Below are 72089 nucleotides of genomic sequence, written 5' to 3'. Positions count from 1 at the left end.
AAAGAAAGTGGGAAAAACTGAGATTTCAAATCAGTTTTACAATGAGAAAAAAGATTTTGATGTCGAGAAAACATTCAACGGGAATGTTAAAAAGATATTTGGGAAAATGTTAAGTGGAAGGGCAAAGGGGGTTAAAGACTTTTATGCAACTAAAAAGGCAACATACAACCCCACTGCGCAAGAGTTGAAATCCATCAAGTCTGAAAAGACTTGGATGGAAGTTTGTTTCCCATGATAGTCAAAGGACTATTCCGGAGATCCCAAGTTTATATCGTGGATCAGGAATCGGCATCATTCTAGTGTTTGAAAAGTTTGTTTGAAAGATTTTGAATAGTGTTTGAATTTTACAGGTGAAAGGACTACGCCGGAGCTTCCAGGTTGGTAATTGAGAAGCAGGAATCGGCATCTTTCTGAATAATTTGACAAGTGGTAAAGAGGTTTCTGTAGATGTCTCATTCCTACAGTAAAACCTACAAGTGGTATTTTTGATCTACAAGTGGTATTTGTGGTTATACCTTGAAGAATTTACATTTACAAGTAGTATAGTGATTCTGAACTGCAAATGATAAATCAGGGACATTAAGTTGTACTTGATTTATCGTTCATATGAGATTGATAAACAAGATGATGAACCATATCCCCATGTTTCACAAGTGGTAAACTTAAAAGTGGAAAACACAAACTCATTTTCCAGAAAAATCATTTTGATTAAAACAAACTTAAGTGTTTTGAAATCTAAATGAGAAAATGGTTTGTGATAGGGGGAGTTCTGATTGTTTATGCCCAGTGAATGGCGATTTGATGTGATTCAATGTCAGTTGTCAAGTTTCTGTACAGTTTGTTTTACTTTTCATGTTTCAAGCAGGTCAAGAATTTAGAAGTTTTCAAATTTTCTTTGAATTGTGTTTGCATTTTAGGGGGGGGGGGTAGGGAAATTTCAGAATATCCAAAAACATTAGAAAATTTGAAAAAGACAAAAACATGATAAAATTCAAAAATGAGTTTCGTTGTGAAAAGAGGAAATGATAGTACATCAGTAGGCTGTCACAACATGCTAAAGAAATGTAAAGATAAAATGTGATAAACAATCTTACTGAGGATGTGCCAGTAGGTTTTTACACATTTAGTAGATTGTGACGAGATATAAACTAAATTTCAAACTTGCTTGTTCTGTGGGTTAACACAAACTTGGATATATAGGTAACCCCTGAAATCTCGTTTGAAAGGTCCCTTATTCTGAGATACTAGGTCTTTATGCTCAGTGATATCTGGGGTATTATCCCGGGACTTTTGCTGTATGGAAGTATTGACCTAGTCCCCGGATAATGCTTTCCGCAAACGCTTTGAAACATAAGCGCCGCCCTCAGCAAGCTGATGAAACAATAAAATTGATAGTCGCTGCTGTTGAAATCAAAAGATCCTCTAAAGGGGACACACCGAAAAGTCGAGCCGTCATCTCTCTGCTGAATGGAAGTTCTGACCTGAGCTCTCATGGTTTCACATCTAACCCCTGAACAGATATCATCTGTGGTATATTCACCTGTAAGACTGAATATTGGGATCTGGATACGGGAGTATATTCAAGTAGTGAGACACACGAATAAGTCAGTATCTAAGACATTAATATCGTATCTCGGATCAGTTGAATTTTGTGTGAAAATTTCAGTGGACCGATATACTGACAATCTAGGTGAATTGTTTTGAACTAAAAATGTAATCAAGCTTAACGGTGTTAGTGACATGTCTCATAAACTGATATGATCCTCTTACACGAACTCACAAAAATATTGTCTGTAAATATTTCTGTTATTGCATTTCAGGTTTCTTTATTTCAAAATCCAAAAAGATTTTCAGTGTGTTTTAGCATAAACTTTTGAAAAAAAGTCAAAAAGATTTTCAACAACTGATATTGGAAAGCTGATTTTCAAAATTCCGAGTGCTAAACATGATGAGTAATATTTGAGAGGGAGTGCTTGTCTGAAATTAAATGTTTTCATAATCTAACCTTTCAAGTGGTTCATAAAAATCTGTGTTTTGTGTTTAAGGAGAGTCTGAATTGGTGCAGGGTTATATGTTTGAAATATATATGTGAAAGAAATTTATCTTGAGGTAGAGTTTTTACAGGATAAGATGAGAAGCTGTTATATGGACAGCCAGACAACGATCCTGAAGATGTTACTGAAGAACAAAGGAATGCCAGTAAATCGAGAGGGGGAGTATGAAGATAGAGAGAAAGAAAAGCCCATAGACTGATCAAGACTGAAGATGTGAAGACACAGCATAGTGGTGACTCGATAGTCGACTCCATCAACATCTGAGGGGGAGTCTGTTGATGCACTACATCTGTTGATTTCGTCTTGGATCAAGTCTTTCTTTGCATTGTATAGATTAGGGCACGAAATACGAGAAAATGCGAGTGTGTATGATATTTGTGACCTAGGTTCGCTTTTATGGTCTTAGAATGGGAGGTTCGCTTATGTGGTCATATGAGGTTCGCTCATATGAACACATGTCACATAAGCGAACCAGAAACCCTATATATAGGTGTCTGTTCGAGCGATCCTGTAATGGTAGTGTTGATTTCCATGCCGAAGCTCTGCCGGTATGATGTCTGAACTGTAAAAGCTGTCAAATCAATAAAACAAGAGATTAAAGTGAAGAACAAGCTATTTTTACCTACGTTTCTTATTATTCCGCATCTGAAACATAGGAGATTACCTCTGAACGACTCGTTCGGGTCAGTCAACGGTCCTACACTAAGGCACCTTATCGACTTGCACCTTCAGAGATGCAGGTGTTGTCGACACAACTCCAGGAGCTATTAGATAAAGGATTCATCAGACCAAGCTTCTCGCCTTGGGGAGCTCCAGTTCTGTTTGTCAAGAAGAAAGACGGTAGTTTTCGTATGTGTATTGACTACCGGGAGTTGAACAAGTTAACGATCAAGAATAGGTATCCTCTGCCAAGGATTGATGACTTATTCGATCAGCTGCAAGCTTCAAGCTACTACTCAAAGATCGATTTGCGATCAGGTTATCATCTGTTGAGAATTCAAGAGGAAAGTATTCCCAAGACTGCTTTTAGAACGCGATATGGACATTACGAGTTCTTGGTTATGCCGTTTGGGTTGACAAACGTGCCAGCTGTTTTTATGGACTTGATGAATAGAGTTTGTAAACCGTACCTCGACAAGTTCGTGATTGTGTTCATAGACGATATCTTGATCTATTCGAAGACGAAGGCTGAGCACGAACAGCATTTGAGAGCTATCTTGGAGCTACTTAAAAAGGAAAAGTTGTATGCCAAATTCTTGAAGTGCGAATTTTGGTTACGTGAAGTCCAATTTCTTGGACATGTGGTTAATGGGGATGGAATCCACGTGGATCCCACAAAGATTGAAGCAATCAAGAATTGGGAGACTCCAAAGACGCCAACCGAGATTCGACAATTCTTAGGTTTGGCTGGTTGTTATCGAAGGTTTATTGAGGATTTCTCAAAAATCACTCAACCCTTGACCTTCCTCACGCAGAAGGATAAGAAGTTTGATTGGGGAATCAAACAGGAAGAAGCATTCCAGTTACTGAAAGACAAGCTTTGCAATGCACCGATTTTATCGCTACCGGAAGGAACTGATGATTTCTTGGTATATTGTGACGCGTCACATCATGGTTTGGGTTACGTGTTGATGCAACGCCAGAAGGTTATAGCTTACGCATCGCGCCAATTGAAAGTTCATGAAAAGAATTATACCACGCATGATTTGGAGCTAGGCGCAGTGGTATTCGCGTTGAAGATCTGGAGACATTATTTATATGGTACAAAGTGTACAATCTTCACGGATCCTAAAAGTCTGCAACACATATTCGACCAGAAGGAGCAGAACATGAGACAAAGACGCTGGGTCGAATTATTGAACGACTACGACTGCGAGATCAAGTATCACCCAGGGAAGGCAAATGTGGTCGCTGACGCCCTAAGTCGAAAAGAAAGGATCAAGCCCATAAGGGTTAGGGCTTTGGAGATGATTATCCAGACAGATCTTTCCTTGCGCATTCGTGCCGCGCAGAAAGAAGCACAGAAAGAAAGAAATATTGAAGAGGAATATCTCCGTGGAATGGAGAAACAGTTGGTACCAAACGAGGAAGGAACGTTATGTTTCATGAGACGGATTTGGGTTCCTCTATTTGGTGGTTTGAGAAAGGTCATTTTTGATGAAGCTCACAAGTCACGGTACTCTATCCATCCCGGAGCGGATAAGATGTACCAAGACCTTAAGGATTATTATTGGTGGCCTAGGATGAAAGGTGATGTTGCTGTTTATGTTAGCAAGTGTTTAAGGTGCGCCAAGGTAAAAGCTGAATACCAGAAGCCTTCAGGACTTCTGCAACAACCCGAGATTCCCAAGTGGAAATGGGAACAAATTTCAATGGATTTCATAACAAAGTTGCTAAGAACGCCAAAAGGTCACGACACTATTTGGGTAATAGTAGACCGATTAACGAAATCTGCGCACTTCTTACCCATCAGAGAGAAAGACAACACGAGCAAATTAGCTGAGATTTACAATGAGAAAGATCGTTACACGTCATGGAGTGCCCCTCTCGATTATCTCTGATAGAGATGGGAGATTTGTATCAAGGATTTGGCAATCATTCCAAGAAGCTTTTGGCTCACAGTTGAATCTGAGCACTTCATTTCACCCACAAACCGATGGACAGAGCGAACGGACGATTCAGACATTAGAAGATATGCTGCGAGCTTGCGTTATGTATTTAGGTGGAAGTTGGGATACTAACCTACCATTGTTCGAATTTTCATACAACAATAGTTATCACGCAAGTATTCAAGCCGCACCGTTCGAAGCTCTTTATGGACGCAAATGTCGATCACCGCTTTGTTGGTCTGATGCTGGTGATAGATAGTTAGTTGGTCCTGAAGTGGTCCAGGAAACCACAGACAAGATTACACAGATCCGAGAATGCATCAAGGCGGCTCGCGATCGTCAAAGGTGTTACGCGGATAGAAGAAGGAAACCTCTGGAGTTTGAGGTAGGAGACATGGTATTGTTGAAGGTATCACCCTGGAAGGGTGTGGCACGCTTCGGAAAGCGTGGAAAGTTGAACCCGCGCTATATTAGCCCATTCAAGATTCTAGGGAGAATTGGTTTTAGTAGCATACAAGTTGGACTTACCTGCCGAACTGAATGGTGTTCACGATACATTTCATGAATCAAATCTGAAGAAGAGTCCAACGCAAGAAACTGTTGTCATTCCCGCAGACGAGATTCATATTGACGACACGCTCCATTTTGTCGAAGAACCAGTTGAGGTTACAGATTGGAAGATAAACAAAACCCGCAGGAGCAGTGTTAAACTTGTCAAAGTTCGTTGGAATGTAAGACATGGTCCAGAATACACCTGGGAACGTGAGGATCGAATGAAAGAAAAGTACCCTCATTTATTTCCTAAGACCCCTGCAACTAGAAGCAGAACTTAAAAATTTCGGGATGAAATTTTCTTAACGGGGGGAGAATGTGACAACCCTCACCAAACCAGGTATCTGTACAAATTAATTAATATTTAATTAATGCTTAATTACTGTGCTTGCTTACAATTATGGTTAAATTGCTTCTTGATTTCTGATACATACATACACATGCATCATACTTTATTACTGTCACTCCAATTATTACACACAAAACTATAGTGACAAACTTGATGCACAAAAGCACAGTTAGCACAGTGAGCGGATAACCCAGTAAACATGCTGACATTGCCAGCACTAGACAGACATTGTCTCTGAGGCCAGTATGAGCCGGGAATAGATTACTACACTAGTAGGGAGTGTAGGGAGATGAGGATTGTAAAACTGCGTCACTAGGTGATAGTTATAGTGACCGGATGTGCCTAAAACATGCTTTAATTACAAAATTCTGCACTTTATGCAGAAAATTCAGCATTCAACATAACTAGTAGAGTGCAAAAACTAGGTAAAATAATACTAGACACTTTCCAAAGTGTCGGGAATTTATTGTGTCACTAAAAACACTATAAAAGACACTTTAAGGCTTTACTTGACACTTTAACGGATCAATATCCAACCGAACAACCGGACTTTACCCGGAACATAAAAATATTGTCAAAGACATTGTTTTTGCCTTTCTGAGCTAGTTAGGGTCCCCGAATGCCCTAACACCCTTTATATTACAACACACACTATAATACACTAACTTTATCATTCTAATCCTAACTAGAACTTAACTAACCATAACAAACCGACCCTTACCCCCCCCCCTTGCGAACCGGTTTGTGGAGTGGGGACACACCCCACAATTCTTTGATTAATTTAATCAAACATGTTGGGTATCTAGTGAGCACAATATGTGATGGATAAAGCACTAGTTTGGACTATAAATTTACATGCAAGATCATCACTTTCATTCCAAAAACACAACTCAAACTTGCTCTCTCTCCTCCTCCCTTGCTTGTGTTCGGCCGAAACCACCATCCATCATCCACCCACCATCAAGTCTTGATCTAGCTATTTTACATACATACAAAGGTGCAAGGTGACACACAAACAAGCCCGGTGCACTCGGAAACTCAAGAACCTCTCTAGATTTCTTTTATCCACCTCGTTTACGTCTTGTTTCTTCCCTAGCCTCGAGCTAGTAGTAAGTGCCTCTAAACATCATCTTGATCTTGTTTAAAGTGGTTAATAGTAGATTTAATGGTTAAAAATAATAAAACACACAAGAACATGACATAAAGTCTTGATCATATGATGAATAAGTTGGATAAAGAGAAACTAGTTGTGTAAATCTTGTGAAACTTGTCTAGTTGTGATTACTTGATGTTGTTTGTCACTAGAAGTGGGATGGATCATCATCTAACCATACTAGACCATGTTCAAGAACATGAACTAGTAGTAAGTTAGTGCTAAAATTATAAAAGATGATGAACCCTTCCACTCATGAAACATGAACTTTAGTAAATGTAATTTTTCTTGTAAAATAAGGTTCTAAACTAGTAGATCTAAAGATCTACAAGTGGTTTTTTGGAAGAACCAAGTGAAAGACGCAAGTCTTGTTAAAAACCCGGATCTTACATAATCTAAAGGCATTTTAGTGAATAAATAAGTGTGTAAACACTTGTGTAACAAGAAGATTTAACAAAGAAATATTTTTGAAAATCTTGACTAGAAGTTGTAAAACTCCAAGTTCTTTAAAAGTAAAGTTTTTAAGAAACTAATTTTATTTTTAAAGATAACAAAACCTACTAAATATGTTAGAAGGTTACTACATATTTTTACAAAACTTTCAAGTTCATGAGTTTGTGATTTAGGCTTGTTTTGACAAGTTTGATGTTTAAATGTTGTATGTTGATGACTATTAAATTGTTGAATTGAATTTTTGAAAAGAAAATGATACGCTTGTAAGCGTGGACACCTCCAGTTACAGAAGAAACTCTGGCGAAATTTTTCTAGAAATATAACACTTAGAAATATTTTTGTGACAAGTGTTTATAAATATATTTTTAACTTGTTTTTCCAAATAAACTTCGCCATGATTTTTATTACAAAATAACCAAGTACCGGAGGTGGATTTTCGTAAATAAAACTTGTTAAATATATATTTAGAATATATATTTCATAATAAAACGCTTGTGTGATTATGTGATTATTTTGTGAACTAGAGATATATTATTTTTAGGGTAAGAATAATATTACTTGAAATATCATGAAGTTACGACTCCAAAATAATACCAACGCTATCACGAATAAATATTTAAGTTACGCCAAAGTTGTTGATGCAATGCGAACTTTAAAATGTAACTTATGTATTTTTGGAAAATACTCTTAAATGTGTATTTTGATAAAAGTATTATTTTGGGAAATTGTATGGAATAAAATATAATATTTTTGGGAAAAATATATATATTTTGGAAATTAAAACATTTTAGACAAAGTAATTAAAATATATTTTCAAGTGAGACTTAAAAATATATTTTCGGAATTATAAAAACACACATGTATTAATACCCCCATCCTTGGGAAGGAATATAATTATAGAATAATTAAGAAATGTAAATACGAAATAGTTGACTAACAATTTCCCAAAAACGTTAAACCTTAAGCCAAGGCACGGCCGTCCGTCTAATAGAAGTTAGTAGTTTTTATACTTCGGGGGTGAAATACATGTTACAGTAATTACGGATACTTTTATACATGGTATGGTTAGCTTAAGGAGGGTTACTACTTAGATCATGTTAGTGGGTAGGCTGGAACTAGAGGCCATTAATCCTCATTGTAGGACCGAGGGTCTTTAGCGGTAGATCTATCTGGGTGTAGCGAGCCCAACTCCAGGCCCACTGTACGGACCTCGGGGTGACTTTGAGCCCGACGCAAAAATCTGCTAGGTTTGAGTCTTCCTACAGCACTTCACACATATCATTGGCTTTGCAACCCAATGGTGATCTCTTTTTCCTTATTTGCTACATACCAGGGATTTCATACATACAAACATATTACAAAGGTTTTTACATACTCACTTTTACATGAACTCGCTCAACTTTTGTTTATTTTTTTTTAAATTACATGTATTTCAAGGAATTAGGGATCTGGCAAGGTATGCTATGTCTTCATGCTGCGTAGGAGAAGTGATGTCATCCAAGTTTAGGGGTTGTGACTTTTGCCTACACGAGTCACAAGTCTTAAACTGTGTTTATTTCATGTTTTGTGGTTGTGTCTTATGAACAAGGTTTTTATTATGTTGTGTTGTAAACTCGTTGCATGTGTCAACTTTAAAACAATGTTGTGGTATTTTATTTTTAAAACTTGAAGTAATGGATGATCATCATGGTTTACTTTCATATAGCTTTCTTGTGATTAAGCTATGGTATTAAGAAGTCACACCAAATAAACCCACACTTTCGCAAAGCCAGGGTGTGACACCTAAGAAGTAACTCCAATAGATTGAACAACACCTTTAGCGATTTTTCTCTAATGAAAAATAGTTCAATTTTAAAATGTTTAGTGCGCTCATGAAAGACTGGATTAGCGAAATAGCAGTTGTATTGTCACAATATAGTGGAGCAGGAAGTTTAACATTAACCTGCAACTCTTTTAAAATATTTGAAAACCAAATGATTTCGCATGTAGCAGCACACATTGAACGGTATTCTGCTTCAGTAGAAGACCGAGAAACAGTGGACTGCTTTTTACTCTTCCATGACACAAGAGAATTCCCCAAGAATACATAAAAACCAGTGACTGATTTTCTAGAATTGACACATTTTCCCCAATCAGAATCAGCATAGGCTCTTAAATCTTAAGAGTCCCCCTCTTTAAGCAAAATTCCTTTACTAGGAGAACTCTTTAATTATCTCAATAGCGTTAAAGCAATTTTAAAATGAGCACCAGTAGGACTATGCATGAACTGACTCAAATAATGCTACTAACTTTTGGTAAACAGATATATCAAGCAAGACCTAACTATCTTTTTCGCACAAATGAGTCAGAACATGGTTAGCCTCAATGGGACTATGAACTAGTTTACAACCAGTCATACCAAACTCATCAAGTAAATCTAAACAATACTTTCTCTGGGAAAGACATCAAGCAAGACCTGACTATCTTTTTCGCACAAATGAGCCAGAACATGGTTAGCCTCAATGGGACTATGAACTAGTTTACAACCAGTCATACCAAACTCATCAAGTAAATCTAAATAATACTTTCTCTGGGAAAGACATAAACCTTCAGTGCTTTTAAGAACTTCAATACCAAGAAAATATTGTAACATACCTAAGTCTTAATTAAAAATTTAGACTTAAGAAGACATTTGATTTTATCAATTTCAGCAGAACAGCTACCAGTAATGACAATATCATCAACATATACAAGAAGGATGCTAAAAACAGTGTCACTTGTTTTAACGAACTTGGAATGGTCACATTTACATTGTTCAAAACCTAATTCTATCAACACATTAACAAGCTTCTCATTCCACATACGAGGAGCCTGTTTAAGGCCATAAAGAGACCTGTTTAATTTACAAACTGTATCCCTTTGACTAGAACAATAGCCATCAGGAAGACACATATAAACTTCATCATTCAAATTACCATATAAAGCATTGTTTATATCAAGTTGATATAAACTCCAACCATAATGAACAACAATGGTTAACACACATCAAACAGTCACCAATTTTACCACAGGAGAAAAAGTATCAAAAAAATCTATACCCTCCTTTTAACTAAAACCCTTGGCTACAAGCCTAGCCTTATACCTCCTGAGGCTTTATACTTAATCTTATAAATCCATTTGCACCCTATAGCTTTCTTATTAGGAGGCAAATCTACAATTTCTGACGTATTATTTCTATGTAAAGCTTCTAACTCAACATTCATAGCCTCAACCCAGTTCTAATCAGATTTGGCCTCAAAAAAATTTTGAGGCTCAAAACTTTTGTTTAATACGGATGCAAAACATAAATTACAAGGATCCAAAATAGCATAGTTTACCACCTTTTCAAGACCATATTTGACTTTACCATCAACAATGTAATCATCAAGCTTAGAAGGGAATTTAGTATTTCTGGAAGATCTCCTAGGAACAATGTTGGTTTGACCAACATCATCTCCCTCAGAATTATTAAAAATAGTCTCAACCTTAGTATTATGCTTAGCCTTATCCTTATGTTCATCAGTAACACTTGGTTGCTAGGAAACAACCTTTCCTAAAGTGCCACTAGACTCAACATTGGACTGCTGAGACCAATGATCAGAGATAGGATCATTTGTGATATCATCATCGGGAGTACGGCCAACTTTAGTATGAGGAGTACTAATTGAATCATACAAATCAAAGCAATTAAGAGTATTAACATTTGGAGTAGATTCCTGATCAAGTAAAGTAATCTTTTCTTTACAAGGAAAAATGGTTTCATAAAACCTAACATCCCTAGAAAAATACATCACCCTCTGATCAAGACTCCAAAGTTTGTAACCCCTCCTCTCATTTGAATAACCAATCAGAACACTTTTTTCAGCATGACTTTTAAATTTATCAGGATTGTTTAAAACCATACTGAAACAAAGACATCCTATCACCCTAAGTTGACCAAACACTGGTTCAAAACCATACACATATCTATAAGGAGACTTTCCATTCAATACTGATGATGGGGTCCTGTTAATAAGATAAGTAGCAATCAGAACACACTCTGACCAAAATTTAAGAAGAAAACCACCTTGAAAAAGTAAAGCTCTAGCAACATTTAGAAGGTGCCTATGTTTTCTTTCGACTATAGCATTCTTTTGAGGAGTATGTACCCAAGAGGTTTGATGTACAATCCAATTATTATAACAAAACTCACTCATTTGGTTATTAATGAAATCAGCTCCATTATCACTTCTAAACATTTTAACATGTTTAGCAAACTGAGTTTTAAGCAAATTAAAAAACCCTTGTGTATTATGAAAAACTTCACGTTTGTGTCTCATGAGTTACACCTATACAGCCCTGGTATAGTCATCAACAACAGTAAGGAAAAATCTAAAACCATCTCTACTAGGAACCTTGTAAGGACCCCAAATATCAAGATGAAGTAATTCCCCTAACATTTTAGACTTGTGATCACTTAAAGGGAAAGGGTCTCTATGTTGTTTGGCCCTATGACAAGTCTCACAAGGTGACATACTAACATTTTTAACATCCAATTTATTTTTGAAGACATGTAAAATAGGTTCAGCAGGATGACCTAATCTAGCATGCCACAAATTGACATCACAACTAGAACTACACACCTTAACAGATGAACTACCACATAAATAGAGACCATCAAGTTGATTACCAGTCACCCGGACTTACTTTGTTTGAGAATCCTGAATATAATAGTTATTTTCATCAAAAGTCATAGTTAGTTAACAACCTTTAGCTAACTTATGAACAGAAACAAGATTGACATAATAATCAAGAACAAGGAAAACATCATATAAAATGACCTTATCACTTAACTTGATATCACCAATTTTAGTAACCAAGGCACTAGTGCCATTCAGATGTTTAACTTTTATATTATATTTAGTTACATCAATCTGATTAATAAAACCAGTATCAGTCATGACCATATGTTGATTAGCCCCAGAGTTAATAATCCACCCAATTTTTTTCCCATCCTTTAAAAAATTGATGAAACAATAAACAGGTTTCAAATCACATGAAGTTCTGCCAGACATGTCAACAAAACTATTTAAACACACAGAATTGACACACCTACCAGCAAAACCATTGCACTAAGACTGCCTCCAATACTTCAAGTGAAGGGGGTGCATTTGGTGACGTGGAGGCTGCATGTGGGAAGGATGCAATGGAGTGGGTGATGAAGGGGAAGGCTTTTAGGTGGGGAAGTGCAACCAAGTGCAGAGAGAGAAGATGGGCCCATTCAATTTTAAGCTTAAAAAAATAGAGGAGAGAGGGTGCATGTGGGAAGGATGGGTTGGAGTTAAAAAGAGGAGAGAGAGTGCATTTGTTAAGAATGAGTAAAAAGCTGATGTGGCAGTGATGACTAGGATGCATGTAGTAAATGCAGGCCGATGCATTGGAGACAGTCTAAGGATCATTTTTGGACTTATCATTCAGAAGGCTAAGCAGTTGAGCAACCTGGTCACTAGTCAAAGAACTCATAATAGAAGAAGGAGAAGCAGTATCAGATGATTCAGCTATAACATTATTACTAACCCTTTAACCTTATTCCCATTGTTTTAATCCATGAAGGATAACCAACAAGTTCAAAACATTTTTCAATAGTATGACCAGTCTTGTTACAATGAGAACATTTAAGATTAGGATTAGGAGGTCTAGTACCCCTCTTCTTTGAATCGAAAACTTAATTTGTTTTAACAGCAAAGCCCACAGTACTATTAGGAACCTTTTCAGAAAAAAATTTAGTATGAAGATGTGACTCTTCTCTTGAAATAATGGAAAAGGCATCTTTTATAGAAGGAAGTGTTTCTCTAGTTAAAAGATTAGTTCTCACAGACTGGCATATACTATCATATAGCAACCCTCCTAAAATTTATTAGAACATCCCTATACGCCCTAAAATACACCCCGTATACGAAAAATAGGCCCGAAATACCTTAAATTTAACAAAAATTAAATAAAAACAATTTTTTATATCGCTCGCGGGGCGCGACAGAGCCAGGCAAGGCTGTCGCGGGGCGCGACAGCTTGGCCACCAGGCCGCCCCCTAGGCTGCCACGTGTCAACATCGTGTCAAAGCTACCCCCAAGTCAGCAATGCTAGGGCCTAGTCTACAGGCTCTGGCGAGGCGTGACGGCCCCCCTTGTTTCCTTCGCGGGGCGCGAGAAAGCCTTTGAACAGCCTTATAAATAGGATCGATCGGCATTCAGTTGAAATAGTTCAAATTCGAAACTTCTCTCTCAATTCTGAATAGCAAAAATAATTCTCGGGTATAATACCCGCTAATTAGTGAAGCTCTGCCTTGTTGTAAGTATTATAACCCTCGGTTACGTATTAGATACGCTGCCCGATCGATCTAGTACTCCGTAACGCATGTCGAGGCTCTGCCTGACTCAGTCGTTGGAGTTCTGTTTCGGGGAGGTATAGCTAATGTAAATTTTGGGTTATTATACTAACGCATGTGCATTGTTTAAATTACTAAATTATAACCAGGAAGTGTCAAGGGAAATACCTAAAATAGCAATGTGAGTGATTCCTCTTTTCACACAGTGTTTTTACAAAACCTCAATTGTTTTAATTTATATTTAATAGCGATTGAGTATTTGTATTCTACAATTATCGTCGGTATGTTGGGGTTTTGTATACAAAATTTGTTATTACACTGTGAGTAGTAACAATACCACCAGTCATGATTGACAGTACCGTGGGTGGTAATTAAAGTAGATATAAACAAATGTAATTGCTGGATTGCCCTCAACGCTGTAAAATGATAAAACCTATTTTGATTAAACTGGGATTCACTCGCCAGTATTTCTTGCTGATAAAATGTTTTTTAACGCGTTTCAGGTAACATAATGTGAAAGCCAATTAGAAGCCAGCTGGACAGCACTGAAGGCTTGGGAAAAGTGGCTATAAAAGTTACCTAAATAAAGAAGAAGTTTTATTTTCAATAAATTAGGGTTTATCCCTATAAACAAGTTTGTAATGGAAACTTGAGTTTATCCCAATATATTTATTATTATAAAAATGTGGTGTTTTACTCTGATAAATAAACCATGATTTTGTTGCTGATCTTTACCTAATGAATCTGGCTGGATTTGATATTGTATTAGGAATGGATTGGTTAATAGCCAGTAAAGCCAGTATTCTGTGTGATCAAAAGTCAATACAAGTAAATTCACCAAAGGGTGAAAAGATCACCATTAAAGGAGATAAGCCAACTCGATCCACAAAATTCATCTCTATGATGAAAATAGCAAGTTATGAAAGAAAAAGATCACTAGTGTATATGATTTCTATAATCATTAACACTAAAGGAAAGGAATTGAAAGATATTCCCGTAGTATCTTAATTCTCATATGTTTTCCCAGAAGTGCTACTTGGACTACCGCCAAACAGGGAAGTCGAACTCAGAATTCACCTGCTACCAGGGACAGCATCGATTGCCAAGGCACCTTACCGTTTGGCACTCGCAGAGATGCAAGAACTAAAGAAACAGTTAGATGAACTTTTGGAAAAAAGATTCATACAGCCTAGTTCATCACCGTGGGGAGCACCGATCTTGTTTGTCAAGAAAAAGGACGGGTCAATGCGTATGTGTATTGATTACCGAGAGTTGAACAAAGTCACGATTAAAAATCGGTACCTATTACCGAGAATTGATGATTTGTTTGATCAATTGCAAGGAGCTCAATTCTTTTCCAAGATCGATTTATGCTCAGGATATCATCAATTAAAGGTACAGGAAGAGGACATTCCTAAAACCGCTTTTAGAACAAGGTATGGCCATTATGAATTTACCGTCATGCCATTTGGTTTAACCAATGCCCCAGCTGCATTTATGGACATGATGAACATAATATGTAAACCATATCTGGATAAATTCATAATTGTCTTTATAGATGATATTCTTATTTACTCTAAGAGTAAAGAGGAACATGCAGCGCATCTGCATGCACTCCTTACATTATTGAGAAAAGAAAAGCTTTATGCTAAATTTTCGAAATGTGAGTTTTGGTTAGAAGAATTGTAATTTCCTAGACATTTAGTCAATCATGAAGGAATTCATGTGGATCCCACAAAGATCGAGGTGATCACTAAATGGAAAGTCCCTGAAACACCAACGGAGGTTAGAAGTCTTCTAGGACTGGCCGGTTATTATAGACGATTTATCCGAGATTTTTCTAGAATAGCTATTCCTTTAACAAAACTGACCTGTAAATCTGTTAAGATCGAATGGGGACCAAAACAGGAAGAAGCCTTTAGAATGCTTAAGCAAAGATTAACCAACGCACCCATGTTAGCGTTACCGGAACGAACTGAAGACTTTGTAGTCTATTGTGACGCTTCTAAATTAGGCTATGGATGTGTGTTGATGCAACGTCAAAAAGTTATAGCCTATGCCTCAAGATAACTTAAGAACCATGAAGAGAATTATACAACCCATGATCTAGAGTTAGGAGCCATAATTTTTGTCTTTAAAATTTGGAGACATTACCTTTATGGTAGTAAGTTTACCATTTTCACCGATCATAAGAGTTTAAGATATGTTTTTGGGCAAAAAGAGCTAAATATGAGACAGGGACGCTGGATGGAAATTCTTAGTGACTATGATTATAATATCCAGTACCATGCAGGAAAGGCTAATGTAGTAGCTGATGCTTTAAGTCAAAAGTACCACGAAAAGCCAAAAAGAGTACATTCACTTAAATTAAATCTGCAGATATATTTAAATAATCAGATTAGAGAAGTACAGGAATCAGTAATCAAGGACGATACTGAAAAATTGAAAGGAATGATTAAGGAATTAGAACAAGGAACAAATGGAATTTGGAGATTCCATAAGAAAAGAATTTGGTTACCCAAACGAGGAAACCTACGCCACCGAATTTTAGAAGAAGCCCATTAGTCTAAGTACACGATACATCCTTGAAGTGATAAGATGCATCAAGACTTAAGAAAGAATTTCTGGTGGATAGGAATGAAAAAGGATGTAGCAGCTTATGTTGCCAAGTGTCTAACCTGTTCACAAGTTAAAGCTGAACATCAGAAACCCCCAGGTTTATTACAACAATTAGAAATGCCAATATGGAAATGAGAACTAATAACAATGGATTTTGTTACCAAATTACCCAAGACATGAAAGGGTAATGATACAATCTGGGTGATTGTAGATAGATTAACCAAGTCTGCTCATTTCTTACCGATGAAGGAAACTTTCAGTATGGAACAGTTAGCCAAGTTATATGTAAATGTAATAGTTTCATTACATGGAATTCCTTAATCAGTTGCTTCTGATAGAGATAGTCGTTTTACTTCTCATTTTTGGACTAGTTTCCAAAAAGCAACGGGAACCAAGTTAAGTCTAAGCACAGCTTATCATCCCCAAAAATTTATTAGAACATCCCTATACGCCCTAAAATATACCCCGTATACGAAAAATAGGCCCGAAATACCTTAAATTTAAAAAAAATTAAATAAAAACAATTTTTTATATCGCTCGCGGGGCGCGACAGAGCTAAGCAAGGCTGTCGCGGGGAGCGACAGCTTGGCCACCAGGCCGCCCCCTAGGCTGCCACGTGTCAACATCGTGTCAAAGCTACCCCCAAGTCAGCAATGCTAGGGCCTAGTCTACAGGCTCTGGCGGGGCGCGACGGCCCCCTTGTTTCCGTCACGGGGCGCGAGAAAGCCCCTGAACAGCCCTATAAATAGGATCGATCGGAATTCAGTTGAAATCGTTCAAATTCCAAACTTCTCTCTCAATTCTGAATAGCAAAAATAACACTTGGGTATAATACCCCCTAATTAGCAAAGCTCTGCCTCGTTGTAAGTATTATAACCCCCGGTTACGTATTTGATACGCTGCCCGATCAATCTAGTGCTCCGTAACGCATGTCGAGGCTCGGCCTGACTCAGTCGTTGGAGTTCTGTCTCGGGGAGGGTATAACTAATGTAAATTTTGGGTTATTATACTAACCTGTGTGCATTGTTTAAATTATTAGATTATAACCAGGAAGTCACAAGGGAAATACTTAAAATAGTAATGTGAGTGATTCCTCTTTTCACAAAGTGTTTTTACAAAACCTCAATTGTTTTAGTTTATATTTAACAGTGATTGAGTATTTGTATTCTACAATTATCGTCGGTATGTGGGGGTTTTGTATACAAAATTTGTTATTACATTGTGAGTAGTAACATTACCCCCAGTCAGGATTGACAGTACCATGGGTGGTAATTAAAGTAGATATAAACAAACCATGTTGTAGAAGGCGCTAGGCGCTAGTTGGGCGGTGAGGTACAGCCTAGGGATTAATCGGGATTAATCAAGACTAATCGGGATTAATCGGAATGGGATTTTTATATGTATTTTTTCAAAATTATATATATATACCCAATAATATAAAAATAATACTTCAAAATTCACATAAATACTTCAAGTTTCAGATAGTATGGTTCGATTTTGACCGATTTTGACCAATTTTGACCGCCTAGGACCGCCTAGAACCGACTAGGACCGATTTTTATCGATTTTGACCGACTAATATTGTCCGATTAATCTGATTTTTGACCGCCTAGGACCGATTTTGACCGATTTTTGACCATGACCGATTAATTGACCGCCTAGCTCAAAATTAGGCAGTAGATGACCGCCTAGCGCCTAGGCGCCGATTAATCGGCCGCCTAGGCCGATTTCTGCAACCATGTAAACAAATGTAATTGCTGGATTGCCCTCAACGCTGTAAAATGATAAAACCTGTTTTGATTAAACTGGGATTCACTCGCCAGTATTTCTTGCTGATAAAATGTTTTTAAACGCGTTTCAGGTAACATAATGTGAAAGCCAATTAGAAGCCAGCTGGACAACACTGTAGGCTTGGGAAAAGTGGCTATAAAAGTTACCTAACTAAAAAAGAAGTTTTATTTTCAATAAATTAGGGTTTATCCATATAAACATGTTTGTAATGGAAACTTGATTTTATCCCAATATATTTATTATTATAAAAATGTGGTGTTTTACTTTGATAAAATATTTCCTAAATACGGTCCTGATGAAATTTCTGCTGCCAAATTAATTATAAACACCGATACCACCATCTCTGAGTAGGCCGCGGCCGCCCGCCTCCCGGGGCAGGAGTCGGGGGTTGCGACATATCATGACCCATCAAAAATTGTATCAGTTTAATGAGATGATTAAAATCATTAAATTATTTAGATGATCACAAGTATAAGCAGGTAAAGCAAGTAACTGATCAAGTTGTTTTCACTTGCAATTCAACTTATGATGGTACTTAGAAACAGGCATGCCATTTTGTGTAAACGAATTAATCTTCTAATACAAATTAAACAGAACAGACCCATCAACTTTATCTTATGTTTCCTTTAAACCCTTCCACACCTCAGAAGCTAGCTTTGAGTACACATGACCAAGATACAGTTCATCAGACACATAATTAAGGATCCAAGTAAGAACAATTGAGTTACACCTATCCCACTGTCTACCCAATACTTCATCAGTAGTAGACCTACGACAGGAACAATCAACAAACCCAATTTTATTCTTAATTTGTAAAGCTAAATTCATTGAGTTTGCCTAAACCGTATAACTTTTTGTCCCTTTAAGTTTACAGTAACAATAATCAGACTAGCACAATCACCAGGGTGTAGAAACAAAGGGTCACCAGCATCAATTTTGCTAACCAGAGTAGCACTAGTGGAAGTCATAGTATCAGTAGTAGTAATCACTGCATCAACACCAGCTATAGCAAACAATCAAGAAGTGAAAAGATGAAAAAACAGAACAGTTACAAAAATAATGACCAACGAAACCAGGACAGCGGTCCGATCAGAGGTTCGTCACTCAAAAGGTGCCTCCGCAGACAATATCCTAGAAACTATAGACACACAAGACCAGACAAAAAACAAATGCAATAGAGTGACACCTCTCTGTATCCCAATAATCAAACCGGTCTTTGTTGGTGCAGATTATGTGACAACATCTTCGTTTATGGTCTTTGGATATATTTATCATGCTTGGAGAACATTGAGGACTCAAGGATAGTGACTGGACTGGTTAGGCAAAAGGGTTCAAGGGTTTTGGTTTGCCTAACGCATGTCATGGGGTCCCCCCCACGTATGCAATACGTAGGGTTGGATCACTTTGTTATTGCTTGCTTCGAATTCTAGATTGAAGAATATTCAACCTAGAATGTGTGTGTGCAATGTGATTGTATTAAAGTGAGTGAAAAATAGAACATGCAAGGAGCAAGTTCTAGAGATAAGAAATGAGATTTCAGGAGTGGCCAGCTGAATGACAAGGTGTTGTCATTTATAGAGGAAGGGATGTCCATAAAAGGAAACCTTTTTCTTGTGATCCATGGTTGTAGTTGAGGGCTTGCCCTTTTTCGTAGGTTAAAGGCTTTGGACCTGCGGGTAAAATGATGTCTTCTCCCACATGCTCCTTTTGCGGCTGAGTGGGAGAGTTCACACATAAAGTGTGATGTGACCTGTCACTATTTTGTGATTTTTGTTGTTCACGACAGTTGGTCAATTCCAAACCCTTTTACCTTTCAACCATTTAAGTTGTATTGCATTCTAGCCAGTTTATTAAGCTTGAACTACCCCCGTCATCAGGGCACGATGATGGAACTCTACATGTATCGTGGATAATGTCAAGGTGATCATTTAACTCCATTTCTTTTTATTATCGCAATTGTAGGGTTGCATGTGGTGTTACACGATTCGGTTGAGAGGGTTTATTTACAGGAGCTCGAATTGATAAAATAAAGCAGTAACTTTATTTCTCATTTATATTATGCGGATGATGTAATTTGTTTTTAGGAGTGATCAAATCTTAATATTAAAACCATTGTGAGGATTCTAAATTGTTTTTATCTAGCGTTCGAGTTAAAGATTAGTCTTATGAAGTGTAATTTATATGAGATAGGAGTGTACGTATGAACAGGTGATCGGCCAAGCTTCTGTGATGGGTGTGATCGAGGGAAGGTTCCATTTACTTATCCGGGTTTACAAGTGAGATCGAAGATGAGAATACTGGAAAGGGGGTATTGGGATTGGAAACAAGTTATGGTCGCGAAAGAGAAAGGATGTATTGGGATTGGTTCTTAGGAAGTTTTTAACAAAGTTTTTTTTCTCAAAAAGTGGCGGTGGAGGTTCGTGACAGATAAAATAGAGCTTATGGGTCATGATGATTCAATCAGCGTATGGGTCCAAGGTGAATCCGAATGGTGGGGGTAATGGTAAATTGGGTTTAAATATTTGGGCAATCATTTGTTAATCTTTCATTAAATTAAATTGTCACACCCCGACCGAAGGCGGAATCATCGGTGCGCGACACTAGGCAAATCAGATTGCTCAAGAGGATCCATAACAAGTAAATTGTGACAATATTTAGTGCGTTCATTATCCCATACTAATAAACAATTACAATCACATAAGCTTTCACGAATTTCATGTTCTCCCAAACAATACAATCCGACAACCTAGATTTTTAGGTGTGTTTCTAGACTTCCTAGCTTGATTTGTTGAAGACTGTGACTAAACCTGCAACATACGTTAAAACAACGTCAATACAAAAGTATTGGCGAGTATACAAGTTTTGATAGCAAAGCGTAAATAGATAAAAGTGCTGCGAATTACCAAATACATAAACGAGATACCTCAACATACATGCACATAAGACAGATACTACCAGCTAAGTCACTCGAGCAGCGATTGCGATTGCTATTCATCATAACTAGACCACGTCGGGTTCTATAGTACTATACTAGTTAAGGCGGGACCTCGCGAGTATAAGTCCTAACACATATGTAACTAGCATCACGTGTAAATATGCATAACAGTTATTCACAAGTGATAAACAGTTTGATGGAATAATTCGTTTTGATAACTTTGATTGATAGGAACGTATGTTACACCCAAAATGCGATAAAAAGGGTCCGAGTATACTCATAGTCGGTGTTCAGCAAGTAAATACAACTTGGTTGGATTGAAGGGAGTGCGTCTGAGATTAGCCTGATTACAGATTGATAGCGTAAGCGTCGAACAGTGCATTTAACGATGAGATGTGACTGAGCGTCGAATGGCAATCCGATCGGATGGTCACTCGATCGGATGTCAATTCATTCGGATGGTCATCCGATCGAATGGCCATTCTATTGGATTGACATTCGTTTTGTGATGGGTGAGTTTGTGTATGATGGCTTTAAAGTTTTTGTTGTAGCATTTGAAAATAGAGAAGTATCTCTACTCTTCAGGTCGATCGATCGGGCGACGGCTCGATCGGGTAACGATCCGATTGGTAGGGCACTTAGCGAGAACAAGTTAACAGCAGGGTTGTCACTCGATCGGATGGCAATCCGATCGGATGGCAATCCGTTGGTCATTGAGCATGTTGAAACTTGTTTAAGTGTTGAAGTTCTAAACATCACATAGCCGGATGGTCGTTCGATCGGGTGGCAATCCGATCGGACGGCAATCCGTTCGACATTCAAAACCTTGAAAAGTTTGAAATAAAGGTCAAGTGTGGGACCAAGTGTGTGCCGATCGGATGGCTGTCCGATCGGATGGGATGGCAATCCGATCGGACAGCAATCTGTCCCAACGACCTGATCGTCTTTAACACTTGATTGTTTTGAAAGTCTTGCAGTTTTCTCGAGACGGTATGACAACGCGCCAAACAACAGAAACCCCATCAATGATCGTCTTTAACAATTGATTGTTTTGAAAGTCTTGCAGTTTTCTCGAGACGGTATGACAACGCGCCAAACAACAGAAACCCCATCAAGACTCAAGTGACCCGATCGAACAGGAATCACCCTAGTCCGATCAGTCCACTGTTCGAGACGGTTGTTCATATTTAACCCGAAATCGGTAGACTCTTTGATAGAACTCAGATCTTGAGCTGACACATCACTAAGAGAGAGTAGAAGACCAGAACGAGCTTCGATTCTATCGTTTTGAGTGTATTGAGTGTAAAAGAGTTGAAAGAAGGTTAGTAAACCATCTTTCAATCCTTTTATCCATGAATATGTGTAGATCTATGCGAAAGTGTTGTTTAATCTTATGGAAATCCTTCAGATTTGAGTGGTTCTTGGTGGAATGAAGCCAACATTTGAAGTTCATAAGAACTCCATGATGACATCATCCTAGAACACCTCAAATCCATTGATTTCACAGTTTAAAAGTTGAGAATTAAAAGAGAAAATGATGAAGAAGTGCGTGTAGATCATAGAAGTACAAGATTTGAGGTAGAAACTTACAAGAATCGCGAGAAATCGAGAAAAAATAGCCCCAAAGCGTGCTGGTCGAGTGAGAGCTGTCACATCACTGTTCAAGTGATGTGACAAGTGCTATTTATAGGTGGAGAGGAGAGAAGGAGAGGGAGTGCCATGGATCGGGTGGTAATCCGATCGAGTGGCACTTCGATCGGATGGCAATCCGATCGGGTGGCAATCCGATCGGGTGGCAATCCGATCGGGTGGCAATCCGATCGGGTGGCAGTCCGATCGGATGGCAATCCAATCGAATTGTCATTCGATCAAATGCCTCCGGCGAATTGTGTTTGGCGTTTCGTTTCGATCGTTAAGCGTTGCGATAGTTTGGTCACACCTTTTCATACCCACATTCATATATTTATTATAATTAGTCACATAGGGTCGTATAAATATCCACATTTCAAAGTCTGCGTTGCGATAATCGAGTTGCGCGTTTCGAATATGCATTGCGTTGCGACACATCACGGCTGTTGAGGAGGGTATAATAGGTCCTTACTCAATGTCATCGTGTGTGTTAGTATGTGCGATGTGATATGTTTATCGCGATAAAGTATGCGTAATATGCGAAAATACTGCGGTTTAGCGATGTAAGGGATATAGCCACATTATGATCCGAATCTCTGGTGCTAGCCGTAACGAGTGTATTGAGTAGTAACAACGCACGAACGTGCGGGTTGTTACATGAATGCTTTGAACATTATTCCTAAATCGGCAATTCAAAAAGTGGTAAGGAATGCTCAGGCACTAGATTTTGGTTTGAGTTTGGTCATGGGGGTTCCTTTCATGGATATATTTTCACGGGTTTATGCCTTAGAGACAAAAACAGTGTTTCGTGGATATATTTTCATGGTTTGCCAGATAAGTTTGAATTCTTGGGTAAAAGTATAAGAAAGATTGTTGACGGTTATATTCTTCCGATGGGGAATAGAAATGCTATTTGGTGCAAATTCCTCCTGTCACAACCCCCGACCCCTGCCCCGGGAGCGGGTGTCGCGAACCATTCAGATGGTATCGGTGTTTATTAATATGGCAGCAGAATTCATACAGCAGGATCGTAGTTAGTAAATATTTTTATCAGAGATAAACACCAAACTTTTATAATAAATGGGATAAAAACCCAAGTTCATTTGATAATACATTTGTAGGGGTAAACCCTAATTATTGAAAATATAAACTCCGTTTCTTATGTGGTAACTTTTATAGCCACAACTTTAAGCCTTCAGTGCTCTCCAGCTGGCTTCTATTAGCTTCACATTAAGTTACCTGAAGCGCGTTTAAAAAAAGTTTTATCAGCAAGAAATATTAGCGAGTGCATCCCAGTTTAATCAAAACAGTTTTATATTCTTTACAGTATTAAGATTTACAATGCTCGCATCTATCCAATTAATCAACACAGTATTGCTACTGGGCAACCATTGTCCCCCGTGCTTGCGGTCATGCTACTATTCGCAATAGTAACGAGTTTCAAGTAATGTATACAAAACCCCACATACTGATGATAATTATAGAATTACAAACACTTAATCATTGTAAGTATCTTGATAAACATTTAGGGTTTTGTAAAATGTTTGGACAATGATCATAAAAAGATTTACAAAAAGGTGACAAAAAGTAAGATGTACTCACATTGTTTACTTAGGTAAAACTAATGCTTTCTGGTGAATCTCCTGGTTATTATCTATTAAAATTAAAGAATGCACATGTGTTAGTAAAATAACCCAAATCATATTAACCGTACAACTCGAGACAGAACTCCAATGACTGAGTCAGGCAGAGCCTTGACATGCATTACGGAGTCCTAGATCAATCGGGTGTAACACGAGACAGAACTCCAACGACTGAGTCAGGCAGAGCCTTGACATGCGTTACGGAGCCCTAGATCGATCGTGTAGGGTAACAAATAGGGTTATAATACTTACAACGAGGCAGAGCTTCGCTTTTTAAGGGTATAATACCCGAGTATTATAATTGCTTAGAGAATTTGAGAGAGAATTCAGATTTTGAACGATTGTAAACTGAGGCTTGAAGCCCCTTATATAGACTGGTCGAGGGGTCTCTCGCGCCCCGCGAGAGTTACAGGGCTGGCCTTCGCGGCCCGCGAGGTAGACTGGCTAGGCAGTACCGCGAGGACTTAGTATATTTGTTTTTATTTGATTTTTATAAATATAAATGTATTCTAGGCATGTTTCTCGCATACGGGGTATGTTAGGAACGTTTTAGGGTTAAGTTAAGGGGTTTTAGGACGGTTGTTATACCTCCCTCCCCTCCCCCCTCCCCCCTCAAAAAAAATAACAATAATAATAAATTAATTAATATATGTGTGTGGAGAGTGTTGATTAATAGAGACTCACAATGAGAGTTAATTTAGATGATAAATGTATTAAGGTTTCTGATATATTATGCCACTTTATAATGATTTTTGGGAGACTATAAACCATGTTTTTGTCGATTGTGCGGTGGCTACTTGTACTTGGTGCCTTATAGCGGGGTGGCTAGGTCTTCCTATGCCGGTGTATAGAAATCAAGAAAATATGATGACATAGTTGGAAGCTTTAAAAGTCCAAGAAAAAGAAGAAAGACTTGATTGAGGCAATTATATTTGTTACTTGGTGGGTTGTTTGGAGGTTAACAAACGACTTGGTCTTCACAAAGAGGCGCCTAAACAACCATAGCTTTTCGACGATATTACTCATTTTTCATTCCTTTGGTTTAGTAGTAGGAACCGGAAAAATAATATATCTAGGGTCGGATGGTTGAAAAAAAAAAACCGTTTTTACATGTAATCTTTTTCATGTCTTAGTGTCTTGTTAGGAGTGTTTTCTTAATAATACGTCAACGTTCAAATAAAACATGGAACTTTGTTGTCAGTAATGTAGCACTAAAATGAGATGATGAATATAATTATCTCATTCACATAACGTGATTTAAGGATGGATGAACCCATCTCTTTAGAAACTATAATTTAGAAAATATTTTTAGCCCCGTAATTATCTCCTATTAGTATCTATCATAAATTCATACACCTTAGAAACAAAAGGCAAACAGTATTTATCAGAAATTCATACACCTTAGAAACAAAAGGCAAACCGTGTTCATAGGGCATCCATATTTCCCTTTCATCTACAACCAATTTAAAAACATCCTCTTATCAACAATTCCAATCCAGAACACAACTATTGCAAAATAACTTATAAAGCATAAAATCGCATTCTACATTATTGATTAGTACCATTAGGAAACCATTATGGCGGAGGACGAAGACAAGGCTGAGCGCGACCGGATCTTTGGTGCGTTTGATACCAATAAAGATGGCCAAATTTCTTCAGCCGAGCTGGGAGATTCTTTGAAGAAGCTCGGCTCTGTGTCAGCTGAAGAGGTCCAAACTATGATGGAAGAACTCGACACCGATGGAGATGGGTTCATTTCTTATGAAGAGTTTACTGATTTTTACAATGCCAATAGGGGCTTAATGAAGGACGTTGGCAAGATATTCTAAGTATTATAGGTTCTGCATGATCCTAAGTGATTGTTTGGGTAATCCCTCTCATAATTGATAATTTTCTGGGATTTCTTATGTGTTGTTTGTATTATTATTATTAGTAGTTTATAATGCAAGGTATTTGATAAAAGAAAATAATATTAAAAACTTCAATATATATTCAGCTAAAAATATAAATTTACTGTTTGATGTTAAACCGGACCATGAATACCCCTAGTGTTGCTTAGCATGCTCAATCATTTACTGTTTGTGAGCAGTGAGCTGGATCGAGCACCTATCAGAAAATCAACTTTTGTATACAACAGAAAGTCGGGTATGTGTATAAAAATTGTCAACACCCAAATACACTAGCCAAAACTTAATTTACTCGACAACACATAATTCAAACAAACATTTTTCTTCACAAGATACTAAAGGAAAATATCATGCCAATAAGGCTGTCAAACAAAGGCATGGCCAAAATGATCTCAATTCCTAAGTTACAGACCTCGTACTAGAATCACACCACATGTCCAATGCAAGCTGTATTTTACGATTTTCATTTGTTGACAGGGTATTAATGAGTCCCATGAACTTATATCGGTATTGGGTTCTCAGTTAACCAAAAAAAAAACTCAATTCGTAAACATGTAAATAAGTAATTTCTTTCACCATGATTCAGCTACAAAATGTATATACGAAACACTCGATCAGTCTTTTATATCTTGACTTTCTGTACTCTTGGTTATATTCAAACAAATTTGCGCCTTCAAGTAGGATGTTTTCTTCAACGATTTTAACTAACATCAACGACAATACAAAATATCCTGATTATCTTCAAACTCTGAAACACCAAGCATTGCCAAAGCTAAATGAGACTTCATTTCATTCTTTGTTTGATGAATATGAGGGTAACCATCGGTAACATAGTTGTTAGAAGATAAAGAAGTCCGAGGTGTTTTCGTTAATTTCTCGTTTGCTTCAACTCCTTTAAGAATAGAAATTATTGCATCAATATTTGGTCTTTTTGATTCGTCGTTGTTTATACTGGCTTCTGCAGCATGTATCATCCTGGCAATTTGATCTAAGTTTCTTTGAGTGAACTTGATGCGTGGATCCAATAGTTTCTCTATTGATCCTTGTCGTAATAACGGCTTTGCCTGCAAAATTTGAGCAGGTTTATCAGTTAGTAAACCTGTATTTCTCAACAGAAAAGAATAAGAAAATGTTGAAAACATTCTTGAAATGTTTTTGTGGTACATGGATATACATTTTCAAAGTGATTACTATGATTCTAGGGTCGGCTGGTGGGTTGAATTGTTCGACTCGAACATTATCCATCCATATTTATTTGTGTCAAAAACATTAACCAAAACCAGGACACACTTAAAATTGGGTAACCTGAACACAACCCGTTTATCTCATTTATCTAGCGTGTCAAACTAGTTGACAGAAAGTAATCGAGTTGTAAATGTGTTATCCTTATCCAGGTTGGTCGGTTGCAAAAAAAATGGGTTAAACGGGTTGGCGGGTCGACCAGTTTAATGGAACAGGTTAAACAAGTCAACCCGAACACAACTTATTTAATTAAACATGTCAAGTCAAACATGGCCTGTTTATCAAACACGATAGATATGAAAAACCCCAAAACCTAAATATTTTTGTATCGTGTTCGTGTCCTATTTCAGGTCATTTTAGAAGTCGCCACCCCTAACTACGACTTTAAGAACTATACCAAGATCCAATAATCAGATAATAAGCTATATAAAGATACACATGACTCACCCACACAACCAAGTTCTCTTCTCCTGGTCCTCTTCTTGATTCAATCGGCTTACGTCCAGTTAACAATTCCAAAAGAACCACCCCAAATGCATAAACATCGGTTTTATCAGATACTTTCCCGTGTTGGAAATATTCAGGAGCTAAATACCTGGTCAAAGAAACCATCTTCCTCTATCACACAATTTAAAACCAACCAAAACTATATATGTCCACAAAATCTTGATCAAAACTCACCCGAATGTCCCTTTCACAGTTTTGCACAAAAAAGGAACGGAGGAAGCGGACGTCCACGTCGCTAATCCAAAATCACACAACTGCAATACCAAACAAACTATAATTCATTATATTTCAACAGCACCTTCAAATCATAGTAGATATGATAAATTAAACATCTTTTCACCTTAGGCGATTTTCTTGAAGAAAGAAGGATGTTTGAAGGCTTAATATCTCTATGAACCACACATCTTTCACTCCCATTATGCAAATACCTCACAGCCTCAGCAACACCAATGGCAACCTTATACCTTACTGACCATGGAAGTTTTGATCTACCATTTTTACGATTCTTCGTTTCTACAAAATGGGTATTTTCTAAATTTATTAACGATTTAAATTCAAGAATCAATATCAAGATAGGAAGGAGAACAAAATAGTACCATGAAGATAGTGTTCTAAGCTTCCACCTGAAACATACTTGTAAATTAAGAACAAACCTCCTTCTGGATCAATACAAAAGCCCACAAGGGGACAGATGAAAGGATTGTGAAGAGAACTTGCTATCATTAATTCTCTACAAAATGCCTTTGGAGCCTCTTTATCTTCTTTGTCCAGTTTCTTGATTGCCACAGCAGTTTTTAAGATTCCCACTCTTCCCTTAAACACATAGCTCAATGCTCCTCTCCCCAAAATCCTTCCTACCCAGTTTAAACAAATTCAAATTAGATCTAAAGGTGTGAATCTCTGAGACCACATGAAAACAAGACACGAACCTAATACAAAGCCACAGGTTTAGGTTTAGTATAAACGAGTTTGGGTCGTTTTACAGTCAAACCCACGTTAGCTAAATTGGTCGGGTGCGTGTCAACCCAACCGGCATGTGGGTTGACCTTTGTAATCCATTTGCTTTTTTTCTTATTTACTTTTTTAAAGTGATTTTCTTAAAAAAATTTATTATTTGGGTATTTATATGTGAAAACAAAAAAAACTTAAATGTTTAATGTATTAATATGTAAAAAATAAATTCTTTTTTCAAGTTATACGGGTATTGTTCGTGTTAACCAGCGAAAACTCCCGTCGTGTTCAGGTTCAGGTTCGTGTGTGTCACACGATTTTCGGGATAGACCTACCAACCCATGAATACGACCCTCCCTAAAATTCAGATCCACTCCTAAAGAAATATGAAGCTAAAATTCAAGTAATTCACATCTTTAATAAGTCACGAAGATTGGGAAATCAAATACCTTTAGATAAATTGCGAGTGGCAGAAAGAATTTCGCCATAGCTAAATCTAACAAGATTATGTGCTACAGGTGAAATACTCCTCTCTAATGACTCAATCCTCCCCCATTTAAGTTCTTGAGACTTTGATTCAATCAACCCATTATCCAAATTCACCATCAAAACTGTTCCAGATGAAGAACCAACACTCATAGTATCAACTTCCACTTGTGAACATAAACTGAACCTAAAAGATGAGTGAACCGAATGTGGCTCAGAAACACACCCTCCAGACTCTGCAAGAAGCCATGCCTTGTTATGCTCCAAACTGTTCACCATTTTCTTCTTCATCTCATCTTTCTTATTCTTGATTGTTGGAAGAAAGCATGACAACCCGAAATCCCAAAGCATTTTGTGAAGAAAGTTCTTGAACTTGTGACCACCTTTATCATTGTACAGATAGATTTTGTCATCATCATCATCATCATCAGAATTTGCAGTAAATGCGGATAAAGATGAAGTATCTGGAACTGGATGTTGTGTGGAACTGATTCGAGGAAACCCCATTTGAATCAAATCTCAAATGATAGCAGGTAATGATGGCAAGTTATTGATGAAGGCTCTCACTATCTGCACACCAAGCCAGGCTATCTGCACATTTAGGGTTTAGATACGCTGCGTATTGGTCAATACGCAGCGTATAGGGTTACCTGAATACGCTGCGTATTGGTCAATACGCAGCGTATATAAGTGGTAGGTACACGACCAGACAGTCAAACCTAGTACCATGTCAAATCAGTCTTAAATAGGGTGCGTATTGATCAATACGCAGCGTATTGACAGACTGATTTGACCTGATACGATGTTGTCCAGGGCACGTGAATAAAGTAATACGGTGAGTAGGGATCAATACGCTGCGTATTGACATGCCAGATGAAAGTCTATTTATCCCTCCATTCATGTCTGTTACCCATCATCCGACATATACTTTGCTTTCCTTTTCATATACTTTGCTTTCCTTCATCTTCTTCTTAAGTAAATTGTTTGTTTTTTGTTCAACCTTGTTAAAATGTCATCATTTTGGAAGGATAATTATTTCGGTAATCGCTATTCTAACGACACATGGGGATCAAATGCTGCCAATGAGGAGGAGGAGGTTGTGTCTGGAGTCCCTGTTGATCAAGAAACACAGTTGCCAGACTTGAACAAGACTCCCACTCCACCTGTTGATGAACCAAATTACCCGGTGCATCAAGTGTGTTCAGATTACGGATACGGGTATGAATCTCCGTACGTGCAACAAAGTGGATACGGTGCTGAGAATGCACCTGTTGATGAACCAAATTATCCGGTGCATCAAGTGTGTCCAGATTACGGATACGGGTATGAATCTCCGTACGTGCAACAAAGTGGATACGGTGCTGAGAATGCACCTGTTGATGAACCATATTACCCGTCGCAGCCATCGTATCCGGGTTATGGGGTATACGGGGACGAAGGTGGATACGGAAGTTACAGTGGATACGGTGGTGATGGTGGATACGGGGGTGAAGGTGGTTACAGTGGATATGGGGGCTACAGTGTATACGACAGTGTATACGATAGATATAGGGATGAAGTTGGATATGGTTATGAGTCCCGTAACACATCACTTTATGAACCATCTACCCCGAGCAATCCATTTCAAGTAAATGAGGTATCATTATTATTATAGTTAAAAATGATATAATTATAATAATTATTATTATTGTTAAAATACTTTAATTATAAATATAATTATAAATATTATTATTATTATTATTATTATTATTATTGTTGTTGTTGTTGTTGTTGTTAAAAATATTATAATTAATTAACAAAATAATTATAAGATTTAGTAAATAAACAAGTTAAGAAAGTTAAGTTAATAAACAATTTATTTTTCTTCTCTAAATAAATAAATTAATAAAAAATATTTTAAATAAATTAGTATTGTAAATAAATAAAAGAATCATGAAATTGATTTTTAGTTAAAATGGTTAGTTTAAACCTAACTTAGTTAGTTAAATCATAGTTAAAATGGTTAGTTTAAACCTAACTTAGTTAGTTAAATCATAGTTATATCCTAACTAGGTTAGCATTTAATACAAGGGACCACTAACTGAGTTAGAGAACTCAGTTAGTCCAGTTAAGTGCCAAAAACAAAAAAAAGTCCCTGAAGTTTCAAATTTTACGAAAATAGTCCCTGAAGTTTCCAAAAATTGACAAAACAGTCCCTGAACTTTCGAAAATTGATAAAAATGGTCCCTGAACTTTCGAAAATGGACAAAAATGGTCCCTAAACTTTCAAAAATTGGCAAAAATGGTCCCTGAACTTTCGAAAATTGCAAAAATGGTCCCTGAACTTTCGAAAATTGACAAAAATGGTCCCTGAAGTTTCTAAAATTGAAAAAAATGGTCCCTAAAGTTTCTGAAATTGACAAAAATGGTCCCTAAAGTTTCTAAAATTGAAAAAAATGGTCCCTAAAGTTTCTAAAATTGAAAAAATGGTCCCTAAAGTTTCTAAAATTGAAAAAAATGGTCCCTAAAGTTTCTAAAATTGAAAAAAATGGTCCCTAAAGTTTCGAAAATTGACAAAAATTAGTACCTGAAGTATGAGTTTCGATTATATTATTATTATTATTATTATTATTATTATTATTATTATTATTATTATTATTATTAACGTAACCTTTTTTAGCGTTTCATGTCTCTAACTGATTTGAAGAATTGGGTACAAGAAACGGGAAAGGATAATGGTTACGTAATTGTTACCCGCCGATCAAAAAATATTGGCGGTACTACTGGGATGGTATGGCTTGTGTGCGACCGTAGTGGTGAACACCGTAGTAAAGCAACAGTTAGGAAAGCTGGTAGCAAAAAAATCGGCTGCCCGTTTTCATTACTCGCCATCCGGGACGTGACGAACGACACGTGGGAGTTAAAAGTGGACTGTGCGAACCATAACCACGAACCTACGACGAGTCTGTTGGGCCACGCTTTTGTGCGAAGATTCACTAAAGCCGAATACAAGCTAGTGGAGCAGCTAACTGCTCAAAACATGGAGCCACGTATCATATTTCAAACCCTAAGAAAGCAGTTCCCCGACAGCCTGCACGTTCAGAAAGACGTGCAAAATGCGGTACAAAAAATTAGAGCGACAATAATGGACGGAAAGAATCCTATTCAGGCACTGGAAAGCCTGCTGCATGACCGCCGATTCATTTACGACACCCGACAAGATCCCAAAACAGATGTCGTAACAGAGATTTTCTTTGTTCATCCTTATTCAATCACTATGTGGCGTGCATTCCCGCACGTGATGTTGATCGACGCGACCTACAAAACAAACCTCTACAACATGCCATTTGTCCAGGTTGTGGGTATGACGTCGACTGGGAAGTCTTTTTGTATCGCACATGCCGTTATTTGTAAGGAACGAAGGGGTAACTACGTGTGGGTGCTTGAGCGGATCAAGTCAATATTGCATGAATGTATGATGCCGCGTGTGATAGTCACGGATAGGGAGCTTGCCCTGATAAACGCGTGTTCTAAAGTATTCCCGAACGCAAAAAGGCTTCTATGCCACTTTCACATCCAACAAAATATAGCTAGAAAGTGCAAGGAAGGGTTCGATAAAGAAGATTGGGGGAAATTTATGTCGTACTGGCGGACATTGTGCGAATCTTCATCAGAGCCCATGTACAAGTACAACTTGGAGAAAATGTATAACCGACTCGTGGTTGCCAACCGAGAAAGTAAGTGTTCCTTCAACAAACGACTCACCCAATCTATTATATTTCACACACGCTTTTACATTTCATTATTTTATTTTTACAGGTGTCTATGATTACGTCTACGAAAACTGGCTCAAAGACTATAAAGAAATGTTCGTTTATGCGTGGACCGATAAGTGTCGCAACTTTGGTCAGCGCACCACCAACAGAGTTGAGAGCCAGCACGCAAATTTAAAAAGATACATTACGCGCGGGAGTTCATTGGAGCGAATAGCAAGATGCATCATTGATATAGTTGAAACTCAGTATGATGAAATACAAAAAAGTTTCACTGAGAGCATCGAAAAAACGATGAACCACCATAGACACCGAATGTTGGACAACCTACGTGGAAAGGTTTCCCATGAAGCACTTGATTTGCTGGAAAAAGAGCTACTGAGGAAGATGGATGTGTTGCGGAAACTTAACGCATCATGTGGTTGCCATATGTGGCTTAGCAAAGGATTGCCGTGTGCTTGTAGACTGGAAAACTACAACCGTACAGGTAAAAAATATTAAAACAACAAACCTTTTGTTATTTTGTACGATTTAGCTGTTTCTCACACCGTATTAACTTAACTGTGCAGGGCGTATAATACAACTCGACGAGATAGATGTATTCTGGCGCAAGCTTGACTTGCTCCCTTGTAAACTGGTAGACGAGGAGGTCGATATTGTAGCAGAGCTCAATAATGTGCGGCAACATTTAGAGGCGCAGTCCCCCGTTCAACAAAAGAGTATGCTTTCAAAGATAAAAGCGGTTTTCACCCCAAAATCGTCAACCAAGAAACCACCGATCGTCCAGCAAAACACTCGCGGTCGGCCTACATCAAAGAAAGTACAAGAAAGGCTAGATGAAGCTGCGAGGTTAGACCAAGCTGCGAGATACAGCTCCTATGGCGATGACAGCAACGTAATTACCGCTTCCCCCAAGCATAAGTACGATTTACCCCGACACAGCTCATACGTACCGTCAGAGGGCTCTCGTCGAACTGGTTCGTTTGTGAAGTCTGAAAAACCTAAAATGCAACCAAACAGTTCAACAAGTTCTAAAAAGAAGGAGACGAGGGATGATAAGGTTTTTCCATTAATAAAAGGGGACGAGCACTTGTTATGCATTAAGAGGTTTAAGAATCAAATTCCATCAGAGTTTCGCTCTTACATATCGCGTATACAAGATGTGACCCCAGACGGTCATTGTGGGTACAGGTCTGTGGCTGTTGGGTTAGGTTTTACGGAACACGCATGGCCCAATATTCGTAGAGATTTACTACTGGAGATTGACCATAACAAACCGCGTTGGAAGCATGTATTCGAAACATATAACGAAGGAGACTTTAAACGAATACGTAAGAGCATCGAATGGCATTCAGTGAAAGGGTGCGATGGAAGTCACTGGATGGAAATGCCCCACGTAGGGCTTCTCATAGCGCAAAGGTATAATATTGTCCTCCACGTGCTAAGCATTGAATGGAGCTCTACCATCTTCCCATTAACGGATGCCCCACTAGATCCACGACCTCAAGCGATAACGCTTGTACATGTTCACGGGGGACACTTCATACATGCTAAGTTGGAAGGAGACTACCCCATGCCTTTAGTGAACCCGATGTGGTCGGCACATCGATCAATAGCTGCGAAACGGTGGGAAGAAATGTATACACCGCAGTTAGAGCACTACTACGAGTTAATGCATCCTAAATCAGACCGAGACAAAGACAGAGAACCGAGTTTAAATGTTATCGAAGATTAAGCGGAAACTTGTAATTTTGTAAATTGTAGAAATTTTTTAATTTATAAAGTTTTTATCATTTTTAATTCATTTATAATTTATAATTTATAATTTATAATTTATAATTTATAATTTATAATTTTTATAAACATTTTTGTAAATCCTGGAAACACCAGGGACCATTTTTGTAAATCCTGGAAACACCAGGGACCATTTTTGTAAATTCATCAAACCTCAGGGACCAATTTTGTAAACACATCAAACCTCAGGGACCATTTTTTTAAACATAAACTTAAATTGTTTTTTTTTTAACGACGTCGGGCCTTACGGGCAACGACGGACTTAGTTTCGACGCTCGTTAGGCCCGTACGCGCCTTACGGACGACGTCGACTAAATAATATTTTTTTTATTATTTAGTCGACGTCGTCCGTAAGGCGCGTACGGGCCTAACGAGCGTCGAAACTAAGCCCGTCGTTAAAATTTTAACGACGGGTTTAGTTACGACGCTCGTTAGGCCCGTACGCGCCTTACGGACGACGTCGACTAAATAATATTTTTTTTATTATTTAGTCGACGTCGTCCGTAAGGCGCGTACGGGCCTAACGGGCAACGACGGACTTAGTTTCGACGCTCGTTAGGCCCGTACGCGCCTTACGGACGACGTCGACTAAATAATATTTTTTTTATTATTTAGTCGACGTCGTCCGTAAGGCGCGTACGGGCCTAACGAGCGTCGAAACTAAGCCCGTCGTTAAAATTTTAACGACGGGTTTAGTTTCGACGCTCGTTAGGCCCGTACGCGCCTTACGGACGACGTCGACTAAATAATATTTTTTTTATTATTTAGTCGACGTCGTCCGTAAGGCGCGTACGGGCCTAACGAGCGTCGAAACTAAACCCGTCGTTAAAATTTTAACGACGGGCTTAGTTTCGACGCTCGTTAGGCCCGTACGCGCCTTACGGACGACGTCGACTAAATAATATTTTTTTTATTATTTAGTCGACGTCCTCCGTAAGGCGCGTACGGGCCTAACGGGCAACGACGGACTTAGTTTCGACGCTCGTTAGGCCCGTACGCGCCTTACGGACGACGTCGACTAAATAATATTTTTTTTTATTATTTAGTCGACGTCGTCCGTAAGGCGCGTACGGGCCTAACGAGCGTCGAAACTAAGTCCGTCGTTGCCCGTAAGGCCCGACGTCGTTAAAAAAAAAACAATTTAAGTTTATGTTTAAAAAAATGGTCCCTGAGGTTTGATGTGTTTACAAAATTGGTCCCTGAGGTTTGATGAATTTACAAAAATGGTCCCTGGTGTTTCCAGGATTTACAAAAATGGTCCCTTGTGTTTCAGAAATTGACCAGGGACCATTTTTGTAAATCCTGGAAACACCAGGGACCATTTTTGTAAAGTCATCAAATCTCAGGGACCGATTTTGTAAACACATCAAACCTCAGGGACCATTTTTGTAAATTTATCAGCCGTAAGGCGCGTACGGGCCTAACGGGCAACGACGGACTTAGTTTCGACGCTCGTTAGGCCCGTACGCGCCTTACGGACGACGTCGACTAAATAATATTTTTTTTATTATTTAGTCGACGTCGTCCGTAAGGCGCGTACGGGCCTAACGAGCGTCGAAACTAAGCCCGTCGTTAAAATTTTAACGACGGGTTTAGTTTCGACGCTCGTTAGGCCCGTACGCGCCTTACGGACGACGTCGACTAAATAATATTTTTTTTATTATTTAGTCGACGTCGTCCGTAAGGCGCGTACGGGCCTAACGGGCAACGACGGACTTAGTTTCGACGCTCGTTAGGCCCGTACGCGCCTTACGGACGACGTCGACTAAATAATATTTTTTTTATTATTTAGTCGACGTCGTCCGTAAGGCGCGTACGGGCCTAACGAGCGTCGAAACTAAGCCCGTCGTTAAAATTTTAACGACGGGTTTAGTTTCGACGCTCGTTAGGCCCGTACGCGCCTTACGGACGACGTCGACTAAATAATATTTTTTTTATTATTTAGTCGACGTCGTCCGTAAGGCGCGTACGGGCCTAACGGGCAACGACGGACTTAGTTTCGACGCTCGTTAGGCCCGTACGCGCCTTACGGACGACGTCGACTAAATAATATTTTTTTTATTATTTAGTCGACGTCGTCCGTAAGGCGCGTACGGGCCTAACGATTGTATCTGGAATACAACAAGTTCTGTGTGAATTTAAAGTTCAGAAGGCTTTATACGCTACGTATTGGTCAATACGCAGCGTATACAAGGTGTCAGTATACGCTGCGTATAGGCCAATACGCAGCCTATTAGCAGTTACTGAATATATGAATTAAGTTCCATGTTCTAACAGCTCCGGAACGGAGGATAAACTGGTTAAGGCTTTACGGTTCTAAATGATAGGTCACGAGTTCGATTCTTGATAAGGGCCGGTTCTTTAAAGAAGACCCCCTTTTATACTGATTTTATATATATTTACATTTTGGTCCCTGGTGTTTCATTTTTTATAAAAATGGTCCCTGAAGTTTCATGAATAGACAAAAATGGTCCCTGTTGTTTCATAATTTAGATAAATGGTCCCTGATGATTCCAGGATTTACAATAATGGTCCCTTATGTTTCTGAAATTGACACAAAATGTTTCCAGGTATGAAGTGTCAAATTTTACCAAGTTTATATACGCTGCGTATTGACCAATACGCAGCGTATAGAAACCTGGCAAACATTTGACACTTCAAACCTACCAAAATGACCCCAAATGTGCATCAGTTTTCTATACGCTGCGTATTGGTCAATACGCAGCGTATAGGGCCCTTGTTTTCTGTGCAATGATTGGTAATCAGGCACTGAGATCTATGGTTTATCTACGCTGCGTATTGGTCAATACGCAGCGTCTAGGGTTAACCTTATAGGCTGCGTATTGACCAATACGCAGCGTAGATAAACCCTAACTTTTGCTAGGGTTTGGTGTGCCAATAGGCACTTTAGTGTGCCAATAGGCACACTCTTGATGAAACACAACACAGAAATCAAGAAACTAAAAAGGGGGGAAAGTACGGTAAAGTTGTCAACTTCTTTGCTTGGAAGTGGAGGTGAGAATCTATATTTTATGGAATTAAAATTAGTGGGTATGTAATATATTAAATTAAATAAATTAGTTGGAAGGGATGGATGGATGATGGACATGGGTGGGGCTATTTTTTTCTTATGGATTCATAGATATAAGTGTCGGTTATTGAATAAGGTGTCATGTCTTATCGCTTTAATTGGGCGTCTTATGGCTCTAATCCTCTTAAGACTTTACGGTGTGGAGCGATGCCGACACACCATCCCAAGTCATGGTGTGGCGGTGAAGTGGAGGGTTTGAAGAATTCCACTGGCGTGGAAGGAGGAAGGTGGGTGGCGTTGTCACTCTTGATTGGTCGGTGTTTAATTTTTATTTTTTTAAAACGCCACTTTAAAGTCCCTTTCACCCAGACTTATTTTATACACGCTCTATAACAGACGTAGCTGCCACATGACGCTTCATATCCCTTCTTCATGCCCCTCCATATCATACAGTCTAACAATTAGATCGGTTCAAAAAAAAAAAACTTATTACATTCAATAAATTTATTGTAGCATGCTATTCATATAAACTCGTTACCGTCCCATTTAGTCGGCGTGGAGGAATATGCTCTAGTTGATCATCTGGGAAAGTTTATAATTAGGGGCCAATTATATTAAGGGCGTGGGGATGTATTAGATCATCACTACTTCATTATTGAATAATATAATCACACAATTATGGCACACCCAACTACTACTATTCTGCGAATGCATGGCCAAGGGTACACGGGGTCCATTTGCTAGAAATCGGCCAGTTTGAAAGGTGATCGGATTTGGAGATTTAGGCTATTAATTAATTAATTAATAATGCTTTTCTTACTATAAGTTAATTTAATGACATTAATTAATCAACTTTATAATAGATTGAGGTTTCAAATAAGAGAAGACGGAGTGCAAGTAATTATTGGCTTTTTTTTTTTTTGGAAAGTTAAATTTCATTCAAACACGAACGCCACAAAAGGCCCTCAAAACAGGGACCGGTGGGCCAAACGAAATTACATCAAGTTTAAAGGATAATTACACCAATCATTCCAATCGATACCTCTCAATCTAGATCTATGCCGAATCCAAAAGAACGACACGGCCTTAATAGTTTGCATAACTTCAATAGCTCTCCGGGACTTTCCATTAAAAACTCTAGAATTCCGCTCGTTCCAAATAACCCACATTGTTGTAAATATGATGCCTCTTAGAATGTATTTCTCCTGTTTCGTCTTCGTTTGAGTCTCCGCCAACGTCAAAAGATCTTTCACATCAAAAACAAAAATAGGGCTTAATTTACACCAAGACCCGATCCGAGCCCATAGTTCCAAGGAGAATAAGCATCCTGTAAACAAATGGGTCGTCGTCTCCAGATCCGTATTACACAGAACATACGAAACATCTTCTATCTCGACTCCGCGCTTAATTAGCTCTACTCTAGTTGGAAGACGGTCAAGATCGGCTCGCCAAACCATAATTTTACATTTCAACGGCGTCCAACCTTTCCACTTCATGTTCGAAACGATAGGGACGGTCGCTTTACTGGATATCAATTTCTTAGCCATGTGAACCGAAAAACATCCATTTTTGTCACCCATCCAAGTCCACCGATCAATCCCATTGTGCCATTGATAGTCATGTATGTCGGACAAGAGCTTGGCTTATTTAAATAAATAATATTGCATTGTTTATTAATTGAATTTTTAAAATGTATACAGTACACCCAATATCATTATTTCTTTATTAAGGGGTGATCAGTTTTGGAAATTTAGGCTATTAATTAACTAAATTAATAATGCTTTTCTTACTATAAGTTAATTTAATGACATTAATTAATCAACTTTATAATAGATTGAGGTTTCAAATAAGAGAAGACGCAGTGCAAGTAATTATTGGGTTATTTAAATATAATAATCATGTGCATTATTTATTAATTGAACTTTTAAAATAGATATCAGTACACCCAATATCATTATTTCTTTATTAAATAGTAATATTAAAATAATAATTGGAAATGTAGCTTGGTGACCAGTCATAGCAATCACCTTTGTAACGCTTAACTACCATCTTGATAGCTCCTTTTGGCTCCGTCTTGTCTGCATCGATTGGACCTCAGTAACATATAGGCTCACAATACTCAGCCGGCTAGGAATATTTGCTTAGCTTGGCATGGCTAGGCTTGACATCCAAAGTTAGAAATTTCAGTTTTGAATATTGTGTCATGTTGGTTTCAAGATTCAAATAAAATTAAACACATGCCATAAAAGCAGGAGATATTGTGGATTAAAAATTGGGAGCAAAAAATGGGATGATGGAATGATGCTTCCTTTACATTTTTATCTTCCCAATGACAAATGCATTCTAGAAGTGTAATTTTGTATTCCTTTCCGCTATACATATAGGAGTTTTTTTCATACTAATTTTGGGGATAAACTATTTATCATTTTTATGTTGAATAAAAACTATTTACTAAAACAATGTTTTTACTACTTTTTAGTATTTTTTTCATTTTCTTATTTATTTATTAGATTAAAAAATAAAAAAGGCACAATACAGATCTAATCTACTTCGATCATGAGACAAAAACATGTATTTCATCTCCATGATTGAGTGAAACAATATTTTATTAAAGCCAATTAAATAGTTTGTATGTCTGTGACATCGCTATTTACCATCGATTTCAGTTCATGTTTTCAACTTTGAATATGTTTGCCAATTCATCTTTGGATTCTTTTTCAACTATAACTAGTATTAATCCCCTCGCGTTGCGGTGGAGGCGTAAAACTGTGACAAATAGCACCAAGGTCACAACATCGTCAACGACCACCAACTGAAGTTGCGATGTATTAATGCGGAGAAATTAGACCGAAACATAAAACATAGAAAATAATAACTAAGGTGATTTAGGACCCGTGCATCACGATGAACCTATCAAATGGGAAAAAATAGACGACCATAAAATGTTGAACCACACATGCACGTTGCGTACTGTTAACTCGCAAAATTTAGAACGAATCGTAAAACAAATCGTAAAAACGTTGAGCCACACATGAACGTTGCGTTGTGTTAAATCGCAAAATTTAGAACAATACGTAAAACGGAATTTTTGCGAAATATGAAGAGTATAAGGGTACCAAAGTTGAAAGTAAAAAAGTTATAAGGTTAAATTGACAAAGATAGAAAGCTTTGGGGTTAAAAGTAAAAAACCAAAATAGTTTTAGATTAAAATTGTAATTATATCAAACTTTTTTGAAAACCTTTCTAAGCAAAAAGTATAACTACTCTATGCATCAAAATATTGTTAATTTATAATGGGTAAACTAGTTTAATACCCGTCCGATGGACGGGTGTTTCAATATCATAACGACATAAGTCTTTTTAAACACGTGTGTATCCAAATAAAAGATATGACTAATGAACGAATGTAACAAATCAATTTATTAGCTTTTTTTTTTTTTTTTTACTTTCATGGGTTAATGTTCTGTTCATAAATGTTATAAGTATAAAAATAAGTACTTTTTTATTATAAACTCTAACTGGTCGGGTAAACTATAAAATGAATACGGAGCAAGTTGCCAACAACATTATCAAAAAAAAGGAACATCCAAGTCTAACTGTTATAATGAAATTCAAACTTAACCAAAATGGTCACCAAAAAACGTATGAACTAACTGAAATTAGCACACTTACAAATTTACACAAGGTTATTCTTCCTTCGAAAGGAAGAGTTCTCCTTTGCAAGAGTTCTTTTTTTTTTACCCATATTGTATTTCAAAAAAACATCTCATATCTTCTTCTATAGCTGGCATCCACAATCACAAACATGCATGGTAAACGGCCAGGTCAGAAAAAAGTTTGGGTCAAAATTTGAATTCGGTTGAGGTATAACATAGGCTTGTTGTTCGGCCCGACGGACCTACCAATTTGCCAATTCTGATTTAAAAACATCTATTCCCAGTAACTTAAGTACAAAGGGTACTAAAACTAAAGGCAAATAAAGAGATACATTCATGTCTTCTAAACAAATCAATAGTAAGAAACCTCTTCATTTACTCCATCTTTAGCCTTTTTTGACCTCTTAGTGCAACCTGTCTTAGTAGAAGCATTCATATCTTCTAAACAAATCAATAGTAAGAAGCAAATATATATGACAGTTGGAAGCCAATGACTTTTCCAGAACATGGAATGAGGAAACTAAGTACCAACATAAGAGTCATTTAATAGATTAAGTAACCTTTCTTTGGCGCAATGCAGCTTCCTTCTCGAAACACATTAGAATTTGGAAATTCAAAAATTATGCCATGAAATACATTTTCAAAAAAGGTAATAGTGAACGAAATTCGAACAGACTCTTGATATATAATAAGCATTTTGGTAGTAGAAAAGTTCATCTGTTTACAGTTTTGCTTCCAAAGATTCGCCAAGAGAAGGGACCTAAATGACAATTTTCTAAATGAGTACTTATGAAAGACAATACTGGGAGGAAAATACAACTACAAGAAATAGAATTTTGCCGATTTTAAAAGCACCCGCACCCTAACAAACATATTAAATATTCTATAAGAAATAGAACGTTATCGATATCAAAAGCACTCGCACAACATATTAAGTATGCTACATAAGAAACAATATTTCACGGATTTTAAAAGTTTAACCTTGTTAAAGTTAAATGTAAAAACTAACTCTAATAGCTGCCTCGTCTTCAATGGTATTTCCGACTGCTCGTAAGAAATCTCTAATAGCATTCCTTATACATTCAATCATGTGGTAAACTGGTCTTTCAATATTTAGTGTGTTTATAAGATGTAATTATGATAAAAAAAAAAAATAAGATGTACCAGTGAAGAAAACCAAAGATATTATACTATCTTTAATTAAAATCGTACAAAAATTGGATGCTTCACATTCTCTACAAATGCATACTTTTCTTACTCAAGAACATGCTCATAGACTAATCCTATCCAACCAAGGGAGTCAAGGGTTAGGTCATCCAGAGCTCACAGCTTCACCACCAAATGCCAAAACAAACGTTCCATATTTCTCCTTTTTGCCCTTCGAAAAGAAATTATCTCAAAAATTACCAAACTGCCTTTCTGAATAATATCAACAAAGTTGTCTTCAGTACCATTATACACATGCAGACCATGAGATCTACTTAGAACCAAAACTTTAAATGTAAACCACTTTTGCTAAGAATTAAAAAAATACCTAGTTTTTCAAAGTATCATTAGAACACCTCTCTGCAGATTGCTTCTCTCTGTTCCCCATTTGAGCATTAAAACTCGGCATTTGTTTCACCGGAAAATATCAACAGACTAACTAATTAGAAGTAAAAAAAGGAGATTAATATAGTTTCCGAATCATGACGCGGGGCTTTGGATATTACGGATATGAATCGAGTCTCCAAATCATGGGGTAAGAAAGCGGCTCTTGGAAGTATAAGGCGGCGCCAGGATACACAAACCTGCAAATTAATTTGCTAAATATGATTCAATCCAAACTTTAGTATATAATGCTATAAATGAGAATGATGAACACTAACAAAACCAAAGAACTGGTAACTTGATGATTACCTTCAACACAGAATTGAAGATGAAGAACTTGTAACTTGATGATGACCTCCATCAGTTGACAAAACGTCACAAATTCAAACTCTAAAAATTCCTATGTCAAATTAATTAATGAAACAAATAAACAAATACTTACTTGTAACTTTACACGATTAATGAATATATGGTTCTTGAAGTAAAGCAATGAAGTTTCTGGGAAGCCAGAGGGGATGAAGTATTTGATGGTGTAACAGAAGTTTAAACAATGACCCAATTGTGACCGAGAGAAAAAATTAAGGCTTTGGAAGGAATTAGATTAATAGATTGTGAGAAAAAGAATTTGGATATGGCTGGAGGGGATCAGAGGTGGAAAGAAAGCACGAATGCTTATTGATCTCCTGGTTCCTCAAGACCCGATATGAATGTATAGTTTTAAAAAGAAAACAGGGGATACGACCTTTATTTCTCTCCTCTGAAGAATGCTTGGTGACATACAAAGGGCTGGAAATAGGAATTTTGTTTCCAGCCTCTACATTATATAACAATTACTCAACTGAATTGAGAACAGTTCCAGGTTTGTAGGAGGATTGAGTTGTAGTGGTGGTGATCATGGACAGAAAAAAGTGGAGTAACCACCAACTAAAGAAACCGACTGAAACCGCTTTGAACCGCCATCATAGCGGTTAATTTTGTGAGTTTAAGTGGCTGAGATTTAATCTCAGCCAAATCCAATGGTGTAGATTGATTTAAGAGTTAGTTAGACTTAATGGGTTACATAGATATATATAATATTTTCATCCAAATCCATTAACCGTGCATATGGAGTTTTGACTTTAGTTTAAACAATTTTGTTTGTTTGTGATTTCACCACAAAGTTATTTTTTTATATTCTAACAGAAGGCTTTTAGTTTTCACTACTAGAATGTCTTTATTTTTACATTGTTTAACATTTTTATTTTTGTTTGTATTTAACATTTTTAAATTCTAGATTATCTTTGTTGTTCTTTGTATTTCATTTCTTTAAATTTGACATTTTTAATGTTCGTTTGTATTTTATTTTCAGTTGAGAACTTGAGATGATTCATATTTCTATGGTTGACATCAGTTGATCGAGAATAAATTAAATATAATGCTTTACTAAGACAATGAGATAAAGATAAAAAGCTGTCACTTGATCGAAAAAAAAAAATGAAACATATTGAGTTTGTTAGAAAACAAAATAAAGATACAGGAGGGAATGTGCCTTCTTTATCGTTTTTAATCTAATAAATAAATAAATGAAAAAAATACTAAAAATTGATGAAAACACTATTTTAGTAAATACTTTTAAAAAATATCAAAATGGTAAATAGTTTTTTTCGCAACACCGCTATGGAAAAAAAAAAAAAAACTCAAATATATAGGATACAAATATGATTATTTTTAATGTCATGTTAAACATAGTATGTTTATTTTATATTAGTCAACTTAATCAATCTTAACTCATAGTATTAATACTTTCATGCAAATTGTTATTTCTTGTATTTTAAATTAACCATGTTGTTAATTGCTTTAATTAGAATTAAAGGGTTTTTAGGTTTCCATGTCAACGATTAGAGCAACTTCAAGAAAGCTTCTAAGATAGTCGGTGTGAGAGTAGACAAGTCTTTGGAGGATATCCCTCCATCTCAGTGTTATGTCAACATCTAAGGAGGATGCCGCTTCAAGTATGAACCAATAGAAATGAAGGATAGGCCAAAGGAAATGGAGGATATGCATACACCACTTATTTATTTATTTTTTTTAATTTGGGCAAATTAAATAAGCAATATATATAAAACTAAAATTAATTTAAACTCTAAAATAAATATTAATTCCTACATTACATTAAAAAAACTTAAACTTAAAAAAATTAAAAAAAACTACTAGTCTTCATCCGGCATGTTGTCATTGGGTTCGTTTTGTGCATTGTTCCAAATGTATTCCACCAAGTCCGCTTATAGGTTTTGATGTGTGTACTCGTTACGTAGAGATAATCTGTTTAAATCTTGATGATCTAACTGGAACAGAATTCCCGTTAGGCGAGTTATCGTCGTACTCACAAATCGCTCTACCTTCGTCTTCGATGATCATATTATGCAGCAAGATACAAGCATACCTAACGTGTCGCAATCTCTGTGGTGTAAAAGAACATGCTGGATGTTAAATGATATGCCATTTTTTTGTAAAACCCCAAAACACCATTCAATGTCTTTTCTCGCCCCCTCTTGAAACTTGGCAAATTTCTTTCTTTTATCATCTGTCGAGTGCGGAATAGATTTAACGATTGTAGAGTACGTTGGGTATATTCCATCCACAAGATAGTAATCGCGCCTGTATTCCACCCCCGAAATCGTAAAACTGGTGTCTGGACCAGTTCCTGCTATTACATCGTCAAATATCTCTGATTGGTAGATGATGTTAAGGTCGTTAAGTGAACCAGGCAGACCAAAAAAAACATGCCAAATCTAGAGATCCTGTGACGCAGCAGCCTCTAGTATTATAGTTGGATGACCACGATCGCCCTGAGTATATTGATCTTGCCACGCAGTAGAACAGTACTGTCACGGCCAGTGCATGCAATCAATGCTTTCGAGCATTCCTGGAAAACCATGTCTTTCTTCATGCGCTTGATATAATTTTTGGACATCATTTGCATTGGTTTCCACAAATATTTCTTGCTATATAACTTCACGATCCATTCGCAAAACTTGTGCAAATATTCAGGTGAATTTCTTTCAGGAGTTCTTAAATACTCATCCAACAAATCGGGTGTTATCCCGTATGCCAGTTGGCAATGGCCGTTGTACATATTTGTAAAGTGGTGAATCCCCACGTCGATTAGAAGAGTGAAAAATGGATCAGAATGCGCCAAGTCGTCTGCTATACGTAAGAACAGTCGACGACTCATTCAGAAATGACGTTTAAACATTGCGTCCGTGTACACAGGTTCGTCAGCAAAATAATCGGCCACTAAACTATCATGGCCACCTAAATTTTAACACCGAAAAATAAAATAAATTAAATACATTATTAACATTAAAAAATTAAATATATTATTTTCAACGAAAAATAAAGATAACCTTCTCGGTCTCGGTTTAGCGGCTGCCCTAGTTTGCAGTTGTGACAACATTTCTTCCTCTTCCTCCATGATCATCTGTGTTGCCTGCATAACGAAGTTCGCAAAAAATAAATCGCCCTCACCCGAAGATGACGAACACCACGATGAAGAAGAATAAGAAGAAGACATACTTAAAACTTTATAAAAATATGGTAGTGTATAAAAAGGTAAGAGATTGAAAAGATTTGGGTTGAAAGTGAGAGAATAAAGGGTATATATTTATAAAGTGGGAAAAAATAGCAGTTGTAACAGCTATTTTTTTTGTCTTCATCCGGCCCGTCCTCAACGTCTTGGCCAAGACGGTCTCAACGACCACGCTCCAAAGGTAATGGTGTTTAGGGACGACAACGTCCCAGGCTAGGCTTGATGCCCCCACACTGAGCACCCTACAGAACATCTATAAAGAATTCACCTGCCAAATCAGCAACACGTTTATAAATCTTTAATTCATTTCTACATCATTGCCACTTTTTACATTTGATTTTATAAACAAAAAGTTTATTAACATATAACTGATAAAAGTTTATTAAAAAGCTTCAAAGAAAAAGTTTTAAAATTTTTAAATTATACTGAAAGTTAAAAAAAAAAAAAAAACTAAACATAACTCGATTGTTATATAATTCTAACATAACCTATTATAAATTAATATATTTGCCAATGAGCTAGTGGTGGAGTGGTTAGGGAGAGACCTTGTGTCCCAAGTGACCCAAGTTCAATTCCTACCCCTAGCATTTAGTTTCTACGACACCTGGTGATGATGGGAGACTAGGCGAGTAGGCGGCGATCGCTAGTTCGATCCTTGAACCGAGCGGGTTTTACCTCACCGCACTGTCGTGCCTTCGGGCGAGTGTTCACGGGCTTCAGCCCTAGGTGAGGGTTTTCCCCGGTTCGGAAGGCGAGTGTATCCCGATGTGGTGAATTTCGCCAGTAGCCCATTTGGAGGATTTGTTGGCCGTTCAAAAAAAATAATAAGGTAAAATATCTATAAGTTTTGCATGTCTTATACAGATTTACATATAAATCTAAGTTTTGTAAATTTAACATAAATTTTACTAATAAACTAAAAAATGAGAATATGAAAACAAAATGAATAAAATAATAAAACAAGACAAATTGAGCCAAAGTTTTGACATACAGAATTATAATAAGGAGACTGATTTAACATCACAAGTAAAGAAAATATAAGTATGTTTACCGGTTCACATATGCATGCCAATGAAAAATTGAAAAGTATTAGAGGAGAGATATTTAAGAGACTAAATGAAAGTCTAGACAGGGAGAAAGAACACCAACAAATTTATACATTTACACTTTCATTTTTTAGGAGTTAACTAATTTAGTTAATTACATAAATAGTACTTATGGTTTATCCCAAATAACACCTTTAAGTACTAACTTAATTTTTAACAAGTTTAGTTTATATGGTTTTAATTTTATAACACATTTCAGTATTAAGACTAACTGTCATTAATTTTTCTGTTAAATCAGTGTAAAATAACTAAAATACTCTTATATAATTTTTTGTTAGTACTCAAAGGTGTTACCTTCAATAAACCACAAAAACTGTCTGTGTAATTAACTCTGTAAATATAAAACCCTTTATGTTTGTAAAAAATAATATTATAAAATATGCTATGTAATTATTTTTTTATGTAACTAATTTAAAAAATATTATGATAAATATAAAACTCATCCTTAGTATCTTTAATATAATATATATATATATATAACACACCTTTTTTATCTTTTACTATATTTGGACATACAAATTTTTATTATAATTCTTCTTGAGGTTAGTTAATATTATATTACATAAATATTGTGTTATGTGTGACAATCCAAACTTTCAAGGTTAGCATTACCTAAATCCATGATCTTTAACTCGTGTCGTTATGTTTCATGTGCTATAATACGTCATAAGTGTGAGTGTACGTGTGTTAGACTTGTCAAACTTAATTGAGAATACATGATTTATTAAATTCGAACGATGAAAGTTTATGTGATATTATTATAGGAGTTATTACTCAACCGCACACCTTTCATCTCGTACACTACCCATTGAGTCGCACACTTCTTATTTGTGTGAGTGCATAATGTCTATCACTTCCGTCAATTACGAATCGTAGCAGAAAACTGATCAAAACAAGGTTTTGTATTGTTAAATATAGGAGAATGGCAAAATTGTAAATAAGGAGACAATCCTTATGCCTTGCCTATAAATAGGAGGCTTATGTTAAGAATTTAGAACTTTTGTACTTTTGAGGAGCTTTAGAGTTCTAGAGAGAGAAAGTGCTACAAGGTGATTCATGGTGCGTGTACTTTGTCAAATACTCAATCTAATCATCATATTAGTACGTTCTTGTGTTGATCCACACACGTACATGGATTCCGCACGTGATACGTGTTCTTCGCAATCGTCGGGAGTTCGAATTTGATCCGGAAACGCATCCACAAGTGGTATCAGAGCGGGAGATTGATTGCATGGATTAGAGATACAAGAATTCAAGTTATTTCATCAGATTCGGAGCTAAAAATTTGTCGAATCCGTCACTTTTCTCTTCTACTCCATTTTTTCATTTTTTGGACTGAAATTCTCAGATCTACGGAGATTTAACGGTTGGAATTAGCTGAATTCTGGAGATGATGCGCGAAATATAGTGTTAAATGATCCTACAAAGTTTCAAGTGTTAATTCAAAAGTTTGCTTGGTCAATTTGATGAAAAGGTGCTGAAAAAAACGAGGTTTTTCGAGCTGAACAAGGTCCATTCGTGAATTTTGAGAGCCCATCCGAACCAAAAAAAAATGGACCATTCATTTGGATGTGAAAATAATAGCCCATTCGTTGATGTTGAAAGTCTATTCGTTGATTTTGTAGTCCCCATTCGGAAATTTGAATACCCATCCATGACTTTAATAGCAATTCGGAATTAAAGGGCCTAATTGTTGACATTATAATCCATCCGGTAGAGTTTTGTGTTGGGCCCACCCGTAAATAACTTTAATCCATCAAGTGGTAAAACATAACCCTATCCAGGCATTCATTTCATTGGGAGGGCCGAATCAGAAGTTCTTCATCCGCTCTAATAGATCTAGTTGTTCATCTGGTAAACATTTAACATTTTCATTAAACTATTTCTCCATCCGTTGAAACCTTCATCCGGAGAATCCTCCATCCGGAATCAACCTTCATTCGGACTAGAAATCCCCATCCGGACTATTAGAATTCATTGAACTGCAACCTCATCCGGGAACTCATCTCATCCGGAATTTCGAAACACTTATCCGGTAATACAATCTACATCCGGGACTGCTGCTCATCTGGAGTATAGAAGTTTATCCGTGAGTTCTAGTGTTCATTGGTCAGAAACAGTTTCATCCAGCGAAGAAACAAGTTTATTCGGAGATTTGTTCGGAATTAGTATGGTCATTTGTTTGATTTGAATGATGCATCCGCAAAACATAAATAGCAGGTTTGACATATATTCGAACAGATCAATCGTTTCAGGAATCAGATCTGAATCAAGGTTAGTACATCGGAATTGTTGTTTCATGAACGTTGAAACAGTAATATTGGTTATCCACAGAAGCTAAGTTTACGAAGATTCAGGTTTACGAATTGAAAACGGAATTTGATTCAAAACAGTTTATTTGTGGTTGTTCAGTGATTGAAGTTTGATTATCTGCGCGAGTCGGGTATATCGGTTCATTTTTGTTAATTTGTGGTGACTTTGTCCGTTAACTGCACTTGATTAGGAGTTATTCGTAGAATCCGTTGAAACTAAAACTGTCATTCGCAGAATTTGCTAAAAACAAAAACATAAATTTGTAGGTTTATCTGTCCGAAATTTGTCCATTCGTTTGGTCATCGGAAGAATCAGTTTTGGTCGCAAATCAAGGATATTCTCATTCATTCGCTGCTGACTATTGTGCAAGATTCAGCGACATAGTTGAAAGTTGATTTGGTGTTGTTCAGTTTCACAAATCCGGAAAAGATTGATTAGTCAATTCACTAAAACCTTCATCCGCTGAATTGTTTCATTCATTAAAAATAGGCCATTTGCACACTTGATCATCCGCACTTTTAAAACCATTACTCATTCAAAGCTTTAAAAATTGTTAGTGGTTAATTTCAAATCTGATTAATACTTTTGTTTGTGTGATTGAAGGTGATTCGAAGATTTCAATCATGGCAAACGAATTCTACAACACGTTTTACAACGCGTTTACGTCCGAAACAACGTCCGCAATGATAAGCATTTCTAAAACGATTTCGGATAGTCTGAATTACAATAATATAACAACCCTCAAAATATTTTCAACACCCCTAATATAATAATAGTGTCCCAATATGTCCTAAAATACACCCTATATGCGAAAACCGAGCCCAAAATACAATATATAGTTAAAAATTTAATAAAAATCAAATTTTAAAGGCGCTCGCGGGCCGCGTAGCCTTTGGCTACGTCTTACGCGGGGCGCGACAACCTGGCCATGGGGCGCAGCCCGGTGCTGCCACGTGTCATAATCGTGTCAAAGCTAAACTCAACGGGGCATGGCACTGAACGAATATGGCTCTGATACCAATCTGTCACACCCCAACCTATGGCGGAATCATCGGGGCATGGCACTGAGCGAAACAGATTGTCCAGAAGTTTCCATAACAACTATTTATATAATCCAGTTAAAGATACGTCCCATACCGTATCCCGAATAAACAAACACATTATTACAGATAACATCCAAACAAGTAATTCTGTTCCGACAACTCATATTTAATTTAATACAAAACATAAATATTGTTCAAACACTCCTAAAGACCCAGCCTGACAAGATCTACAGACAACTATGCTCTAGTTGTTCTATCCTGACAGACAACTATTTATTGGGGGCCTCTAGAGCTTTATTCTAGCCTCGCTTTCCTAGCAAGCAAACATCTTAAATACCTGTCACATACGTTAAAATACAGTCAATACATAAATGTAAAGGTGAGCATACAAGTTTGATATAGCATATAGAGTTCGAATAGTTTACGCATAACCAGCACGTACACAGAGGAAAACGAAGCATGTTAATTATCGACATGGATCTATCGATACCAATGACTGCAGGTTGACCGTCCGAGACGGTTCGCAATACATGATTACCACCGTAATCCATGCAAGTAATTGTCCTTAACAACCCCCGTGTGAACGGGTGCTGAGTCCAAACTATAGTACTACGTCATTAAGGCAGGTAGACAGCATTCCACGTGTAAATACAATCAACAAGCATTCATTTAGTCACGTAATACATGCGAATCGGTTAGCGTTCAAATAATTGAGTAGTGTGATCGATTGTGTTTTGATATAAGTAACGTATGTAACACCCAAAAGTGCTAAAAGCAAAAAGGGATCGAGTATTACTCACAGCGATTGGTTGATGGATTGAAGGGAGCGCTTGAGAGTAGGGTTAGCCTGAACAGTTCGATAGCATAATACATAGAATGAGAACAAGTGTAACGGGTCGAACAGCCTAGTCGATCGAACGACAAGTTCAATCGGGTGGGTTGTTCGTTCGGCTGGACAATCTGTTCGGACAGCCTACCCGATCGGCCGGTAGGCTCGATCGGTTGGACTGTTCGAGTGCATTGTTTCTTCCTTTGATGTGTTTGTGTGTGAGGACTTGAACTTTTGAAGTTTTCGTTGTAGCATTTGAGAACACTAAAGTGTTCTTACCTTTCAGGTCGATCGATCGAACGGTCTGTTCGATCGATCGGCTTATCCGATCGGTTAGGAACTTCAGTAGTAGCCCTCATTCGGTTGTCACTCGATCGAGCAGCATATCCGATCGAAAAGTCTGTTCGTTCTGATAGCATGTTCGATCGGGTGGCACCCCAATGCGTCGAACGAGTTGAAAATCGGTTAAGTGTTGAAGCATAGTATCTCATTATCCGAAGAGAAATGTTTACCAATCGATTAGGTCGTTCGATCGGTCATCACTTCATTCAATACCATACCTCATGAATTTGTCAAGGTGTGGGGCCATATGCTAGCCGATCGGCTGGCCTGGTCGATCGGCTGACATGTCCGATCGGTTGGGCTGTTCTTTCGAACAGCCTAACCGTTCGGTCAGTCATCCTGACCTGGTTGGCCTGTTCGTCTAACACTTGGCTGTTCCGCTTAATTGACGTTATGTTGAGGTAGTTTGACAATGAGTTGAGCTATGACACTGTCGTTCTTACTTGTTCCTCCTGCTCGGACAGGAATCACCCAAGTCCGGCCGGTGAACGGATCGGATCGTCAATTTAACGTTAACCCGTAGTCGGTGAACCTCGTAGATAGAACCCGAATCTTGAACCACCCAACCATTGGAATGATCGGTGGGTCGGCTTAAGCTCCGTTTCTACCGGTTTGGAGGCATTGAATGTAAAAGAGTTGTGAGAAAGTTGGTAATCCTTCTTTCAATTCTTTACATCATGTAAATATTCAGATCTTCGATAGATCTTGACTTGTTTATGTGGAAATCGGTTAGATCCGAGCTATTCATGGTGGATTGAGGCCAACACATGGTGTTCTTGAAGAACACCATGATGAAATCATCCTTGAATGCTTAGATCTTGAGGATTTCACGGTTAGAAATCAAGATTTGAAAGATAGAAAGGTGTAGAAGTGTGCATTGATCAAGAAAGTACAAGATTTAGGTTGGAGACTTACCGAAATTGGAAGGAATCTGAGGAAAAGAGGAGGAGCACGAGCTGGTCGGTCAGAGCTTTCCAAAAGTGGAAAGGATGACAATGACAACCCTATTTATAGGCTCCAAAAGAGGAAAGGGCTGGCCGGTCGGCCAGGCATCCCGATCGGACAGCCTGCTCGATCGGACAGTCCGTCCGATCGGCTGGCTGTTCGATCCGCTGACAGCATGATCGATCAACAGCCTAGTTCGAGTGTCCGGTTCGACGATTTTCGATATTTCGATTTCGATTGAAGACGAGACGAGCACGATAGAGTTTCCTATACAAATTGCTTTCAGTCCCAACTACTATATCTAACATACAATCTCCTATGTTTCCCCCTATCCTTACGTTACCATTCGTCGTAGTTCGATTTAGATTGTATTCAATTTGAGTTTCGAGTTTCGATTCGAGTTTCGATTGATTTGATTGAATACCACACAAATCATAAAGTAAGCACGCACAGGTAACACTTAAGGCACACACACACGTATATAACAACCAAAGTTCGCATCATTCGAGATTCGAGTTCGATGATAGTTAGATCGGTTGATTATAGGTTAGTTAACTTTATCGCTTTGTTACTTCCTACTAATCACAGTCGTAAATCGGTTCGCGTAGATAAAACATTCGATTACTTCGATTCTTCCTGATTACAACACTTACTCCACGTAATACAAATAAAACTGAAAATAGACTATCTATGGTCAAAGAAAGTCAAAGTTGACTTGGACTTTGACTTTGACTTCGACATTCGAAAACACGGGGTGTTACAGCCTCCCCTTGTTTAGGGAATTTCGTCCCGAAATTAGGCTCGAAGCTGTATAGCACCGTGAATTACCAATTCGACTCTTCAGATCTTTATTTGAACAACTGCGGGTACTTGGCCTTCATGTCGCTTTCGAGTTCCCAAGTGAACTCTGTGCCTCGTTTGCCTTCCCATCGAACTTTCACGATAGGGATGCGAGAGCGCCTGAGTTGCTTGGTTTGGCGATCCATGATTTCGACAGGTTTTTTCACGAAGTGTAGTGTTTCGTTGACCTGAAGGTCGTCGAGGGGTACAATCAAATCATGATCAGCTAGGCACTTTCGGAGGTTTGACACATGGAAAGTCGGGTGGACGTTACTGAGTTCCTCCGGTAGTTCAAGTTTGTAGGAGACTTTTCCGATCCTTTATAGAATCTTAAAAGGTCTAACATATCGAGGCGTCAGTTTCCCTTTCTTGCCGAATCTGACTACACCCTTCCAAGGGGATACCTTTAGGAGTACGTAGTCGCCAACGTCAAATTCAAGGGGCTTGCGTCTTCTATCGGCGTAACTTTTCTGTCTATCCCTGGCCTTTGCCAAGTTGTCGTGGATCTGGAGGATTTTTTCAGTCGTTTCTTGTAGTATCTCGGGACCGGTTAATTGTGAATGACCGATCTCGTGCCACACAATAGGCGAACGACATCTTCTTCCATACAGGGCCTCGAATGGTGCCATTTGTATACTGGCATGATAGCTGTTGTTGTACGAGAATTCGACTAGCGGCAGGTGTTTGTTCCAACTACCAACGAAATCTATGACACACGCGCGGAGCATGTCTTCAAGAGTACGGATCGTTCTTTCAGTCTGCCCGTCGGTTTGAGGATGGAATGCAGTACTCAGGTTAAGCGACGTACCAAGGGCTGCTTGAAACGTTCCCCACAGTCGCGAAGTAAACCGAGCGTCACGGTCTAAAATGATATCACGAGGCGTACCATGATTACAAATGATTTCGTCGGTGTAGATTTGGGCTAGTCGTTCCACCTTGTAGTCTTCCCGTATTGGCAGAAAATGGGCTGATTTGGTCAGACGATCTACTATAACCCAAATGCTGTCGTGACCTGATGGCGTGGGCGGAAGTTTGGTTATGAAATCCATAGCTATACTCTCCCACTTCCATATAGGGATTGGAGGTTGTTCGAGTAAGCCGGAAGGTCGTTGATGTTCAGCCTTGACTCTTGCACAATTCAGGCAACCTCCAACATAGAGAGCGATATCCCGTTTCATTCCCAGCCACCAGTACTTGTAACGAAGGTCCTGGTACATTTTATCGGCACCGGGATGAATGGAGTATCGGGACTTGTGGGCTTCGTTCATTATAATCTTTCATAAATCGGTCCGCTTGCGGATCTAAATTCGGTCCAGGTAATAGAAAATCCCATCTGCTTTGCTTACAAGCTGAGCTCCATCGTGATATATTCTTTCCTTATTCAAAGTGCGTTCATTGAAACAAGCATGCTGAGCTTCGCGGATAAGAGTTTCAAGGTTGTGCTGGGCTTGGGTATTGCGAATACTAAGCAAATAACTCCGTCTGCTGAGTGCGTCGGGAACAACATTTGCCTTGCCTGGGTGATAACGAATCTCACAGTCGTAATCGTTAAGAAGTTCTACCCATCGGCGTTGTCGCATGTTAAGTTCTTTCTGATTAAAGATGTATTGTAAACTCCTGTGATCGGTGAAGATCGTACACTTGGTACCGTACAGGTAGTGTCGCCAAACCTTCAATGCAAAAACAACTGCGCCTAGCTCGAGATCGTGGGTTGTATAGTTCTTCTCGTGGATTTTGAGCTGACGAGATGCGTAAGCTATAACCTTGTCTCGTTGCATGAGGACACAGCTGAGACCTAGGTTAGAAGCATCACAGTAGACAATGAAATCGTTGGGTCCGTCCGGCAACGTGAGAATGGGAGCATTGCAGAGCTTGCGCTTAAGGGTTTGAAAAGCAGACTCTTGTTCAGTTCCCCAAACAAAAGACCTGTCTTTATGGGTAAGAGCGGTAAGCGGCACTGCGATCTTAGCGAATCCTTCGATAAACCGTCGGTAATAACCCGCTAATCCGAGAAATGATTGGACTTCAGACGAGTTCTTTGGCGTAATCCAGCTTTTAACTGCTTCAATCTTCGCGGGATCAACATGGAACCTCCTCCAACCAGAATTCGCACTTGGAAAATTTGGCATAGAGTTGGTTCCCCTGGAGTAACTCGAGGACCAAACGTAGATGTTGCGCATGTTCGGTTTTCGATCTGGAATAAATCAGGACATCTTCGATGAACACAATGACGAAACGGTCAAGATAAGGCTTACACACGCGATTCATCAGATCCATAAAAACCGCGGGTGCGTTGGTTAGACCAAAAGGCATAACAACGAACTCATAGTGGCCGTAGCGAGTGCGAAAAGCTGTTTTATATACGTCTTCTTCCTGAATGCACAACTGATGATAACCGGAACGTAAATCGATCTTTGAGAAACACTTGGCACCTTGCAGCTGATCAAATAAGTCATCGATTCGGGGCAAAGGGTAACGGTTCTTGATGGTCAGCTTATTCAACTCCCGATAATCGATGCACATCCTGAACGACCCGTCCTTCTTTTTGACGAAAAGGACTGGCGCGCCCCAAGGAGAGGTGCTCAGGCGAATAAAGCCTTTTTCAAGTAACTCATGGAGTTGGTTCGAGAGTTCCCTCATTTCGGATGGCGCGAGTCAGTAAGGGGCTTTGGCAACAGGGTTAGCTCCAAGAATGAGGTCGATACCAAAGTCGATATCACGGCTTGGCGGTAGTCCAGGAAGATCATCAGGGAACACTTGAGGAAATTCACGAACCACTGGAACGTCTTTGACTTCAACCTTCTTTTTCTTTTCCTTCTCCGCTACTACAATGTTGGCCAAGAAAGCGCTGTATTCCTTGCGGAGATACTTGCCAGCTTGGACACATGACATAAGTTTAAGACCTTTCGAAGCTGTCTCACCATACACACACAATAAATCTCCATTCGCTAGCGAGAATCGAATCATCTTTTCGAAGCATACAACTTCAGCATGGTTTTCACGAAGAAAGTCCATGCCTACTATGACGTCAAAACTTCTGGGTTGCATTGGAATAAGGTCGATTGGAAAGAGGTGATTGTTGAGCTCGAGAGTACAATCACGAAGAACAGAGTTAACGGGGATAGTTCTTCCAGTAGCGACTTCGACTTTGAAAGATGAGGGGAGATAAGAACACTTACGACTAAGGAGCTTCTCGAATTCAAACGACACAAAGCAGTTATTGGCTCCAGTATCAAATAAACATGATGCATAAATACCATTCACAAGGAACGTACCATTAACCACGTTGTTGTCAGCCTGGGCTTGATGGGCATTGATGTTAAAGGTTCTGGCACGGGCTGCTTGCTGTTGCTGCTGGGGTTCTTGCTTCACAACCCGGTTTGGGCACATATTTGCAAAGTGGTTAGGGTCACCACATGCAAAGAAGACTCGAGCATTGACCGCGGGTGCTTGACCTACAGGTTGGCCTTGAGGGGCTGGAAGTAGAGCTTGATGAGCGGCGGCTTGAACTGGGGCTAGACGGGGACCATAACGGCAGTTCGTAGTGAAATGGCCGTAGAGGTTGCAGTGGGCGCAGAAACGACAGGCGACTCCCACCGGATGATGGTATGAGCATGTTGGGCAGAGCGGGTGGGGGCCTGTGTAAGTGCGCTTGGCTGGTGGCGCATTGATCACTGGAGCTTGTCGGTGGTGGGACTGCTGCTGAGCCAGGACGGCTTGCAGAGGGGCAGCAGTTGTTGTCACAACACAGTTCTTGTTGCTGGAGCTGTTGTTGTGGTGCTTCTTTCTTCTTCTTGACGACTTGGAGGGTTGAGCAGTGGGGGTGTCGACGGTTGACGTAGCGGTGGCTTGGTGCAGAGACTTGGATGGCTTATCCCAGAAACCAGATTTTACTCGCTTGTCATTGATCTCGGCGGCAAGCAAGTAGGTCTCCTCAATCGACGATGTCTTGGCGGCGTGAACAAAGTCGGCTACACAATCGGGTAGAGCTCGAATATACTTCTTGATGGCCATGTCTGGAGTCTTGACCTGATCGGGACAGATGATGCTGAGCTGCTTAAAGCGTGCAGTTAAAGCAGCGTTGTCTCCATCCTTCTGCTTGATGTTCCAAAACTCGTCCTCCAGCTTTTGGCGTTCATGGGGAGGGCAAAATTCGTCCATCATAATTGCCTTTAACTCCACCCAAGTTAGCTCATAAGCTGCATCATTTCCGCACTTGTTTCGTTCGGCCGTCCACTAGTCTAGAGCTCGGGACTGGAAGACGCCGGTAGCATTGAGGGTGCGAAGATTCTCTGGACAACCGCTTTGGCGCAGAGTTACTTCAACTGAATCGAACCATTGAAACATGGTGGTAGGGCCATCTTCTCCGGTGAATTCCTTGGGTCCGCATGCTTTAAACTGTTTGAAGCTGAAACTAGTCTTGCTAGCATCTTTGGGAGCGTTGGTTCGCGACTCCTCAGACGACTTGCTAACGTTTTCATATGCATCGCTTACAACTTTTGCCACACTCTTGGCGATGAGAGTAGCGAGACGCTTGTCTCTCTTCTCTTGGCGGGTCAGATGGTGTCGGGATCCAGATGACGACATGGTCTGCAATAGGCATCGTCACAGGACTCAACACAACGTAATTGAATCTCACCTCACGCGTCTACTACTTACTTAAAGCTTAGAAACACACCGAAACATGCATTACACAAACACGTAGGCACATAACCACAGATTCACATAATCACAGGAACATATAGGCACATAGAGCACAGAAACACATAAACACAGAAGCACATACACATTAAATCACAGAAGTGGTCAGAATACAGAAACCTATCATTCAAAGCTCGCGTGTCGTTCGTATAGTATGTTGAGTGGTTTCGTATAATCGTATAGCATGTCGAGGATAGTATACAATATATCACCTTACAGTACTGTATGGAATTGTAACGACTTGTTAGTGTTCTGAGGTAGGATAGCAATACGAGTCGTGTATGTTGATCGAAGTGATAGCAAAAATCGAACGAACATCAGAATTAAACACATAAACAGGCAAATACACATAAAACACATAAAAATCGAGGTAATAGATTGTCTGCGGCTACTAGACATTGACTACCCAAAGCGGTTCGACTATTCACAATAGACTTGTCGTCACTTTTTCGACTTTCGGGATCGCGTTCCTGCCTCGATTCTTGGGCATTCAACACGTTTTCCTTAAGTCATACTGGTGAGTCCAGGTCGTTGGAGTCCGTCAAGGCTTCGGTGAGATGAGTAAAAGTTGGAATAAGTTGCCAAGGTTCGGGTTCCACCCCTGGCTTAGCAATTTCTTCCTTGTTTTAGTAAAATTTGAGGAGATTATGCATCAAAATGGATCGCACTCCTGATTTGCTATAATTCTCCTCGTTTGTGGTTCGAAAATTGCGAGAAAATCATAGGTAAGTTGATAAAATCGACATTAGTCCAGTAATCTAGCCGAGAGTTTGCGGCTTTCACACCTATTCCTGACTAAATCGCTCGACCTTAGTCATAAATTCGAGTACAGTGCTAGCGAGGGTACCTAGTTACAACACCTAACTGAGTCTTGCTGGTTCCTAACTATAGTCTAGGTCTCTAAGACAGCGACCCGGACTAGGTCGTGTCTTGCCTAATTCCCTATAGTTATGGCTCTGATACCAATCTGTCACACCCCAACCGATGGCGGAATCATCGGGGCATGGCACTGAGCGAAACAGATTGTCCAGAAGTTTCCATGACAACTATTTATATAATCCAGTTAAAGATACGTCCCATACCGTATCCCGAATTAACAAACACATTATTACAGATAACATCCAAACAAGTAATTCTGTTCTGACAACTCAGATTTAATTTAATACAAAACATAAATATTGTTCAAACACTCCTAAAGACCCAGCCTGACAAGATCTACAGACAACTATGCTCTAGTTGTTCTATCCTGACAGACAACTATTTATTGGGGGCCTCTAGAGCTTTATTCTAGCCTCGCTTTCCTAGCAAGCAAACATCTTAAATACCTGTCACATACGTTAAAATACAGTCAATACATAAATGTGAAGGTGAGCATACAAGTTTGATATAGCATATAGAGTTCGAATAGTTTACGCATAACCAGCACGTACACAGAGGAAAACGAAGCATGTTAATTATCGACATGGATCTATCGATACCAATGACTGCGGGTTGACCGTCCGAGACGGTTCGCAATACATGATTACCACCGTAATCCATGCAAGTAATTGTCCTTAACAACCCCCGTGTGAACGGGTGCTGAGTCCAAACTATAGTACTACGTCGTTAAGGCAGGTAGACAGCATTCCACGTGTAAACACAATCAATAAGCATTCATTTAGTCACGTAATACATGCGAATCGGTTAGCGTTCAAATAATTGAGTAGTGTGATCGATTGTGTTTTTATATAAGTAACGTATGTAACACCCAAAAGTGCTAAAAGCAAAAAGGGATCGAGTATTACTCATAGCGATTGGTTGATGGATTGAAGGGAGCGCTTGAGAGTAGGGTTAGCCTGAACTGTTCGATAGCATAATACATAGAATGAGAACAAGTGTAACGGGTCGAACAGCCTAGTCGATCGAACGGCAGGTTCAATCGGGTGGGTTGTTCGTTCGGCTGGACAATCTGTTCGGATAGCCTACCCGATCGGCCGGTAGGCTCGATCGGTTGGACTGTTCGAGTGGATTGTTTCTTCCTTTGATGTGTTTGTGTGTGAGGACTTGAAGTTTTGAAGTTTTCGTTGTAGCATTTGAGAACACTAAAGTGTTCTTACCTTTCAGGTCGATCGATCGAACGATCTGTTCGATCGGTCAGCTTATCCAATCGGTTAGGAATTTCAGTAGTAGCCCTCATTAGGTTGTCACTCGATCGAGCAGCATATCCGATCGAACAGTCTATTCGTTCTGATAGCATGTTCGATCGGGTGGCACCCCAATGCGTCGAACGAGTTGAAAATCGGTTAAGTGTTGAAGCATAGTATCACATTATCCGAAGAGTAATGTTTACCAATCGATTAGGTCGTTCGATCGGTCATCACTTCATTCAATACCATACCTCATGAATTTGTCAAGGTGTGGGGCCATATGCTAGCCGATCAGCTGGCCTGGTCGATCGGCTGACATGTCCGATCGGTTGGGCTGTTCTTTCGAACAGCCAAACCGTTCGGTCAGTCATCCTGACCTGGTTGGCATGTTCGTCTAACACTTGGTTGTTCCGCTTAATTGACGTCATGTTGAGGTAGTTTGACAACGAGTTGTGCTACGACACTGTCGTTCTTACTTGTTCCTCCTGCTCGGACAGGAATCACCCAAGTCCGGCCGGTGAACGGTTCGGATCGTCAGTTTAACGTTAACCCGTAGTCGGTGAACCTCGTAGATAGAACCCGAATCTTGAACCACCCAACCATTGGAATGATCTGTGGGTCGGCTCAAGCTCCGTTTCTACCGGTTTGGAGGCATTGAGTGTAAAAGAGTTGTGAGAAAGTTGGAAATCCTTCTTTCAATCCTTTACATCATGTAAATATTCAGATCTTCGATAGATCTTGACTTGTTTATGTGGAAATCGGTTAGATCCGAGCTATTCATGGTGGATTGAGGCCAACACATGGTGTTCTAGAAGAACACCATGATGACATCATCCTTGAATGCTTAGATCTTGAGGATTTCACGGTTAGAAATCAAGATTTGAAAGATAGAAAGGTGTAGAAGTGTGCATTGATCAAGAAAGTACAAGATTTAGGTTGGAGACTTACCGAAATCGGAAGGAATCTGAGGAAAAGAGGAGGAGCACGAGCTGGTCGGTCAGAGCTTTCCAAAAGTGGAAAGGATGACAATGATAGCCCTATTTATAGGCTCCAAAAGAGGAAAGGGCTGGCCGATCGGCCAGGCATCCTGATCGGACAGTCCGACCGATCGGCTGGCTGTTCGATCGGCTGACAGCCTGATCGATCAACAGCCTGGTTCGAGTGTCCAATGCCACGATTTTCGATATTTCGATTTTGATTGAAGACGAGACGAGCACGATAGAGTTTCCTATACAAATTGCTTTCAGTCCCAACTACTATATCTAACATACAATCTCCTATGTTTCCCCCTATCCTTACGTTACCATTCGTCGTAGTTCGATTTAGATTGTATTTAATTTGAGTTTCGAGTTTCGATCCGAGTTTCGATTGATTTGATTGAATACCACACAAATCATAAAGTAAGCATGCACAGGTAACAATTAAGGCACACACACACGTATATAACAACCAAAGTTCGCATCATTCGAGATTCGAGTTCGATGATAGTTAGATCGGTTGATTATAGGTTAGTTAACTTTATCGCTTTGTTACTTCCTACTAATCACAGTCGTAAATCGGTTCGCATCGATAAAACATTCGATTACTTCGATTCTTCCTGATTACAACACTTACTCCACATAATACAAATAAAACTAAAAATAGACTATCTATGGTCAAAGAAAGTCAAATTGACTTGGACTTTGACTTTAACTTCGACATTCGAAAACACGGGGTGTTACACGAGCCCCTATTACCCTACGTCGCGGGCCGTGTAGCCTTTGGCTACGTCTTACACGGGCAGCGAGGGAAGTCGAAGGGTCACCTATAAATAGAGACCTTCGGCCTTTAGTCCCAAATGGCACCGAAACTCTTTCTCTCAAATTTCTGAAGAATCAATATAATTCTCGTGTATAATACCCCCTAATTAACGAAGTTCTGCTCTGTTGTAAGTATCATAACCCCCGGTTACGTATTGGATACGCTGCCCGATTGATCCAGGGTTCCGTAACGGCTGTCGAAGTTCTGCCCGACGTAGTCGTTGGAATGCCGTCTCGAGGAGGGTATTACTAATGTAAATATTGGGTTATCATACTAACACATGTGGATTTGTGTAAATTATAGATAATCACCAGGAAATCCTTATAGAAAACCTAAGACAACAATGTGAGTAATCTCCTTTTTGCAAATTGTTTTTACAAAAGCTCACACAATTAAATAATATTAAACACTTATTGAGTATTTGTATTCTACAATTATCGTCGGTATGTTGGGGTTTTGTATACAAAATTTGTTACTACCTTGCGAGGAGTAACATTTACACAAGTCGGGTTGACAGTACCGTGGGAGGTAATTGAATATATGGAAACAAACGTAATTGCGCGACCGCCCTCAATACTGTACAATGGTTTTTATTTAACTTGATTAAACTGGGATTCACTCACCAGTATTTTCCACTGACAAAATGTATTAAACGCGTTTCAGGTAACAAAATGTGAAAGCCAAATAGAAGCCAGCTGGACAGCACTGAAGGCTTGGAAAAGTGGCTATAAAGTTATCTAAAATAAAGAGATGTTTTATTTAAATAAATTAGGGTTTATCCCTATGAAAACGTGTGTACTTGAAACTTGGTATTTTCCCATGTGTTAGATATTATAAAAGCGTGGTATTTTACTCTGATAAAACATATCCTAACTACGATCCTGATGTAAATTCCGCTGCCAAAGTGGATAAAAACAGATACCACCAAAACTGGCCACGGCCGCCCGTTCCCGAGTTGTTAGGGGATGGGGGTTGCGACAGATAACGTGTACGGAAATCATCAGAAACCACTGAGATTAATGAATATCGAGGATTATAATTGGTGGAAAAAACGATTTGAGGGTTGGGTAAAAGCGTTCGCTTATAATAGTTGGTTAATGTTAGGGGATGGGATGTGCTTCAACTGCGGAGAAAAAGGTCAAATCAAGCCGAATTGTCCGAAACTAGTTCCAGCCATGGGCAATAAGACTACCAAAAATGCTAGAGTATTTGTTCGAACGACAGATGAAGCCAAGATGATTCCGGACGTGATAGCCGGTATGTTTTTAGTTAATGATATTTTTGCGAAAGTATTATTTGACTCTGGTGCGAACCAAAGTTTTATTAATACTTCATTTTGAAAACTTCTCAATCAACCATTAACTAAACTTCCTGAAGAATGTCTAGTAGAGACAACAAATGGAGAAACCATTAAGATTTCTGAAATCTTGCAAGGAGCAAGAATAGAATTTTTAAGACAAAAATTTATTGCAAACCTTTACCCAATAAATCTGGCAGGATTTGATGTTGTATTAGGAATGGATTGGTTAATAGCCAATAAAGCAGTATTTTATGTGATCAAAAGTCAATTCAAGTAAATTCACCAAAAGGTGAAAAGATCACAATTAAAGGAGATAAGCCATCTAGATCCACGAAATTCATCTCTGTGATGAAAACAACAAGTTACATAAGAAAAGGATCATTAGTATATTTGATTTCCATAATCACTAACACTAAGGGAAAAGAACTGAAAGATATTCCAGTAGTATCTCAGTTTACAGATGTATTTCCAGAAGAATTACCAGTATTACCGCCAGACAGAGAAGTCGAATTCAGAATCCATCTGCTACCAGGGACAGCACCAATTGCCAAAGCACCTTATCGTTTGGCACCAGCAGAAATGCAGGAACTGAAGAAACAGTTAGATGAACTGTTGGAGAAAGGAATTATACAGCCAAGTTCATCCCCATGGGGAGCACCGATACTGTTCGTCAAGAAAAGGATGGGTCAATGCGTATGTGCATTGATTACCGCGAATTGAACAAAGTCACAATTAAGAATCGGTATCCATTACCAAGAATCGATGATCTGTTCGACCAACTGCAAGGAGCTCGATTTTTCTCTAAAATCGATTTAAGATCAGGATATCATCAATTGAAGGTACAGGAAGAGGACATTCCTAAGACCGCTTTTAGAACAAGGTATGCCCATTATGAATTTACTGTCATGCCATTTGGTTTAACCAATGCCCCAGCCGCATTTATGGACATGATGAATCGAATATGTAAGCCATATTTGGATAAATTCATAATTGTCTTTATAGATGATATTCTCATTTACTCTAAGAATAAAGAGGAGCATGCAAAACATTTACACGTACTTCTAAGTTTATTGAGAAAGGAAAAGCAATATGTTAAGTTTTCTAAGTGCGAGTTTTGGTTAGAACAGGTACAATTTCTTGGACATCTAGTCAATCATGAAGGAATTCACGTGGATCCCACCAAGATTGAGGCGATTACCAATTGGAAAACCCCTAAGTCACCAACCGAGGTTAGAAGTTTCTTAGGAATGGCCGGTTACTATAGAAGATTTATTCGAGATTTTTCTAGGATAGCCATTCCCTTAACTAAGCTAACATGTAAATCTGTTAAGTTTGAATGGGGACCAAAACAAGAATAAGCCTTTAGAATTCTTAAGCAAAGACTGACCCATGCACCCATACTAGCATTACCAGATGGAACTGAAGACTTTGTAGTCTATTGTGACGCCTCTAAGTCAGGTTATGGATGTGTATTGATGCAACGCCAAAAGGTTATAGCCTATGCATCTAGATAACTTAAGAATCATGAAGAGAACTATTCAACCCATGATTTAGAATTAGGAGCTATAATTTTTGCCCTTAAGATTTGAATACATTACCTTTACGGTAGTAAGTTTACCATTTTCATAGACCATAAGAGTTTAAGGTATGTATTCGGGCAAAAGGAGTTGAATATGAGACAAAGACGCTGGATGGAAATTCTTAGCGATTATGATTGTAATATCCAGTATCATGCAGGAAAGGCAAATGTAGTGGCTGATACTTTAAGTCGAAAGTATCATGAAAAGCCAAAAAGAGTGCGTTCTCTTAAGTTAAATCTACAGGTAGATTTAAATAAACAGATTAGAGAAGCACAAGAATCAGTAATCAAGGAGGATACTGAAAAGTTAAAAGGAATGATTAAGGAATTAGAACAAGGAACAGATGGAATTTGGAGATTCCATAAGAAAAGAATGTGGATACCTAAATTAGGAAACCTACGTCATCGTATATTAGAAGAAGCCCATAAGTCTAAGTATACGATGCATCCTGGAAGTGATAAGATGTATCAGGATTTAAGGAAGAATTTTTGGTGGATAGGAATGAAGAAGGACATAGCAGCTTATGTTTCTAAGTGTTTAACATGTTCACAAGTCAAAGCTGAACATCAGAAACCCTCAGGATTGTTGCAGCAGTTAGAAATGCCAGATCGGAAATGGGAATTGATAACAATGGATTTTGTTACCAAATTACCCAAAATAAGGAAAGGTAATGATACAATCTGGGTGATTGTAGATAGGCTAACTAAGTCAGTTTGTGACACCCCAGGAAAACCAGCAAACGATATAACTTACCTAGCTTTAACTTATCTAGCTTTCTCAGTGAGTGCGTACCAAATTTCGGGACGAAATTTCTTTTTAGTTGGGGATACTGTGACAACTCGTAATTCGAACCTACTTCTGTGTAACGTTACATGCTTATGTGAACTATTACGATTATTAAACGTTATGATTTTGTGTTTTGTGTAATGTGATGAATGTATGTATATATTGGCTCAACCGCACAATACGAACCGATCGCACAACACTTACTGGAACGCACAAGGCCATTTGGACCACACCTTGTAATCGGACCCATAGGGCAGCCGAGTTGGGCTCGGCCCACTTCCCTTATACGCAAACAACACCCATCCTTGGGGTTATTCTCTCATTTGTTACAATTACCTAACACACACACAAGTTCACAAACCCTAGTTCCCTCATTCTCTCTCACGAACCCGACGGCAACCATCCCCCTCGAAGCTCTTGACTTGGCCGATTCCCTTTTCTCCTTTTAATCGGTTAGTTCTTGTGTCTATTGATTGTATGTGGTTGATGTTATGATCTATGTGTTTTGCATGATGTTCATGTAATGGTGATTGATGTAATTCGGATGTCTTGTAGTAGCCGATTGGATATATGTTGTTTGGATTTTCGTTAAGTTGTTGTAAATCATAATGTTAAATCAGTGAGTTAGTATTGATAATGATCGACTAGCATAGCTTGTTCATGAAGTGTTACATGATGATATAGAAACTGTTGAATGATAGTCGACTACTAGGGTTGCTCGATGGGTTAAGTATGATGGTTAAAAGTCAAATGTTATGATACATGTTCATATGAATTGTTGAGATTTTTGTTCATCATTGGATTAGGGTTCATTTGAAGTTCGTAATGAAAATGCTTGTTTAATCGATAGTGTGCTAATCGGATAGATGGAAACTTGTTGATTGATTATCACAAAATAAGGAAACTGATTAAATTGATTTGCATAAAATCCGGAATATATAAACTAATCGCACAAGGGGTCTTGATCGCACAAGAATCCCCAAACGCATAAGCTAGTCGGCCGCACAAGATCACACGAACAAGAGAATCGCACAAGACATCTTGGTCAGTCGCACAAGATGTCTCCTGTCGCACAAGCACCCACAGTCGCACAAGGTGCTTTCACTCGCACAAGGGATTACTGGACCGCACATGTGTAATGTTGTTAACTGTTGGGCCGGGTGAGTAGACTTGGGCTGGGTAATAAAGCTGACCGCACAAGGGTAGTTAGTCTGATTTGGGCCGGACAAGCCCAATTACAATCACACAACCTTACCCGGATCGCACAAGTCACATATGATGTTATTTGGGCCGAATACGCTGTTGGATCACTTATGTTTATTTGGGCTGGGTTTGTTAAATCGTACAACATGATTGGACTAAGTACTATTGGGCTTATGTTGACGGCACAAGTTGAATGCATCGTTTAACTATTAAGTGTTGCCATGATCTAAATGTATTTGTAACGTGCTAACTCTGTGTAACCATACGTGCCTTACTTAAACCAAACCTGACTTGTATGGTAATCCTGTTAGGACGTGTTTGATCACTTTTAATTCAAGTAACTTTGGTATAATCTGCCGAGCAAACCAAGGTGAGTTCATTGCATTTTCTCAAGCATGCGTCCCGGTGGTTTGGGACAACTGGTAAACATTTGGAAGGGAAACATTGGGTAAACAACTTAATCAGTTTTGGTTATTGCCTGGAGGGCAATGGGGGTAATTAGTTGATAGCGCTATTAGGTGGGAAACCTCACACCGGACCGTAGGGACGGGGTGAACTAATTATCTGGGTTTCACTATGGCTGTTAAGAGGCACACTCCTCGGTTATGTAAGGGCGTTTTTCCCTAGGGTAACTAGCATGAACAGCATAGTGGGTTGCTAAGAGGCACACTCCTCGGTTACGTAAGGGCGTAGTCCCTAGGGTAACTAGCATGAGCAACATCGTAACACAACATTGAATCGCATTAACATATATCTGGTAACACAACACGTAAGCAACACTTTGAACTCACCAGCGTAGTCTGACACACTTGTTTGCATGCTTGTAGGTCGTTAACCTTGGAACATGGACTTGCTATCTGGGAGTGCTGGAGTGGTCATGGATCGAAGCTATTGGATTACTTAAAATTGATACATTGGTTTTGGGTTTTATTATGAAACAATTGCTAAACGATTTATCATATGCTTCCGCTATATAACTCTTTGTGAATTGATATTATGTTTGACATTTAATCTTGGCAGTTAATGACATGTTTTATTTAAATATTTATCATTGGTTCAATGTGATTGGTGGCTCAGACTCTGATGTGTAACACGCCTCGCGGGGTTTCCGCAGGTGGTATTTTGGGGGTGTTACACAGTTCATTTCCTACCAATGAAGGAAACTTTCAGTATGGAGCAATTAGCCAAATTGTATTTAAATGAAATAGTTTCATTACATGGAATTCGTTTATCAATTGTTTTTGATAGGGATAGCCGTTTTACCTCTCATTTTTGGACAAGTTTCTAAAAAGCCATGGGAACCAAGTTAAATCTAAGCGCCGCTTATCATCCTCAAACCGTTGGACAAAGCGAAAGGACAATTTAAACAATGGAAGATATGCTTACAGCTTGTGTAATTGATTTTGGAGGTAATTGGGATGAACACTTACCATTAATAGAATTCTCTTATAATAACAGTTATCACACAAGTATCAATGCTGCACCATTCGAAGCACTTTATGGACGAAAGTGCCGAACCCCAGTATGTTGGCCAGAAATTGGAGAAAACAACTATTTGGACCTGAGATAGTACAAGAAACAACCGACAAGATCATTCAAGTCAAGGAACGACTAAAAGCAGCACGGGATCGACAAAAGAGCTACGCTGATAACAGGCGAGCCGTTGGAATTTCAAGTAGGAGATAAAGTGTTATTGAAGATCTCTCCTTGGAAGGGAGTAGTAATATTCATCAAGAAAGGGAAGCTAAGTCCCAGGTACGTTGGACCTTTTGAGATTATTAGAAGAATAGGACCTGTAGCCTATAAGCTACAACTGCCAGAGGAAATGGCAGGGATACATGATGTATTCCATGTATCTAATCTCAAGAATTGCTTAGCTGATAAATCACTGATGGTACCTCTTAAAGATATAGAGGTAAATGAGCAGTTAAAATTTGTAGAAAGACCACTACAAACTGAAGACAGGAAAGTTAAGAAATGCAAAGGAAATATCCACACCTCTTCTAGTAGATCTCGAGAACGAGCTCTAAAATAAGGTGGGGAGGATATAACAACCCTCAAAATATTTTTCGACACCCCTAATATAATAATAGTGTCCCAATATGTCCTAAAATACACCCCATATGCGAAAACCAAGCCCAAAATACAATATATAATTAAAAATTTAATAAGAATCAAATTTTAAAGGTGCTCGCGGGCCGCGTAGCCTTTGGCTACGTCTTACGCGGGGTGCGACAACCTGGACATGGGGCGCAGCCCGGTGCTGCCACGTGTCATAATCGTGTCAAAGCTAAACTCAACGAATCAGCAACCCTAGCCCCTATTACCCTACGTCGCGGGCCGCGAGGGAAGTCGAAGGGTCACCTATAAATAGAGACCTTCGGCCTTCAGTCCCAAATCGCACCGAAACTCTTTCTCTCTCAAATTTCTGAAGAATTAATATAATTCTCGGGTATAATACCCCCTAAATAACGAAGTTATGCTCAGTTGTAAGTAACATAACCCCCGGTTACGCATTAGATACGCTGCCCGATTAATCCAGGGTTCCGTAACGGCTGTCGAGGTTCTGTCCGACGTATTCGTGGAATGCCGTCTCGGGGAGGGTATTACTAATGTAAATATTGGGTTATTATACTAACACGTGTGCATTTGTGTAAATTATAGATAATCACCAGGAAATCCTTACAGAAAACCTAAGACAACAATGTGAATAATCTCCTTTTTGCAAATTGTTTTTACCAAACCTCACACAATTAATAATATATTAAACAGTTATTGAGTATTTGTATTCTACAATGATCGTCAGTATATTGGGGGTTTGAATACAAAATTTGTTACTAGCTTGCGAGGAGTAACATTTCCACAACTCGGGTTGATAGTACCGTGGGTGGTAATTGAATAGATGGAAACAAATGTAATTGCGCGACCGCCCTCAATACTGTACAATGGTTTTTATTTAACTTGATTAAACTGAGATTCACTAACCAGTATTTCCCACTGACAAAATGTTTTAAACCCGTTTCAGGTAACAAAATGTGAAAGCCAAATAGAAGCCAGCTGGACAGCACTAAAGGGTTGGAAAAGTGGCTATAACGTTACCTAAAATAAAGAGATGTTTTATTTAAATAAATTAGGGTTTATCCCTATGAAAACGTGTGTACTTGAAACTTGGTATTTTCCCATGTGTTTAATATTATAAAAGCGTGGTATTTTACTCTGATAAAATATTTCTTAACTACGATCATGATGTAAATTCCGCTGCCAAAATGGATAAAAACAGATACCACCAAAACTGGCCACGGCCGCCCATTCCCGGGTTGTTAGGGGACGGGGGTTGCGACAGATAACGTGTACGGAAATCATTAGAAACCACCGAGATTAATGAATATCGAGGATTATAATTGGTGGAAAAAATGATTTGAGAGTTGGGTAAAAGCGTTCGCTTATAATAGTTGGTTAATGTTAAAATTGGGATATGAAAAACCAACTAAAGATGATGGAGTTTTATTAACACTCGAAGAAAATAACGTTTCTGTTGAACAAAAGATGATTGCACTGTTATAACAATCTGTTCGAGACGATATTATTTCATTACTCAATTATGACAACACTTCAAAAGGTTTATGGGAATCGTTAGAGAAAAAATATGTGGGTGGTGATGAAATTGTCAAAAACAAATGATCATTATTGAAAAAGGAATTTGATTTTTTTACATGCTTGAAAGGTGAAAACATTCGTCATATAATTGAAAGATTTTGCCATCTAAAACTCGAACTGGAGAGGTTTGGTGTTTACAAAGACAATGAAGAGATCATTGATAGGCTAATCGAAGCACTTCCAAATGAAAACAATTGGCCATACTATGTCATGATTCTCAAAAACAGCAATGATACTAAAACAATGACTCTTGATTGGTTGATCGAAAAGCATGAAGGCCACGAACTGGAAATACAAAAGCAGAACAAAATGGCCAGTCAGAATTATCAACAAAATGTCGATTTGTACTACAAAAGAAGCATGTTGTTGAGCAACCAAGCACCACAGATGGCTTTTAGTGCTGGTAGTTCAAACGATTCATCAAAAAGTAGTCTTCCAAAGTACGATTCGGGTTATCATTCATCCTCCGCATCAAATCAGTCAAATCTGAACATTGTTCAATGCAACATCGCCATAGATCTGAAAAACTCTCAAAGCCTGAATGCAGAAGCAGCCAAGCAACAGATGGTATTTCAAGCATCTATTCTGGAATCGTACGAAAGCCTGGTCGCGGGTAAGGTTGGAAACCCCAATATGACGAAAGAAGATTATGACCAGATCGATCCAAAGGAGATGGAGCTGATCGATATAAGATGGTGCATGGCTAGCGTTATGAGGAGAGCTCAACGGTTTATGGAGATTATAGGAAGATCATGTTTGAGAGCTGCTGACACAAAGCTAGGATTCAACAAATTGACTGTTACTTGTTTTAAGTGCAAACAGAAAGGGCACTTCAAGAGAGAGTGCACAAACAGGCAAACAGATG

The 72089-nt window shown here is 38.6% G+C and overlaps 3 protein-coding genes and 1 long non-coding RNA gene across 5 annotated transcripts; 2 read left to right on the top strand and 2 right to left on the bottom strand.

Moving 5' to 3' along the window:
* The first annotated feature begins 25643 nt into the window (after positions 1-25643).
* Positions 25644-25998, top strand: LOC110909562 (polcalcin Nic t 1). The gene has a single exon (XM_022154449.2). It carries the CDS (start codon positions 25747-25749, stop codon positions 25996-25998), a length of 252 nt encoding a protein of 83 aa, XP_022010141.1. The 5' UTR covers positions 25644-25746.
* Positions 25999-26623: 625 nt separating this feature from the next.
* LOC110911272 (probable serine/threonine-protein kinase PBL7) lies at positions 26624-29844 on the bottom strand. The gene is made up of 6 exons (XM_022155875.2): positions 29226-29844; positions 28422-28679; positions 28166-28338; positions 28000-28079; positions 27766-27913; positions 26624-27140 (listed from the first exon to the last, which is right to left on the bottom strand). The coding sequence occupies exons 1-6, from the start codon at positions 29767-29769 to the stop codon at positions 26787-26789; spliced, it is 1557 nt and encodes a 518-aa protein (XP_022011567.1). The 5' UTR covers positions 29770-29844; the 3' UTR covers positions 26624-26786.
* Positions 29845-29948: 104 nt separating this feature from the next.
* LOC110911270 lies at positions 29949-34818 on the top strand. Its single transcript, XM_022155874.2, has 4 exons — positions 29949-30898; positions 31922-32978; positions 33061-33501; positions 33584-34818. Exons 1-4 carry the CDS (start codon positions 30272-30274, stop codon positions 34747-34749), a joined length of 3291 nt encoding a protein of 1096 aa, XP_022011566.2. The 5' UTR covers positions 29949-30271; the 3' UTR covers positions 34750-34818.
* A 7848-nt stretch (positions 34819-42666) lies between these two features.
* LOC110909563 lies at positions 42667-44086 on the bottom strand. Of its 2 annotated transcripts, XR_004880276.1 has the most exons (4): positions 43528-44086; positions 43395-43440; positions 43030-43285; positions 42667-42914 (listed from the first exon to the last, which is right to left on the bottom strand). It is a non-coding gene; the product is annotated as an uncharacterized LOC110909563 (long non-coding RNA). The 2 variants fall into 2 exon arrangements; XR_002575454.2 differs by lacking the exon at positions 43395-43440.
* Positions 44087-72089: the final 28003 nt, after the last annotated feature.

The sequence above is a fragment of the Helianthus annuus genome, chromosome 15, assembly GCF_002127325.2.
Source record: "Helianthus annuus cultivar XRQ/B chromosome 15, HanXRQr2.0-SUNRISE, whole genome shotgun sequence".
Lineage (NCBI taxonomy): Eukaryota > Viridiplantae > Streptophyta > Magnoliopsida > Asterales > Asteraceae > Helianthus > Helianthus annuus.
This window is presented reverse-complemented; position numbering and strand designations above follow the sequence as displayed.

Excerpts from the sequence above, each read along its gene's own strand:
- LOC110909562 (XM_022154449.2), top strand. The coding sequence starts at position 25,747 with ATGGCGGAGGACGAAGACAAGGCTGAGCGCGACCGGATCTTTGGTGCG.
- LOC110911272 (XM_022155875.2), bottom strand. The coding sequence starts at position 29,769 with ATGGGGTTTCCTCGAATCAGTTCCACACAACATCCAGTTCCAGATACT. Across the intron at positions 28,339-28,421 it reads CTTAGAACACTATCTTCATG|AAACGAAGAATCGTAAAAAT; the intron begins GTACTATTTTGT and ends CCCATTTTGTAG. Across the intron at positions 27,914-27,999 it reads ACTGTGAAAGGGACATTCGG|GTATTTAGCTCCTGAATATT; the intron begins GTGAGTTTTGAT and ends TTCTTTGACCAG.
- LOC110911270 (XM_022155874.2), top strand. The coding sequence starts at position 30,272 with ATGTCATCATTTTGGAAGGATAATTATTTCGGTAATCGCTATTCTAAC. Across the intron at positions 30,899-31,921 it reads ATCCATTTCAAGTAAATGAG|CGTTTCATGTCTCTAACTGA; the intron begins GTATCATTATTA and ends AACCTTTTTTAG. Across the intron at positions 32,979-33,060 it reads CGTGGTTGCCAACCGAGAAA|GTGTCTATGATTACGTCTAC; the intron begins GTAAGTGTTCCT and ends TTATTTTTACAG.